Source organism: Pelobates fuscus, chromosome 10 (assembly GCF_036172605.1).
Source record: "Pelobates fuscus isolate aPelFus1 chromosome 10, aPelFus1.pri, whole genome shotgun sequence".
Classification (NCBI taxonomy): domain Eukaryota; kingdom Metazoa; phylum Chordata; class Amphibia; order Anura; family Pelobatidae; genus Pelobates; species Pelobates fuscus.
In genome coordinates this window covers 154103361-154175449 of record NC_086326.1, presented here as the reverse complement: position 1 = coordinate 154175449, position 72089 = coordinate 154103361, and the positions used below count along the sequence as shown (strand labels likewise).

At 43.4% G+C, this 72089-nt stretch overlaps 2 protein-coding genes across 2 annotated transcripts; both read left to right on the top strand.

Annotated features, from left to right (window-relative positions):
* Positions 1-13638: 13638 nt before the first annotated feature.
* On the top strand, positions 13639-15517 carry LOC134575242 (E3 ubiquitin-protein ligase TRIM39-like). The gene has a single exon (XM_063434500.1). It carries the CDS (start codon positions 13666-13668, stop codon positions 15283-15285), a length of 1620 nt encoding a protein of 539 aa, XP_063290570.1. The 5' UTR covers positions 13639-13665; the 3' UTR covers positions 15286-15517.
* A 7755-nt stretch (positions 15518-23272) lies between these two features.
* On the top strand, positions 23273-52018 carry LOC134574880 (oocyte zinc finger protein XlCOF22-like). Its single transcript, XM_063433928.1, has 2 exons — positions 23273-23359; positions 49551-52018. Exon 2 carries the CDS (start codon positions 49606-49608, stop codon positions 51445-51447), a length of 1842 nt encoding a protein of 613 aa, XP_063289998.1. The 5' UTR covers positions 23273-23359; positions 49551-49605; the 3' UTR covers positions 51448-52018.
* Positions 52019-72089: the final 20071 nt, after the last annotated feature.

Genomic DNA, 72089 nt, shown 5'->3' with positions numbered 1-72089 from the left:
TGTAGAGAGACAGAAAAATCCAAATAGTGCAGATAGTACTAATAAAATAATTAAATGAGATAGTAGAGATATAGTACTCACATTTACTAGAGCAGAACTTGCTCTAGTTGTAGTAGCGTAGGTGGTACAGTCCCCACCAAGGAGCAAAATGGTAACCAGGAGGTAAAGAATAAAATCCAGGTATATATAAACAAAGATTATATTTATTATACCAAAATAAATAAAAAAGATAAGAGAGGGCAGGGTGCAACATGTACCCATTTAAGTTAACTGCCCAGCCATGTGTCCCATCCCATATAGTTCCAATTCAAGCGGTCAAACGCCTTTTTGGCGTCCAACGCAAGCAAGATGCCTTGATAATTATTAGTACGAGCCCATTCTATAAGATTAATATAGTGTCTTGTATTATCTCCTACTTGTCTGCCTGGAAAAAAACCGGCTTGTTCGTCTGATATCAGCTCCAAAAGAAGTGGCTTTATTCTAGAGGCCAATACTTTCGCATAAATCTTTATGTCTGAATGTAACAGTGATATAGGCTTAAGGTTTGTAGGTGATTTACCAGGTTTGGGAAGAGTAATAATAAATGCCTCTAGCATTTCCATAGGTATCGAGCTCACTGTTTTGAACATATTAAATAACTTTTTAAGAAATGGTGTCAGGATGGTTTCAAACTTAATACAATAATAATTAGGGAAACCGTCAGGGCCCGGGGCTTTATGTTTACGGAGAGACTGAATAGCTTCACTTATTTCTATCTCTATGAATGGCTCCTCCAGCTTCTGCTGCTGGCTCACAGAAATTTTATGAAGATTACTTTCCTCAATAAATGTTTCTATTTCTAAACAAGAAGGCTGAGATATATCGAAATCTTCAATTAAATTATAAAGCCACTTATAATAGCTAATTCACATACAATATCTTTTGGATTAAATCATTTATGATTATCCATCAAGACCATATAAGGATTTTTTGTAGTTTGATTTTTACGTATTTGCTAACATTTTACCTGCTTTATTACCATGAAAATAACATTTCATTTGTAATGCTCTCATTTGTTTTTCAGTCTCTACTCTCTACCAAAGCTAATTTATCAGTTCCTGCCTCACTTCAGCTATTTGTTCCATGCGATTTATTTGGTTTAAGTTTGTTTTTATCTTCTAATTTAACTAATTCCTGAAGTAATCGTGACTTATCATACTGCTTGCACCTAATTTAATAAAAGTGCCCCTTATTACTGCCCTTTGTGCCAGCCATAATGAAGAGCTAGCAAAATATTATCCTTATCATTTTCATAAAAATATTTAATAAGTTCTTCCTTAACTACTGGGAACAGTTTAGCATTATCCAACACTGTCTCATTCATTCTCCAAGACCCCCTTCCACTTCCCGGGTATTTTACTTGAAATGTAACTATAATCAGTGAGTGGTCTGACCAAGTCTTAAGGCCTATATTCACATCTAATACATTATTCAGGGTGAGTTTATCTACAATACACATATCTATCCTTGAATACGTTATATGTGCAGAAGAATAAAATGTGTAATCTCTACCAGTTGGGTAGAGACAACGCCAAGTATCATATAAATCATAATTATTAAGCAGCTTCCTCAATTTATCACTATTAGTAAATGCCAAAGAATGGGGACTCCTTTCTTGTTTTCTAGATATATCCATTGTTGGGTCCAAAGTTATGCCATAGTCACCACATATTACAATATGGCCCATCCACACCTGCCTTCATACATTTTATCTGAGAATTATTTGGGGCATATAAAGAAACCAAGGTAATTTCAATCCCATTCAAGGAGCCGGCTACTATCAATAACCAACCCTCATCATCTGTATATTGTATATTCACTTGGAAGACCCAATCTGCAGGGATTCAAATTGCTACCCCTTTTGATTTAGTAGACGAGTACGCATGGTACTCCTGTGGGTAGTGTTTAGACTTGAAACTGAGAGAATCATGAGAGCGGAGATGTGTTTCTTGTAAACAAATCACCGCTGCCTTAGATCTCCTCATTTCTTGATTTAGCAGGTGTCGTTTATGTGGGCTATTTAATCCATTAACATTCATAGAGAATATTCTAAATAATATCTCCAATAATGATTTTACTATGTTTTGCAGAAACCAGAATTGTTGCCATATACTGAAAATTGGCCTTACTTATACACGTGCTCATTACTTATACTTTTGCTGTACCTCCAAAAAAGAAAGGAAAAGAAAAAAACAAAAAACAAAAACCAAACCTTCAAAAAAATAAAAACAAAACAAAAAAAAAGAAAACATACCCATAGAAAAAAACACATCAAACACAACACTCCTTTTTTTTTTTTTTATTCTTTATTTTTGAGGTGCGTAAAAGTTTCACGTTGGTTACATGTGACAGGGTTACAATACATGGAGAAAAAAATATATATATTTATGCAGGATAAATTTGTCAGATACAGCGCACCAATTTTTGTAATATATAACATGTTAAAGCATCGGACAGGCTAGAGGTTTTACATGACTTGTAAATCGTTCTTTGTACAATTGTGAGACCAGGTCTGTCCTTGGTGTGTCAGCGTGTATATGCCTCTATGTTGGCAGAGTTTGTGTGTGGTGTGGCGAGGTATCAGTCGGCATGTAATGTGAGTTGAGTGTGGGTCGGTCAAGCTAGTGAGCGAGATGTGCAGGTGCCTTGTGTCATGTAGCTGAATACGTGACGTGAGAGACTGAGTTGTGCCTCGTCTTGGTCAGATGGTGCTTTAAGCGTAGGCCCCTGCCATCTGGGGTGGGTGCCACTAACCAAGGGGGCTATGGGGGGGTGAGGGTATGGCTGGAGGACACCAGCTGGTTCTAGTGGAGGTTTGTTTTGCTGCGCATTATCCTTGTGGTGTTGTTGCCGTTTCCAATACTGAATGCATTGGATTGGGTAATTGTGTTGTCTGGCTGGTAAAGCATTCGCTAAGAGAATAAAAAGAAAAAAACAAAGTATAAAAAGGGAAACAACGTAATCGTAGAACACAAATATCTTTTGCTCGCTTAGCCTAAAAAAGGCAACTTAAAGGAAGAAGAAGCCCCTGGAAAAAGTAGGCTCGTATTGAGTTCACGAGTCCTAATTGTCCCGTTTCTCGAGCCGCTGTGGTTCCCTCTTGAGTCAGGGGTCTGCCTTCTGCTGTCTGGGTTCCCTTGGGATGAAGGGGACCACCGTGGCTGGGTCCCAAAGTCCTGTTGGCACAGTTCCAGGTGTCTCAGGGTTTGGGGTGGATATCCCCAGGTTGCGTAGAAATGTTGGTGCCTCGTTCATTGTTGCTAGGGTATGGGTGGTTCCATCTCTGGTGACCATGACTGTGCAGTTTGCTCCCCATTTGTAGACCAGATTTGCAGCCCGAAGTTGGGCAGTGACGTAGCCAAGAGCTTTGCGTTGAATGAGTGTGGCCTTTGTGAGGTCTTGGTAGAATGTGAGAGAGGTGTTTTCAAACAGTAGTGGCGTCTTGCCTCTTAGGGCCGATATGATTTGAATCTGGTCTTGGATTGTGATGCATCTGAGGATCACGTCACGAGGCTGTGTGGATTTGAGCGGGGTGGTGCTGGTGAGACGGTAGACTCCGTCAATGGTGATTTTTTTTGCCGCTGTGTGGGGCAGAATTGTGGCTAGAAGTCGGCGGATATAATGTGGTAACTCCTCCGCTGTAATTGTAGCCGGGATTCCCCGTATTTTGATATGGGTGCGTCTTTGGCGGTCTTCTACCGCTGCTAGTTTGTGTGTGAGGGTATGCTGAGTAGCCTGGATCTGGGTCATTGATTCATCCAGTTTGTCCAGATGGTTCTTTACTGCCAGCACTTCTTCCTCTGTGACTCTCACCCGTTCTGTGACCGCGTGCACCTCCTTTTTTAGGAGAGCAGAATCTGCGGCCAGTATCTTGTGTATTTCTGCTAGTAAGATTTTTAAGTCCCGTTTTGTTGTTGGGGCAGAGTCATCTGAGGAGTCCTGCACTGAGGGCTGTGGGATCCCCTCATCCTGTTGTTCCCGGGTCGGGTGGTGTTCGGCTGTCGCTGCTTGCGGTACTTCCGCGGACGCGGGTTTATGTGGGGTAGGCCTTAGGAGCATCTCCCCAATGTCCCTGGTCTCAGCTGCGGTTTGGGGCTTTTGTGAGCGGCGGTCCATTACCTGTTCGTGCGCTGTCGGCTGGGCTGGAGTGGAGGTATGTGTCTGTTTAGCCTCTCTTGCCGCTATACTCTCCAGCAGTTCTCCAAGGTCCGGGATCGATGGCGTGTAGTAGGCCCGAGACCTCCGTCTCCTTTGGGGTAAACCCTCCCTTTTTATAAAGGGTAAGATAGTGGTCAGGGATACTAAGATTCCCTGTACCGGCCTGGGGGTGTGAGTAAAGCGATCCACTCAAGGCGAGGCCATCTTATACTTATGGTCAAGAAACTTTCCTGCATTTTTTTTCTTTTCTATTTTTCTTTTAATTTTTTTTTCTTCCCCTCCCTTTATGTACATATATTGCAAACTATTGTACTGTATACTTCATCCTGAATACTAATACTTTACTTAAAGGACCACTACAGTGCCAGGAAAACATACTCGTTTTCCTGGCACTGTAGTGCCCTGAGGGTTCCCTCACCCTCAGGGTCCCCCTCCCGCCGGGCTGGATGGAGAGGAAGGGGTTAAACTTACCTCTTTCTCCAGCACCGGGCCAGGAGCTCTCCGCCTCCTCTCCTCCTCTTCAGCTGAATGCGCATGCAAGCATTGATAGGAAAGTATTATCAATGCTTTCCTATGGACGCTGGCGTGATTTTCACAGTGAGAAGTGCGGAAGCCCTCTAGCGGCTGTCAATGAGACAGCCACTAGAGGCTGGATTAACCCTATTATAAACATAGCAGTTTCTCTGAAACTGCTATGTTTATAGAAAAAAGGGTTAAACCTAGCTGGACCAGGCACCCAGACCACTTCATTAAGCTGAGGTGGTCTGGGTGTCTATAGTGGTCCTTTAACCCCTTAAGGACCAAACTTCTGGAATAAAAGGGAATCATGACATGTCACACACGTCCTGTGTCCTTAAGGGGTTAAGCTTACTACATCCTTGGCCTATAAAATAAGTCAAGGACCCAGCAAAGGAAAGAACAACATGCAAAAAGTATATGGAAATGATGTATCACCATTATCGTTAAATACTCCAGGGCATCTTCAGTATGCCACTGAGTAGTCCTGAACCTCATTTCACAGAACCAACACCACTTTGTTTTTTACGACCAGGTGTACTAGCAACCATCCATTCAGCTTAAAATTTGCCGGCCTCTTTATTTAATTCTTGGCTAGGCGTTGTTGTTAAGCCCCATTCAGATAGCTTAGTTTCCCTAATGACACGCAGTACTCCATTCCACCAAATTAACAATTTAGTAGGATGCCCCCATCGATATGATATCTTCTGATCTCCCAATGCTTTTGTAACATCCGCAAATTCTCTTCTCCTTGCCAAGGTTATAGTAGATAAATCAATACATCATTATAAGGAGCAGGAAGGTTAATCTCTTTTCTCATCGATTGCAACAACATATCTTTCGACTTAGAATAGTGAAATTTAGCAATTACATCAGCGGATTCTGAGAGGTGCATAAAACTTCGGTTTTAACCTATAATTGGCCTGTGCGTTCGCCCAGTTCAGCCACTTCCTTATGTACCTCCAAAATAATTTCTTTAAAGTCTACCTGCAATGTTGTTCTTAATTTCTGCAACATGCTATGTAATTTCCTTTCATAAACCAGCTGCTCCAACATCTCTTCATCCTCTGTAGTTACTTCTATACTCTCTTCCACAAATGAGCTACTAGCTACACCATCTTGGTCTGTTTTATCCGGCTTATGACGGTCTCTTTTAGTGTGTTTGATGGTATCTGTCATCTTCATCTGTTTGGCAGGTGCCATTTAGCCTTACAAAGGCTTAACTCTTATGACTTCACTTATAACTTCGCCCCTAGCGCCACCTTTCTCGCTGTCTCACCGTCTGCCAGAGATTTAAAATATATATATTTTTTTTTTGCCACGCGGCTTCTCACCATAACATCCGACACTGCTCATTAAATCAGCACTTAGATCCTCTATATCCACTGCAACCGGGCCTGCTCCTTCACTTTGCCAAGAATTTTGCCGGCTTTAATTGCTTTGGCCACGCTGAGTTTCAGACCCCGAGTTGGAGCTCCTACTCCATGCGACCACTCCCGACCTCACACAAACGGAAGTCAGACCCACCCCCCAAGGGGGTAAAAGGGGAAACTAATATATGAGATAGACGCATTACATGCAAAGCAAGATAGTTCAAGCCGTGATTTGTCATAAGTGCGATGATTATGGCTTACAGCTCATGAAAACCCCAAATCCACAATCTCAGTAAATTAGAATATTGTGAAAAGGTGCAATATTCTAGGCTCACAGTGTCCCACTCTAGTCATCTAAGTAAGCCATAACACCGGCAAAGGGTTTCTGAGCCTTTAAATGGTCTCTCAGTCTGGGTGAGTAGGAATCAAAATCATGGGGAAGACTGCTGATCTGACAGTTGTGCAGAAAACCATAATTGACACCTTCCATAAGGAGGGAAAGCCTCAAAAGGTAATTGCAAAGGAAGTTGGATGTTCCCAAAGTGCTGTATAAAAGCACATTAATAGAGAGTTATGTGGAAGGGAAAAGTGTGGAAGAAAAAGGTGCACAAGCAGCAGGGATGACCGCAGCCTGGAGAGGATTGTCAGGAAAAGGCCATTTAAAAGTGTTGGGGACTTTCACAAGGAGTGGACTGAGGCTGGAGTCAGTGCATCAAGAGCCACCACACACAGACGGATCCTGGACATGGGCTTCAGATGTCGTATTCCTCTTGTCAAGCTGCTCCTGAACAACAAACAACGTCAGAATCGTCTTACCTGGGCTAAAGAAAAACAGACCTGGTCAGTTGCCCGTTGATCCAAAGTCAACTTTTCTCATGAGAGCAACTTTCGCATCTCATTTGGAAACCAAGGACCCAGAGTCTGGAGGAAGAATGGAGAGGCACACACTGCAAGATGCTTGAAGTCCAGTGTGAAGTTTCCACAGTCTGTGTTGATTTGGGGAGCCATGTGATCTGCTGGTGTTGGTCCACTGTGCTTTATTAAGTCCAGGGTCAACGCAGCCGTCTACCAGGAGATTTTGGAGCACTTCATGCTTCCTTCCGCAGACGAGCTTTATGGGGATGCTGACTTCATTTTCCAGCAGGACTTGGCACCTGCCCACACAGCCAAAAGCACCAAAACCTGGTTCAATGACCGTGGGATTACTGTGCTTGATTGGCCAGCAAACTCGCCTGACCTGAACCCCATTGAGAATCTATGGGGCATTGCCAAGAGAAAGATGAGAGACATGAGACCGAACAATGCAGAAGAGCTGAAGGCCGCTATTGAAGCATCCTGGTCTTCCATAACACCTGAGCAGTGCCACTGGCTGATGGCTTCCATGCCACGCTGCATTGAGGCAGTAATTACTGCAAAAGGGGCCCAAACCAAGTACTGAGTCCATATGCATGCTTATACTTTTCAGAGGTCCGATATTGTTTTATGTACACTCCTTGTTTTATTAATGCATGTAATATTCTAATTTTCTGAGATTGTGGATTTGTAGTTTTCATGAGCTGTAAGCCATAATCATCGCACTTATGACAAATCACGGCTTGAACTATCTTGCTTTGCATGTAATGCGTCCATCTCATATATGTTTCCCTTTTACGTTGCATTACTGAAATAAATGAACTTTTGCACGATATTCTAATTTTTTGAGTATCACCTGTATGTCCGTTACACCCAGACGTTCCAGCTGGGTAAAAGACTGTACTCTGTACTATCTCTAACAGGAGCAAAACACTTTATATCACCTAATGACATTACCTACCTGCAGCTCTTGCTTCGGGACATCGTACCAACATTCACTCAAATTCTTGCAGTGGCTATTACCACCAGGTTTCTCGCTATCTTTGTTCCATCTGGAAACTGACCTGTGAATTAATGTAATTTGAATGGCCTTGCGATTCAGAGTCTATACCCACTCGGTGCATGTCAAGATGAGTATCATCAATTGATATACACTTCTTCACTCATGTACTGCTAGTTGTAAGCGAGATTTACCGCCATGTTCCGTGACACAGAATGACAAAAAATGATTCAAACACAAATGAATCTCTTTCGGCTAGAATTCAGAAACAAAACGCAAAACCTTCAGAATATAGTGACATACATTGCAGACACTTCACGACTGCACTCTGGGGATATTGGTCACATGCTGGAGGTTAGACTTGTGCACTCGGTTTTGTGTGAAGCATGAGTCATCCAAATGTTCTGCGATCGGCTTCCAAACCCGTAACTCTAAATCGCCATATGACAGAATTATGATACAAATGAACAAGCCATTTCATTTTATTTCATAACTTGGAGTACTGGCCATGGCGCCAAAAAAGGGGATGGAATGTAAAAGCTGATTTATTTATTTAATTGTGGCTGGGGCCAATAAGCAACTCATTTTTCCATGACAAGGGGTGTGACCAATCATGCGGCCCGTATCACCTGTCCAAACAAGATATGGAAAACATGATCTCTACACCCTGTTCCAAATTATTATGCAAATTCTATTTGTGTCACAAAGATTAAATATTTTGATTTTCAGTTTAACTCATGGATGGCATTGTGTCTCAGGGCTCTTTTGATCACTGAAAACAATCTCGGACACCTGTGATAATTAGATTGCCAGGTGAGCCCAATTTCCGGAAAAACTACTAAAGGAGGGCGTTCCACATTATTAAGCAGAGCACCATTTTCATGCAATATGGGGAAGAAAAAGGATCTCTCTGCTGCCGAAAAGAGTGAAATAGTTCAATGCCTTGGACGAGGTATGAAAACGTAAAAAACTTAAGCGTGATCATCACACTATTAAGAGATTTGTGGCTGATTCAGAGCACAGACGGGTTTGTGCAGATAAAGGCACATTGAGGAAGATTTCTGCCAGATCCATGCATCGGATCAAGAGAGCAGCTGCTAAAATACCATTACATAGCAGCAAACAGATATTTGAAGCTGCTGGTGCCTCTGGAGTCCCACGGACATCAAGGTGTAGAGTCCTCCAGAGTCTTGCAACTGTGCATAAACCTTCTATTCGGCCACCACTAACCAATGCTCAGAAGTAGAAACGGCTGCATTGGGCAGAAAAATACATGAAGACTCATTTTCAAACAATCCTGTTCACTGATGAGTGCCATGCAACCCTGGATGGTCCAGATGGATGGAGTAGTGGATGGTTGCTGGACGGCCACCCTGTTAAAACAAGGCTGCGATGTCAGCAAGGCGGTGGTGGAGTCATGTTTTGGGCCGGAATCATGGGAAGGGAGCTTAGGGTCCCCGAAGGTGTAAAGATGACCTCTGCAAAGTATGTGGAGTTTCTGACTGACCACTTTCTTCCCTGGTACAGAAGGAAGAACTATGCTTCCCATAATAAAATCATCTTCATGCATGACAATGCACCATCTCATGTTGCAAAGAACCACTCTCATCAATGGCTGCTATGGGGATAAAATGAGTGAAAGTCATAGAGTGGCAAAACTAGACACTAAAAGACTGGAAAAAGACTTCCATTACGTTGGGCTACGTTCGGGACTTTTAAAATGGGCGTATCGTTTATTGGGGTATGTGAACCAGGCAATTGATTCCCGAACAATATCCACCATCCTGTTCGGGAAACAAGTTAAAATACCGAATGAGAGACCACACCGATGCGGTCGTGTGTCTCTCATTAACAAACTGCAACAAAGTACTGTTAATAGGTTTTCGTGGCGGCCATCTTTGTTCGGTAAAAGTTCAACGGTGTTTGGTCGTCGAGTGCGTGGAACTAAAATCGGCCACTTGATTTCCAAACACCGCTGGACTTCCGGAGCGTTCGGGAGTTCCGCTCTTTCGGTAGATTGGAACCCTTCATGAGTTCTCCTTTCTCAGTATCGTATATTGAAAGGAGTAATTCATGTGGCATTCGGTTATTTCTGCAGGGATCTCAGCGGTAATTCGTGAGATTGTACCCTCTGATCCCTGCAGTCTAATAAGGGGTCAATCATGGAAATTTAGAAGAAATTGTATAAGTTATATATTTTAATATGAAATACTGTATTTTCCTGTAACCACCGTTAATCCAATTATATGTACTTGCTGATGTCATCATTTTCCCTGGGCAGCAGAGAATGCTGGGAAATGACCCTGCATGGTCAGTTTCCCAAACAGTCCCCATGATTAAAACCCCTGCTGTCCCAGTCTAGAAACCCTGTACAGTAAGAACCGTATAAATTGGGTGATGTTTCAATAAAGCCCTCAGTTAACTCCCAGACTATGTGTCGTCTAGTCATTGGGAAAAGGGATTATGCTGTGTTTCCTGCCTTCTGTATGCTGAATCTTGGTTACCAGCGGAGAGTTCTTGGATTAACCCCTGCTACTCCGCTACACATGGGGTGGCCTCCATCCTCCCCTGACCTCAATCCTATTGAGAACCTTTGGAGCATCCTCAAGCAAAACATCTATGAGGGTGGGAGGCAGTTTACATACAAACAGCAGCTCTGGAGGCTATTCTGACAGCTTGCAAACAAATTCAATCAGAAACTGTCCAAAAACTCACAAGTTCAATGGATGCAAGACTTGTGAAGCTGCTATCAAATAAGGGGTCCTATGTTAAAATGTAACGTGACCTGTTAAAATGTTTAAAAAGTTAAAATGTTGTTATAAGTTTGATTGAAATAGCTTTGAATTTCAGTAAATATGCTGCAAACACAACAAATGACAATTTTCAGTTCTTTACAACTTATAAAGTGTTTTGAAACTTACTGTGTGTAATAATTTGGAACAGTGCATTGATAGTTTTTTTATGTTTAACCCCTTAACGCCGTTACGGCGTGCTATGCCGTCACGGGTTAAGTGGGCTTTAACGCCGTTATGACGGCATAGCACGCCGTAACGGCTTGCAGCCCCAGGAGGTAAGTTATACTTACCTCCGCCGCGATCCGCTTCGGGAGGACTGCCTCACAGCCCAGGCAGCCCTCCCACGGCAAATGAGGCCCCCGGGGGCCATGTGATCGCTCTCAAAGAGCGATCACATGGCCCCCTATAGCTGGCTGTGGATATGCCAGCAGGGGGACTGTTTGAAATATCAGACAGTCCCCCTGCTGGTGGGAAGAATTAAAAAAAATAATTAGACATGTGTAAAAATAAAATAAATGCATTTTTATATATATATAATATGTATATATATTATATATATAATATATATACATATTATATATATGTAACGTCATACAAAGTGTATTTTAATATTAATATAAGTATATATATTAATATTAAAATACACTTAGAATGACATTACATATATATAATATGTATATATATTATATATATAATAGATGTACATATATATATTATATATAAATACGTATAATTAAAATAATAAATAAATTAAATAATAAAATAAATAAATAAAATATTGAAACAAAATTTAATATAAATTATATATGCATATGTAATTTCATTCTAACTGTATTTTGTTATTAATATATATATATCGGTAACAAAATACACTTAGAATGACATTCTATATATATCTATCTATATATAAAATGCAAATAACCGCAAATATATATATATAGATAAATACATATAATTACATAAAAGATTACATCAGTATACACGTAGAATTTAAATACCTATAAATGCATATATATTAAAATTCTACATGTATATTTAAATAATCTTTTAACGTAATTATGTGATTTGATTAATTAAAATTTGATTGACATGCATGACAACACAGGGAGAAAGTGCAGAGAATTTAATTTGCAAGCACTATATTTGACCCTGTAACTCTCCAAGACACCATAAAACCTGTACATAGGGGGTACTGTTTTACCCGGGAGACTTCGCTGAACTCAAATATTCGTGTTTCAAACTGGTAAATTGTATTACAACGATGATATTTTAAGTAAAAGTGACGTTTTTTGCATTTTTTACAAGCGAACTGCACTTTTATGGTCTATATTATTGTTGTAATATGTTTTACTGTTTTAAAACACTAATATTTGTGTTTAGTGAAGTCTCCCGAGAATAACAGTACCCCCCATGTACAGGTTTTATGGTGTTTTGGAACGTTAGAGAGTCACATATAAGGCTTGCATTTCATTTTTTTCACATTGAAATTTGCCAGATTGGTTATGTTGCCTTTGAGAGCGTATGGTAGCCCAGGAATGAGAATTACCCCCATGATGGCATACCATTTGCAAAAGTAGACAACCCGAGGTATTGCAAGTGGGGTATGTCCAGTCTTTCTTAGTAGCCACTTAGTCACAAACACTGGCCAAATATTCGTTTTTTGCTTTTTTCACACAAAAACAAATATGAACGCTAACTTTGGCCAGTGTTTGTGACCAAGTGGCTACTAAAAAAGACTAAACATACCCCACTTTCAATACCTTGGCTTGTCTACTTTTTCAAATGGTATGCCATTATGGGGGTAATTCTCATTCCTGGGCTACCACACCGTCTCAAAGGTAACATTACCAATCTGGCAAATTTAAATTTGAAAATGTAATGTTCTATATTTGACCCTGTAACTTTCCAAAACAACATAAAACCTGTTAATGGGGGGGTACTGTTGTACTCGTGAGACATCGCTGATTACAAATATGAGCATTTTTTTTGCAGTAAAACCTAACAGTATTATGACATTCACAGTTAAAATGTCAGACGGAAATGCAAATTTAAAAAAAAATCTTATTTTCTCACATTTTTTTTACTTTTATTCATAATAAATGATGTTCCATATATGAATAGTTAATGATAGATTAAAGCCCTGTTTCTCCTGAACAAAATGATATATAATAAGTGTGGGTGCATATAATTTGAAAGAGGGGAACTACGGGTGAACAGACACATAGCGCAAATTCCAGTTTTTGTTTACGTTTTGTTTTGATCAGAACGTGCACTATTGACTCCGTCCTGAAGGGGTTAAAAAAAATACTGTTATCATTAGGAGGTTTGTTCAATGAAATTTGAATTGTACTCTTAATAGTTGATAACATGAGAATTATGCTGACTGTTATTTACATCAATTATATAGGTAAATGAGAAAAATATCATTTGCATAATAATTTGGATCAGGGTGTATGTGTACAAGGATACAGACTGGGTTTGTGGGTATTGAGATGAATGTGTGAGGATACTTATATGGTCTTTATATTTATTGTTACATTACGTTGGTTCCAATGTGTCAGGTGGTGAATTTATTGTCTATAAAACATTCTATAAAGAAATCCTCTTTGAGATTGAAATCTGATTATATGTTAAGATAACCTGCCCTACTTCCTGTTATTACTGATCTTTATATATAATAACATTTACCTCAGGGAAAAAAAGAGATTTTTAGAAAAAAAATATTATTGACCTGAGCTGCAAACAGAAATTCCAGCTCTAGCTACATTGGAGTTTGTACAATGGGTGGAAGGTTTGAGGAGTTATTTACTCATTATTTCCATGGATTCCACTTCAACAATTGATAATCTGGAATCCAAAGTCCATGAAATACGCCCAGTTTTTTTCAGTGGTAATAGGACTTTGGTTTTCACTCTTGTTGCTGCTTTCAGTGATGGCGTCTGTTGATCTGAGAGATGAACTGACTTGCTCAATCTGCCTGAACATTTATACCGATCCTGTACCTGTAACCTTGATATGTGGCCATAGATTCTGCCAAGACTGCATCACAAAAACATTGGACAACCAGAGTGGCAGAGAATATTCCTGCCCTGAAGGTAAACATGGGTTTAGAGTAGTGGAGAATTTTCTATCTACTCGCCCAGGGCAGAAGGAGGTTGGGATCCCCTGTACTTATTGTGTTCACTCTCCCGTACCTGCTGCTAAAACATGTCTTCATTGTGAAGCTTCTCTGTGTGAAACCCACCTGAGGGTCCACAGTAAGTCACCAGAACATGTCTTAATTGAACCCACCACTTCACTAAGGAATAGAAAATGCTCCGTCCATAAGAAAGTCTTGGAGTATTACTGCTCTAAGGATGCAGTCTGTATCTGTGTGTCCTGCAGGCTGGATGGACAGCACAGGGATCACAAAGTAGAGACTCTGAATGAGGCCTCTGAGAAGAAGAAGAAAAAACTAAGAAATATTATGGAAAAACTGACCTCAAAGAAAAAGGAGGCTGAGAAAAGAGTTCAAAGCCTGCAGGAGCTCAGGAGACAAGTTCAGGAAAAAGCTGCGGGAGTAACAGAGCAAGTTGGTGCCCTGCTTAAGGACATTATGAAACAACTAAAAACACTAGAGAAGAGAGTCCTGAGTGAGATCTCAAGGCAAAAAGAGCAGGTCACACTCCGGGTCTCAGATCAAATCCAGCAGCTGGAAATAAAGAAAGAGGATCTGTCCAGGAAGATGGGCCACATTGAGGAGCTGTGTAACATGATGGACCCATTAACTGTCTTACAAGGATGGGAATCAGACAGCGCTGACTATTGTGATACTGAGGAGGGAGATAATGAGGACAGAGAGAGAGATGATAAAAAGTTTTGTGCTGTGGGAGATCTGGATGTGGGTCTGATCTCAGTGACCTTACACTCAGGATTAGCTGGGATTGTGACTGGAGTAAAGAGACAACTCCATGTACCGGATTCTTCAGACATGTTACTAGATGTAAACACGGCTTCAGACATTTTACTAGATGTAAATACGGCTAGTAATGATGTTACTGTATCAGATGATTTCAAAACTTTATGTAGATCAGAAATAAGCCAGAGTCGCCCAGAAACTCCAGATAGATTTGAGAAGAATCAGGTTTTAGGCAGCAGGAGCTTCTCCTCGGGGCGACATTACTGGGAAGTTGAGAGCAGTGAATCAGGGAGATGGATTGTAGGGATGGCCTATCCTAGAATTGCCAGAAAAGGGCGTCAGTCAGTGATTGGATATAATAACAAGTCCTGGGGTTTGTGGAGGTGGGATCATGATGAATATTCTGTGATACATGAAAGTAAGGAAATGCTGTTAACTCACCGCCCTTCCAGCCAGAGATTAGGGATATACCTGGACTATGAGGCTGGGCGGCTGTCCTTTTATGAGCTGTGTGAGCCCATCACACACTTACACACCTTCACTGCCACCTTCACTGAGCCGCTTCATGCTATATTTGGAGTAGATTTTCAGTTTCTCAAGGTACATCATAGATCATTTCAGTCTGTAAATTCTTGGCTTAGAATCATTCATTAGTGATCGGTGTCTGAGCAAAACCTGTTACTAAGCAACTGCTGTTATGTTCATTTTATGTGTCACTGTATGTGCATTACGGGGTCTGTCACTATATGTGTGATTGTGTGTGTGTCCCTGTGTGTATGTTTGTCACGGTGTGTGTCAGTCTATGTAATTGTGTGTATTGCTGTGTATATGTTTGTTACGGTGTCGGTCACCATATGTGTGATTGTGTGTGTGTCCCTGTGTGTATGTTTGTCACGGTGTGTGCCAGTCTATGTAATTGTGTGTATTGCTGTGTATATGTTTGTTACGGTGTCTGTCACTATATGTGTGATTGTGTGTGTGTCAGTGTGTGTATGTTTGTCGTGTGTGTCAGTATATGTGTGACTGTCTGTGTGTCACTGTGTATGTGGATCAGTGTGTCATCATATGAGTAATTGTGTGTGTGTCACTTCGTGTTATCACGTTGTGTGTAATTATGTGTATGTTACTGTGATTTTCTCTCTTTGTAAAGAATTATCAGATAAGACACAAGTTTGCTCAGGACTCAGTCAGATTGGGAGATGGAAAGGGACATATTTAAATTTGTGGTATAAGTTGTTAAAAAATCTGTGCAGAACTGGTTGCTGGTGGTAGTGAGTGTTTTTAGTATTCTACTCTGTGAGTGAGTGGACCATGTACACTATACAATAATAATAATATTTTCATGGGGTTAATAACCCTGTTACCTCCCTCTTCCTCTCTCAACCCAGCCTGTTTGTTTTCAAGTAATGATAAGGAGTGGAGGGGTGAGGCGGCGTTATTCCCTTTTTATATTTAACCATGTTTGTTTAAAGGGACAGTAATGATAAGAAGTGGAGGGGGTGTTATTCCCTTTTTATATTTAACCCTGTTTGTTTTAAAGGGACAGTAATGATAAGAAGTGGAGGGGGTGTTATTCCCTTTTTATATTTAACCATGTTTGTTTTAAAGGGACAGTAATGATAAGGAATGGGGGACGTTATTCAATTTTTATATTTTACTATGTTTGTGTTGGGAATAATACAAGCTATAGATGACAGGATGTTCAGTCTGTTTAAAATTGGCTAACTTGGAGCATGTCAGCTATTTGAAATGATATATTTTTTTTTTGAATTCTTTATTTTTGGTGTGCAGGTGAGTACATGCGATATTCATGCGCCACAACAGCGTGCATTTATACTTGAACATAGACAGGTACAACAGTGGCATAAATAACTTGCACATATTTTGTTTTTAAAAAGCATAATGACAGGTTAGGCAGTTAAGTCTGAACTATAATAAACAGTTTGCTAAATAACTCGCTTGTTCAGTGTACAGTAGAGGGTCCGACAGTTGATTCTATCACATGACTGAAAGGTACCTTCGCTGGTGTATCAAGACCACTAAAGTTGGGTATCGTAAAGTAATATTCAGGCTATGTCGCCCATGTGTAGTCTAGCTTATTGTATACTAAACGGTTAATTTTCAGAATAGGCTTGAATAAAAATAGAGTAAAGTTAACTAAAACGAAGATGCTAAACGTTGAACCTTGCTAGGTCGCTTATTTTAACGTTGATATAAAGTATGCACGCTTTAGAGAAATGTCTCGATACTATATTTCGCCTATAGACGTTATGCTGTAATCATTTAGGCTAGGAATCCTTGCTTTAACGATAATAGCGTTAAACCTCACTTACCCCAGAAAGTATCGTTGCTAATATAACAGTAATACAAACATAAACAGTATATCATCAGGCATTAAGCCACTGGAGACGAGTCCAGTCTCCCATATCACCTCGAGCACCGGTAATTGCCTGCCTGGAGGTGGATATTACACACGATATGCCTGAGGCTTCTGTGACTATTGGGGGGTGTGCGGGATGCCCGCTTGTCATCGGGTGGGGAGGTCCTCAGAGAGTCCCTCGTGGGCATGTATGTGGAGGGCGGTGGGGAGTGTTCACACTGGGGGAGCTAGATGGGGACTAGATATCTGCTCCAGGTTGCTGAGAAAAAAGGCTAGTGTGGGGTGCCCGCGTAGCGGTGGAAATGTGAGGGGTTAATCCAGCACCTATAGAGGGGCCCCACGCTAGTGTGTGATGTGTGGTTGTCGTTGGGTAAGGGAGTGCGGCCATCCGCAGAGTGGGGCTATAGCTCTCCGGTATGTTATCTGGATCGGGATCAATTCGGGAGGGCAATGTCCCGGCAATATATTTTAGAGTCCCAGTCTTTTCAAGTGGTGGCTGTGACTTTAGGTACTCCGGCGTGTCTTCTGGGGATGAATTCCTCCGCGCTGGCTGTGCTCCAATTCGGTGGGTTCATGCGTCCGTCCGTAGGTTTCGGTAATGGCAGGGAGTCCGCTGGGAGGTTCAGCTGTCGCAGTGTCGCCGGCGCCTCCTGCATGCCGCGTACCGTAAGTGTGGTGTCGCCCTTGGTGACCAGTAGGGTATGTGCTGGGCCCCAGCGGTACCTGATGTGGCGTGTTCGCAGGAGGGATGTCAATTGTTGCAGGGATCGCCTCCACGCCAATGTCGCTCCAGAGAGATCAGGATAAAAGGTGAGAGACATGTCCTCGAAGAGGTAAGACGGTTGATCCCTGGTAGCTGCCAGTACTGCTGTTCTGTCCCTGTATGCCTGGAACTGTAGTATAACATCCCTTGTGGCTGTGGCTGGGGCCCTAGCGGGCTTTGGAATGCGGAATACTCCATCTATTGTCACTGCTTTGGCTGCCCTTGGAGTCAGCAGAGCTGTAAGAAGCCGCCTAGTGACATGCGGAAGTTCGGCATCAGGTATGTCGTCGCAGATGCCCCTGATCTTAAGGTGCCTCATGCGGTGTTTATCCTCAAGCGCAGCAAACCTTAGATCAGTCTGCCCGGCTAGTGTTTTCAGCTCTTGAACCTCTTGCTGCAGCGTCTGGATTTGGGTGATTTGGGCGGTCATGGAGACTTCCACGGTCCCAATACGGCCTGTCAAGCCCTGCATTGCGTCTTTGATCGAGGCGACATCCGCCGAAATCTTTGTATGGTGTTCCGCCATTAGAGCTCTGATGGCCTCCATGCTCACCGGCGTGGGGACCTTTGCCGGTGGTGGGGGCTGTGTTTGAGCCGGCGATGGCTGAGGGTGGCCCGAAGAGAGTTCCCCCTCGCCTTCATCTGATGTCTCCTCATAGAAGTCGGAGCACCCGCCATGTAGAGACGCCATATTGGAGCCTGAGGCGCCGCGGGCCTGCCGCCAAAGCTCGCCGATATCCATGCCCTTCGTGGGCCTTTCAGGTTTAAGCTTTTTAGTTTTTCGCCCCATTAGGCTCTCTTATCTTTTGGGGTCCCCCTGGGACAGATTCGGCCCGTTTAAGGGTGTGGATGGAGGGTTTTTCCCTTATCGCGGCCTGGAGCTCAGCGAGCTTGCGACCGTTCTCTTCAGTCGTTAGGCACCGCCCCCCTGAAATGATATATTTTAATCTATATCCAATGCTTAGTGAATATACTCCTAGACAAGAGCTATAGAATACTGTGTAATAAGTAATAGGTGTTATATGCTGTATGTTTCTGTCTGTCGGCCTTATTTCCTGTTTTTCTCCCTTTGATCATACCTGCATAGTAATGTGTAATTTAGAACTGTGTAGTAAATATCTTTAATTCGTAGTGCGCATGCACATTAATTTGAAGTGCGTAGTTATAGTGAAACTTAGCTTTGAGCAAGGCCTGAACATGAAGATACACCTGCAAGCTTGCTATAGGTTAAGATGTTAAGATAAGATAGATGATTTTATTAGGATTGGATAATGCTTGTAATGACTACCCCTGTTTTCTGCTGTATAAAATCGGCCCATTAAATGTCAGAAGTCACTTTGAACCCTGCATTGTCTTGTCTCGTTCATTGGGGCTCCTCTCCAGCTAGTGTGGGGACAAGGAGAAATACAGAGAGTTCCAGATTGATAAGAAGCCCATGGCATGACATAATGGAAAATTCCTGACGCAGGAAATCTTCACTTACAGTTTGTTTTAAAGGGACAGTAATGATTAGGAGTGTCCCCGGCCCTATTAGTGTTAAATGTCCGATAACAATGAAAAAAGGAGATTTTTAGCCTTCTTACACCTACCCAGTTTTTGTTAAAGGATCGGTATTTGTACAAAGGAGATTGACGGAGAGAGATAAAAAGGATATGAGTGAGAGCAGGAGAGAGAGAAAAAGAAACATTGGATTCTGTCAGCATTTATTATTAGTGATAAAAGGAATTAGTTAATAAATAGAAGGTGGGGCGTCTCGGGAAATAAAATCTGGGTATAAAATGATTGTGGGGGATGGGAATTTGGGAATAAAATGATGTGCCTCCCAGATTTCTCTCTTTAATCATGTTTAGAAGGACTGGAGCTGACGCGTTCATTGATTTTTCCAGTTTCCTGGTCGGAGAGAACATAAAAAGGGAGAAATGGAAACCAATCAAATCTGCGGGATTTGGGACTTGTCAATAAATGGAAATTGAGATTTGGTGTCAGTGAAATGTTTATTCGGCATCTCGCACTCCCTGTCTAATAATCACATTAAACAGACACTCAGAAAGAGAATTATCAAAGGCAACTGTTTGAGACAATTTATTAAATCTGCTTTTTTATTATTTTTATTTATCTGTTGTTTCTTTTGAGCCCTAACTGTCATTTTTTAATAAGCCTGTTTGTTTTCAAGTAATGATAAGGAGGTGAGGGAGCGTTATTCTCTTTTTTATATTTTACCATGTTTGTTAGACATGTGCAATTCGGTTCGGTCCGAAGCATCCGAATGTCCAAAGTGCCGAATTGGACTGCCGAACCGAACCACCGAAGGGCCGAATTTTGGAAGTGCAGAAGTGCTTCGGACTTCTGAAAAGTGGCAAAACGGATAGGGTTAGGAGTAGTGTTAGGGGTAGAGTTAGGAGTAGGGTACCTCTATTCCTAAGCTTAACCTACTCTTAACCCTAACCCTACTCCTAACCCAACCCTAACCATACTCCTAAACCTACTCTTAACCCTACCCCGAACCCTACACTGTCCCGAAGTGCCGAATTTCAGAAGGGGTGTGGCTGTTATTCCCTTTTATATTTTACCATGTTTGTTTTAGGGGGACAGTAATGAGAAGAAGGGGGTGGGGGGCTTATTCCCTTTTTATATTACACCATGTTTGTTTTAAAGGGACAGTAATCATAAGGAATGGGGCGGGGGGGGGGCATTATTCCCTTTTTATATTTTGCTATGTTTGTTTTAAAGGGACAGTAATGATTAGGAGTGTCCCCGGCTCTATTTGTGTTAAATGTCCGGTAACAATAAAAAAGGAGGAGATTTTTAGCCTTCTTACACCTACCCAGTTTTTGTTAAAGGATCGGTATTTGTACAAAGGAGATTGAAGGAGAGAGATAAAAAGGATATGAGTGAGAGCAGGAGAGAGAGAAAAAGAAACATTGGATTCTGTCAGCATTTATTATTAGTGATAAAAGGAATTAGTTAATAAATAGAAGGTGGGGCGTCTCGGGAAATAAAATCTGGGTATAAAATGATTGTGGGGGATGGGAATTTGGGAATAAAATGATGTGCCTCCCAGATTTCTCTCTTTAATCATGTTTAGAAGGACTGGAGCTGACGCGTTCATTGATTTTTCCAGTTTCCTGGTCGGAGAGAACATAGAAAGGGAGAAATGGAAACCAATCAAATCTGCGGGATTTGGGACTTGTCAATAAATGGAAATTAATTATTGAGATTTGGTGTCAGTGAAATGTTTATTCGGCATCTCGCACTCCCTGTCTAATAATCACATTAAACAGACACTCAGAAAGAGAATTATCAAAGGCAACTGTTTGAGACAATTTATTAAATCTGCTTTTTTATTATTTTTATTTATCTGTTGTTTCTTTTGAGCCCTAACTGTCATTTTTGCATATGCTCCTAATTTTTAGAAAACAAACTGAATTTATCAAACTCTTTGTTACGGTTACCCTTAGGCTTGCTGAGAGCTGGACCGTTTGGACGTCTGGATTCCTAGTTGCTGAAGAGGGGGAGAGCCGATTTCCATAGTATTCCATATGAGTCCTGTAAGTGTAGAATCATCCCACTAGCTATAGCATAGCTAGGATACCTTTCTGCCCACAAAACGAGTCAAAGCAGCGATTTGAGGGTCAAGTAAGAACTGAGGTCTGGAACACCCAGCCTGCTTTTTATTACAGTCAGGTACACACAGACCCCTCCCAGGGGGAGGTATAAAATAACCAATAACAGCATAGTACAGCCCCCTGATGCCCTCCCCTCTGCTTGGGAGATAATTGAGTTTCCTACTGTATCTACTCAATTATTTCCAAGCTAAAACTTATACATTTTTATAACTTTCTTATTTTACCTAGCACATTAATAAAACTTGTATTTTTGTGAACAACATACAGTGGGGAACAACATACTCAAATTTCGTGTGAATCCGTCCAGTAGTTCAAAAGATATTAAAAAGTCCTTTTTGGACCGACAGCACGCCTGTTTGCAAGTCCAGAACCAGTTCCACAGAGTCAGGCTGTGTGGTCGGTTGATGTTCGGCCGGAAAATCGGTAAAGTTCCATCCGAAGCCGGGGTTTGAATATTCGAACGTACTTCGGCTCGTGTCGAAGTGTCGGAGAAGACACTGGTTACCGATGACCGCATTCGACTGCATTAAAATGGCCGCCGCCACGTGTTCGACTGTAATGGCGGCCGCTTCGACTACCTCAGGGATTTCGACGGTTCCGGCACTTCGGCGTTATTTGAAGTGCCGGATCAACTATTGCAATGCTGTTCCCAAGTAATTGAAAGGCACATAATTCGAACTAGTGTTCCTGTAACACTCTTTGATACTTTTTCTATTTCCATTCTCTTTTAGCCGCCAATCTAAATTTGGTGAAGTGGAAACGAATATTTATGAAGGTGTAACATAGTGAGGAAATTCTATCAGAGGTCTAAACGTATTTAGTAATCTAAACAGTGAGGCTTATTTTTTCATAATAAATTAACCAGTTTTACCAGAAATATCCATTTCAAAAGATCACCAATTTTTAGAGTTAGAAAGAAAAAAAGAACACTTTAGTCTGGTGGAAAAATGTATACATTTGTGATATTGTTGCGAAAATGGTCTATAATCAAAAGTGACAATTAGATTTTTTATGGAAAAAACAGCAGATTTAGTACATTGCAGAAAATATTTACTGATCATTAAAAGAACATTCCAAGCACCATAACTACTGCTACAGCATGCTTGTCCCTCTCCCCTCCCGCAATGCTGACTCTGCTGTTCCTGGTCTCTCCACTCCTGCAGTGGACCTGTGTTTCTTACCTCCCAGGACCCGGCTGTGTTAGTTACCTTCCAGGACCCGGCCGTGTTAGTTACCTTCCAGGACCTGGCTGTGTGTTACTTACCTTCCAGGACCCGGCTGTGTGTTACTTACCTTCCAGGACCCGACTGTGTGTTACTTACCTTCCAGGACCTGGCTGTGTGTTACTTACCTTCCAGGACCCGGCTGTGTGTTACTTACCTTCCAGGACCTGGCTGTGTGTTACTTACCTCCCAGGACCTGGCTGTGTGTTACTTACCTCCCAGGACCTGGCTGTGTGTTACTTACCTTCCAGGATCTGGCTGTGTGTTACTTACCTCCCAGGACCTGGCTGTGTGTTACTTACCTTCCAGGACCTGGCTGTGTGTTACTTACCTTCCAGGACCTGGCTGTGTGTTACTTACCTTCCAGGACCTAGCTGTGGAGGAGTAGCTGATTCCCTCACCGGAAGTGACGAGTTGGGGCTTTTCACTATGTCTATGGGTAGAACAGGGCATTCAGGGGGCGGAGCTTGTGCACTGAGTTAAGGAAGGAAGATTTTAATTGGACATTTAAAATGACGTTTTCGATTCTCCGGCGCCATGTTGGATGAGGGCAGACTCCCTATTAATGTCATTGAACAGTGTGGGCAATAGGCCGCCATTAGCGAGACTGAGAGAGAGTCACACCGGAAATAGATGCTTGACCTGGAGGAGGAAGGAGTAGCTGCTTCCGGTGTTTGTTCCATGTGGACAGAAACTGTTATTGGACAAAACAGCTTTAATTAATAGAATCTGAATGGTAAGAGCGAGTAATGAGTGGATTTACTGTATATAGCATTCATGTGATCTATATAGTATACAGCATTCATGTAATATATATATAGTATACAGCATTCATGTACTATGGAGAGTATACAGCATTCATGTACTATGGAGAGTATACAGCATTCATGTAATATATATATATAGCATTCATGTACCATGTAGAGTATACAGCATTCATGTAATATATATATATATATAGCATTCATGTAATATATATATAGTATACAGCATTCATGTACTATGTAGAGTATACAGCATTCATGTACTATGTAGAGTATACAGCATTCATGTACTATGGAGAGTATACAGCATTCATGTAATATATATATATATATATATATAGCATTCATGTACCATGTAGAGTATACAGCATTCATGTAATATATATATAGCATTCATGTACCATGTAGAGTATACAGCATTCATGTAATATATATATATAGTATACAGCATTCATGTACTATGTAGAGTATACAGCATTCATGTAATATATATATATAGTATACAGCATTCATGTACCATGTAGAGTATACAGCATTCATGTACCATGTAGAGTATACAGCATTCATGTAATATATATAGTATACAGCATTCATGTACTATGTAGAGTATACAGCATTCATGTACTATATATAGTATACAGCATTCATGTACTATATATAGAGTATACATCATTCACGAAATAGTATACAGCATTCATGTACTATATATAGTATACAGCATTCATGTAATATATATATATATATATATATATATATATAGTATACAGCATTCATGCAATATACATATATATAGTATACAGCATTCATGTACTATATATAGTATACAGCATTCATGTAATATATATAGTATACAACATTCATGTACTATATAGTATACAGCATTCATGTAATATATATATATTATACAGCATTCATGTAATATATATATATATATATATATATATATTATACAGCATTCATGTAATATATATATATATATATATATATAGAGAGAGTATACAACATTCAAGTACTATGTAGAGTATACAGCATTCATGTACCATAGAGTATACAGCATTCATGTAATATATAGAGTATATAGCATTCATGTACTATGTAGAGTATACAGCATTCACGTACCATAGAGTATACAGCATTCACGTACCATAGAGTATACAGCATTCATGTAATATATAGAGTATACAGCATTAATGTATCGTATATAGCATTCACGTAATATCTTATACAGCATTCATGTAATATATATAGTATATAGCTGTAAGGAAACCAAGTATATTTAACCCCTTAAGGACACATGACGTGCCTGACATGTCATGATTCCCTTTTATTCCAGAAGTTTGGTCCTTAAGGGGTTAAACCTCTTTCGGTAGTTTCCTCCCGAAGTGCCAGGGTCTAGTGTAGATAGATCTCCGTTCGGTAGTACCAAGGAACGAAATCCATACGAAATACCAATAGCTTCACAAGATAATTCCCTTAGTAAAGCATACGAATTCCAAATAACAGCCAGAGTCAAGGATCAGGATATAAGTAGAACTGAGCTTTATTCACACACACACACAGCCTTTTATGCAGGTCCCCATGCAAGGGGACATCCCACAGGGAGGAGTAACATTTATCCAATCATGTACAGTAAAAATATAAAACACACCCAACACAAACATGTAATTCCCTCCCCTAGCCCTGGAGATAATCAGGTCTGATACAGTGGCAACCTAATTATCTCCAAGCAGAAAAATCACTAGTTTCCCCAATTTCTGGAACACCCCTTTATACATGGGGTATCCCCACAAATCCTATGTCCCCTGATAGCCCTGATCTGGGTGATCATATTCAAATTTCACCCAGATCGGTTCAGGGGTTCTCAAAAACTATGGAAGTCCTTTGTGACCGGTTCACCGTGGGTGGGCTGCCCAAAATAGTTCCACAAGTTTGGGTGTTTTTGCCGGTCACTTTAGAAAAGGGCGAAAAACGAATAAAAGTACCGAATGGATTCCCCTGGCTCCTAGCAGCGATTGTTCCCCTCATTCGTATGCACAACCGTACCGAATAGCGCTCTTCTAGCTAATCGGTATCTATAGTTCCAGCGTTCGTATGATTGAGACCGGTGTTTGGGAAGTCGAGTATCCGATTTTAGTTCCAGACACTCGACGACCAAGTCCCGCTGCCTTTGTTTGAATGAAAAAAAGATGGCCGCGGTTTTCTCTGCCACGTGGCGTTCGGCAGAACGAACGCTGGCCGCACACGTAGAGGGTTTAAGTGATGCCGGCTTTTTAAGTTAAGTGAGCCAGGGGTGGTCTTTGTTCGGCAGTTCCATCTGCCGACTGAAAACATGAAGAAATAGCAGGAAACAGGCAGAAATAGTACTGTACTGAAATAATACTACAGTACTACAGCCGATAAAAGGGTAAGGCATCTTTGCCGCTTGTGGATCACATGGGTCTCTGCATTTTCGGGTGCCCCCTGTGGGTGTATTGCAGCCCAGTTGTAGGTAGGACGTTAGTTGTCTGTGCATTCCCACCAGGGGTGGCTGTGAGTGATGAGCCTTCCTGTGCTTGGTAGCTGTAGTGGAGGCTTGTTGCTTGCCACAGCAGATTGCAGACCAGCTGGTTCCCGGAGGTCGCATGGCCCCCTTCTGGCTCGGGGAGAAGGTATGCCTGGCCTCTGTGCTTCTGTCAGTCGCCATTTTAGGTGAGGCGTTTGGGCCACGAGGCTGGGTGGTAATGTAGCGGTGGTTTGCCATGGGGATCGGGATGACCCCCACCGGTCCAAGGGGGGGGGGACGGGGCAGCGGAGCGCCGACCGGAGAACTGGGAGAGCGGCCGTCTCACACCAGCTCAAGCCTTCGTAGGCCGCAGACCTCAATCAGGTTACTTTTAATCCGGATCGGAACTTGAGGGGTATCCCCGTGTTCAGCGTCAGCTAGGGAGTACTGTGGGTCCAAAGTTAGGGCTGTAGCTGTGATCGGCTCGCCGTTAGCACCGATATTCCGGTTCTGGTGCAGGAGCTCAGACGACATGCGTCTGATCCGGTCGGCGGTCAGGCCCCGCCCCCCCTAAACCCTAATATTTGTGTTCAGCAAAGTCTCCCATGTATAACAGTACCCCCCATGTACAGGTTTTATGGTGTTTTCAAAAGTTACAGAGTCAAATATAAGGCTTGCGTTTCATTTTTTTTACATTGAAATTCGCCAGATTGGTTACGTTGCCTTTGAGACCGTATGGTAGCCCAGGAATGAAAATTACCCCCATGGTGGCATACCATTTGCAATAGTAGACAAACATTGGCCAAAGTTAGTGTTAATATTTGTTTGTGTATGAAAAATGCAAAAAACTAATTTGAACGCCAATCTTGGCCAGTGTTTCTCTGAAACTGCTATGTTTATAGAAAAAAGGGTTAAACCTAGCTGGACCAGGCACCCAGACCACTTCATTAAGCTGAAGTGGTCTGGGTGCCTATAGTGGTCCTTTAATGGGGGTCGTGAGACTTTGCAGAATCCAAATATGTGCTTTTTTTTTTTTTTGCAGTTAAAGCTAACAGTATTATGACATTTACAGCTAAAATGTCAGGCAGAACTACAATTTATTTTTTTAATCTTAATTTCTCACAGTTTTTTTAAATTTTATTCATTAAAATTGTTATTTATATAGCGCCATCAAATTCCGCAGTGCTTTACAATGGGTGGACGAACAGACATGTAGTTGTAACCAGACAAGTTGGACACACAGGAACAGAAGGGTTGAGGGCCTGCTCAATGAGCTTACATGCTAGAGGGAGTGGGGTAAAATGACACAAAAAGGTAAGGATAGTATTAGACTAGTGACAGTTGCAGAAGAGGAATCAGTTGGGAGCTATTAACCGTTTAATTGATACGCTTTTATGAAGAAGTGGGTTTTTAACGATTTTTTGAAGGAGTGGAGACTGGGTGAGCATCTAACGGAGGAGGGAAGCAAGTTCCACAGGAACGGTGCAGCCCTCGATAAATCTTGAAGGCGAGCATCAGAGGTGGGAGAAGAAGATAAGACGTAAGTCTTCAGCAGATCGTAAGGGCCTAGACGGGACATACTTGTGTATAAGGGAGAATAGATAGGTGGGAGCAGCATTATGTAACGATTTGAAAGTAAGAACCAGAATTTTAAATTGAGCTCTATATTTTATAGGAAGCCAATGTAGGGACTGACAGAAGGTTGAGGCGTGGGTGGTGCGGGCGGACTGGAAGATGGGCCTCGCTGCCGCATTCATTATGGACTGTAACGGCGCAAGTTAGGAGCACGCAAAAACACTGAGAAACTGATTACAGTAGTCAAGGTGGAATGGACCAACACCTTAGTCGCATCTGGTGTTAAGTATGGGCGGATACGCGCAATGTTTTTGAGATGGAAATGACAGGATTTGGCGATAGATTGAACATGAGGCTTGAAGGAGAGGTCGGAGTCAAAGAGAACACCTAGGCAGTGAGCCTGCGTGGTGGAGCTGATGGTAGCACTGTTGAAGTGGAGGGAGAAAGACACAGGAGTAACAACACTTGAGGGAGGAAAGACCAGAATTTCAGTTTTGGTCAAGTTTAGTTTAAGGAAGTGGGCAGCCATCCAGTGAGAAATAGCAGAGAGGCAGTCAGAGACACTAGTCAAGAGGGACGGGGAGAGATCAGGAGAGGACAGGTAGATTTGCGTGTCATCTGCATAGAAATGATATTGGAAGCCACATTAGCTAATGAATTTACCAAGGGAGGCAGTATAGATGGAGAACAGTAGGGGACCAAGGACTGAACCTTGGGGGACACCAACAGAGAGGAGTTGGGGAGAAGAAGCAGAGCCAGAGAAAGAAACACTGAAAGAGCGCTGGGAGAGGTAGAAGGAGCACCAGGAGAGAGCAATATCTTGTAGACCGGTATTGCGGAGGATAAGAAGAAACTGTTGATGATCAACAGTATCAAAAGCCTCAGACAGGTCAAGGAGAATTAGGATAGAGTAGTGACCACGAGATTTTGCAGCGAGTAGATCAGTGGATACTTTGGTCAGTGCCGTTTCCACAGAGTGCTTACCGCGGAAACCAGACTGAAGCGGGTCTAGCAGAGAGTTGGACTTGAGGAAGTCTGTCAGTCTCGCATACACAATTCTTTCAAGGATCTTGGATGCAAAAGGCAGTAGCGAGATAGGACGATAGTTGGATGGGGAGTTAGGGTCAAGATTGGGCTTCTTTAGAATTGGGGTTACAGTTGCATGTTTGAAGGGCGATGGAAATATACCAGAGGAGAGAGAGAGATTGAGAATTTTAGTGAGAGGTGGAGAAAGAGAAGAAGACAGAATACGGATGAGATGCGAGGGAATTGGATCTAGGGAGCAGGTGGTGGGGCGGGAGGACTGGAGCAGAGCAGAAACCTCTTCCAATGTAGCGGGTGCGAATCAACATAGAACAGCAGAGGGAGTGAAGTTAGGGGAAGTATTGCAAGGGGGAGGAGAAAGATGAGAGATCTCTTCTCTGATTGTAGAGATCTTGTCAGTGAAGTGAGTTGCAAAGTCTGCGGCAGTCAAGTTAGTAGGTGGAGGAGGTACAGCAGGGCGAAGAACAGAGTTAAATGTGTGAAATAGTCGTTTGGGTTCGCGGGAAAGTGTGGTTATGAGGGTATTGAAGTAATTCACTTTTGCAGAGGAAAGAGCCAAGCTGTAGCCCACCAAAACATAAAGAGGCAGGAGTAGCGCTATCAGAGGGGGACAGCCAGGTCTCTGTAAGTGCAAGTAGTGTGAGTGAGTTTGAGATGAAAAAGTCGTGTATGGTTGTTGATTTTAAATTACTGCAGATGGAGCGGGCATTCCAGAACGCACACTGAATGTTGGTAAGTGAGGGTAAAGGGCAGGGTATTATGATGAGGTTGGTGGAGTTTCTGGTTTTCTTAGTGTGAGCAGACGAGGTGAAGGGCCCTGTATTGGGAGAGACATCACCAGCTGCTAGAAGCAGGAGGAGAGAAAGTGACAGGAGGTGTGAATGGGTTTTGTATGCATGGGGTCTAGGAGGAGATCGATTGTGGGTCGGAGTGAGAGAGTAGAAAAATAAGTGCAAGGCATGAGATGAGAGAAGGGGGAGTGTAGCAGAGAGGGGCATATGTAAATGTGGATGGGGGGACAAGTGAAGTGGTTGCAAGGAGAGATTTTTATACTGAGGGAGGAGGAAAAGACAGATCATTGCTAAACTGGGAAAAATAAAAATTGGAAATAATTGGAATATCAAGAGCAGGTGAAGGTAGGACAAATATTATGTTTTATGAGTTAAGAAAGTGCAGGAGTGTACTATTAAGAGGCAGGTTTTTTTAGTTTTTTTTTTTTTTTAGTTTTTTTTAACCTAACTAAAATGTGGGTGTGACAGACAATCTATAAATGTAATAATGAGTGTGGGGTGGGCATCAGGCTTGCTCACTGAAGGAATGGGCTTGCAAAGTTGGGGAATCAGGCTTTGCAGACGATCAGGCTTGCTCACTGAAGGAATGGGCTTGCAAAGTTGGGGAATCAGGCTTAGCAGACGATCAGGCTTGCTCACTGAAGAAATGGGCTTGCAAAGTTAGGGAATCAGGCTTAGCAGACGATCAGGCTTGCTCACTGAAGAAATGGGCTTGCAAAGTTGGGGAATCAGGCTTAGCAGACGATCAGGCTTGCTCACTGAAGGAATGGGCTTGCAAAGTTGGGGAATCAGGCTTTGCAGACGATCAGGCTTGCTCACTGAAGAAATGGGCTTGCAAAGTTGGGGAATCAGGCTTAGCAGACGATCAGGCTTGCTCACTGAAGGAATGGGCTTGCAAAGTTGGGGAATCAGGCTTTGCAGACGATCAGGCTTGCTCACTGAAGGAATGGGCTTGCAAAGTTGGGGAATCAGGCTTAGCAGACGATCAGGCTTGTTCACTGAAGGAATGGGCTTGCAAAGTTGGGGAATCAGGCTTTGCAGACGATCAGGCTTGCTCACTGAAGAAATGGGCTTGCAAAGTTGTGGAATCAGGCTTAGCAGACGATCAGGCTTGCTCACTGAAGGAATGGGCTTGCAAAGTTGGGGAATCAGGCTTAGCAGACGATCAGGCTTGCTCACTGAAGGAATGGGCTTGCAAAGTTGGGGAATCAGGCTTGCTCACTGAAGGAATGGGCTTGCAAAGTTGGGGAATCAGGCTTTGCAGACGATCAGGCTTGCTCACTGAAGGAATGGGCTTGCAAAGTTGGGGAATCAGGCTTTGCAGACGATCAGGCTTGCTCACTGAAGGAATGGGCTTGCAAAGTTGGGGAATCGGGCTTTGCAGACGATCAGGCTTGCTCACTGAAGGAATGGGCTTGCAAAGAGATGTCAGAGAGCTTGCAATAAAGGTAAGGGAGGGGGAAATGTATCTAGGTACAGAGATGAAGAGATGGATATTCAAATAAAAAATAATAAATTATGTTTCAAATATGAATAGTTCATGAGAAATTAAAGTCCAGTTTCTCCTGAACAAAATGATATATAACTAGAAAAGCTACAATTTCTGGGGAAATTGTGTGAAGTGTTCTTGCCTCCATCAGTAGTCTACAACTAGAGTGGGCGGAGTAACTGTTATTATTTATTTATATAGCACATTTAATTGCAACGTTGTTGCCCAAAGTGCTTCACAGTTACATTAAAACATACAGTTATAAAAACATTAGCAGGTGCAAAAGGCCCTGTCTATGACATCACTTGCTGCTGCAGCCTGGCACAGGTCAGAGTATTTTTGCGGTTGCCATCTTCAAACGGTCGTATTTTAAAAACTATAAATCCTACAGCGAAGAGCTTTATATTGTGAGAATCACAAGACCCAGACCTACATTTTGATGCATAGTATGTCTCTGCAATATTAAAAATGAAGGCACAGTCGCAGTTTAGAAATTGACCTTCAAGTTTGAGCTGGCTAGAGTGGAGTTTCAATGAATGTCAATGGAGTTGCAAACAAATGGTCATATTGTGAAAACAATCAGGACTATGGATTAGCCGTGGACATTTTTAGTGGCAGCAGGGATAGCTGAACGTTTTGATATACGATTTGTGTAGGTGGGCTTGAAAATGAGGGAGTGGTGGCAGTTTAGAAATCATGTCCTGATTTTTCAGCTTTTGCCAGCTCCCACTCTAGCTTTGCCATTCATTCCTATGGGACAAATTTCACCACAAGAACGATGATATTCCGAGAACCATTCGGCGAAACGTTCCACAAAGTAATAGCAATCCGATCGGGAACAATCTGTACGTTTTGGTAAATTTTTGTCTACATAGTGTAAAAAACTGTGGGAGGAGTTAGGGTGGCAAATTTGGCTATAATAATAATATATATGTGAGATAACAGTAAGTGGTCTTGCTATGCAAGAACACTTAATAATAATAATAATAATAACTAGAAAAGCTACAATTTCTGGGGAAATTGTGTGAAGTGTTCTTGCCTCCACCAGTAGTCTACAACTGGAGTGGGCGGAGTAACTGTTATCATTTATATAGCACATTTAATTGCAACGTTGTTGCACAGTTACATTAAAATATACATTTATAAAAACATTAGCAGGTGTGAAAAAGGCTTTGTCTATGACATCACTTGCTGCTGCAGCCTGGCACAGGTCAGAGTATTTTTGCGGTTGCCATCTTCAAATGGTCGTATTTTAAAAACTATAAATCCTACAGTGAAGAGCTTTATATTGTGAGAATCACAAGACCAAGACCTACATTGTGATGCATAGTATGTCTCTGAAATATTAACAATGAAGGCACAGTCGCAGTTTAGAAATTGCCCTTCAAATGTGAGCTTTGCAGAGTGGAGTTTCAATGAATGTCAATGGACGGCGTGAGTTGCAAACAAATGGTCATATTGCGAAAACTATCAGGACTATGGCTTAGCTGTGGACATTTTTAGTGGCAGCAGGGATAGCTGAACGTTTTGATATAAGATTTGTGTAGGTGGGCCTGAAAATGAGGGAGTGGTGGCAGTTTAGAAATCATGTCCTGATTTTTCAGCTTTTGCCAGCTCCCACTCTAGCTTTGCCATTCATTCCTATGGGACAAATTTCGCCACAAGAACGACGATAGTCTGTGAACCATTCGGCGAAACGTTCCACAAAGTAATAGCAATCCGATCGGGAACAATCTGCACGTTTTGGTATATTTTTGTCTATGTAGTGTAAAAACTGTGGGAGGAGTTAGGGTGGCAAATTTGGCTATAATAATAATAATAATATATATGTGAGATAACAGTAAGTGGTCTTGCTATGCAAGAACACTTAATAATAATAATAATAATAATAATAATAATAACTAGAAAAGCTACAATTTCTGGGGAAATTGTGTGAAGTTTTCTTGCCTCCACCAGTAGTCTACAACTGGAATGGGCGGGGTAACTGTTATTATTTATTTATATAGCACATTTAATTGCAATGTTGTTGCACAGTTACATTAAACCATACATTTATAAAAACATTAGCAGGTGTACAAATGGCCCTGTCTATGACATCACTTGCTGCTGCAGCCTTGCACAGGTCAGAGTATTTTGGCTGTTGCCATCTTCAAACGGTCATATTTTAAAAACTATAAATCCTACAGCGAAGAGCTTTATATTGTGAGAATTACAAGACCCACACCTACATTTTGATGTATAGTATGTCTCTGCAATATTAAAAATGAAGGCACAGTCGCAGTTTAGAAATTACCCTTCAAATGTGAGCTTTGCAGAGTGGAGTTTCAATGAATGTCAATGGGTGGCGTTAGTTGCAAACAAATGGTCATATTGCGAAAACAATCAGGACTATGGCTTAGCCGTGGACATTTTTAGTGGCAGCAGGGATAGCTGAACGTTTTGATATAAGATTTGTGTAGGTGGGCTTGAAAATGAGGGAGTAGTGGCAGTTTAGAAATCATGTCCTGATTTTTCAGCTTTTGCCAGCTCCCACTCTAGCTTTGCCATTCATTCCTATGGGACAAATTTCGCCACAAGAATGACGATATTCCGAGAACCATTCAGCGAAACGTTCCACAAAGTAATAGCAACGCGATCGGGAACAATCTGCACGTTTTGGTAAATTTTTGTCTATGTAGTGTAAAAACTGTGGGAGGAGTTAGGGTGGCAAATTTGGCTATAATAAGAATAATAAGAACTAGAAAAGCTACAATTTCTGGGGAAATTGTGAAGTGTTCTTGCCTCCACCAGTAGTCTACAACTGGAGTGGGCGGAGTAACTGTTATTATTTATTTATATAGCACATTTAATTGCAACGTTGTTGCCCAAAGTGCTTCACAGTTACATTAAAACATACAGTTATAGAAACCATTAGCAGGTGCAAAAGGCCCTGTCTATGACATCACTTGCTGCTGCAGCCTTGCACAGGTCAGAGTATTTTTGCGGTTGCCATCTTCAAACGGTCGTATTTTAAAAACTATAAATCCTACAGTGAAGAGCTTTATATTGTGAGAATCACAAGACCCAGACCTACATTTTGATGTATAGTATGTCTCTGAGATATTAACAATGAAGGCACAGTCGCAGTTTAGAAATTGCCCTTCAAATGTGAGCTTTGCAGAGTGGAGTTTCAATGAATGTCAATGGACTGCGTGAGTTGCAAACAAATGGTCATATTGTGAAAACTATAAGGAATACGACTTAGCTGTGGACATTTTTAGTGGCAGCAGGGATAGCTGAACGTTTTGATATAATATTTGTGTAGGTGGGCCTGAAAATGAGGGAGTGGTGGCAGTTTAGAAATCATGTCCTGATTTTTCAGCTTTTGCCAGCTCCCACTCTAGCTTTGCCATTCATTCCTATGGGACAAATTTTGCCACAAGAACGACGATATTCCGAGAACCATTCAGCGAAACGTTCCACAAAGTAATAGCAACGCGATCGGGAACAATCTGCACGTTTTGGTAAATTTTTGTCTATGTAGTGTAAAAACTGTGGGAGGAGTTAGGGTGGCAAATTTGGCTATAATAAGAATAATAATAATAATATATATGTGAGATAACATTAAGTGGTCTTGCTATGCAAGAACACTTAACTAGAAAAGCTACAATTTCTGGGGAAATTGTGAAGTGTTCTTGCCTCCACCAGTAGTATACAACTGGAGTGGGCGGAGTAACTGTTATTTATTTATATAGCACATTTAATTGCAACGTTGTTGCACAGTTACATTAAAACATACAGTTATAAAAACATTAGCAGGTGCAAAAGGCCCTGTCTATGACATCACTTGCTGCTGCAGCCTTGCACAGGTCAGAGTATTTTTGCGGTTGCCATCTTCAAACGGTCGTATTTTAAAAACTATAAATCCTACAGTGAAGAGCTTTATATTGTGAGAATTACAAGACCCACACCTACATTTTGATGTATAGTATGTCTCTGCAATATTAAAAATGAAGGCACAGTCGCAGTTTAGAAATTACCCTTCAAATGTGAGCTTTGCAGAGTGGAGTTTCAATGAATGTCAATGGACGGCGTGAGTTGCAAACAAATGGTCATATTGTGAAAACTATAAGGACTATGGCTTAGCTGTGGACATTTTTAGTGGCAGCAGGGATAGCTGAACGTTTTGATATAAGATTTGTGTAGGTGGGCCTGAAAATGAGGGAGTGGTGGCAGTTTAGAAATCATGTCCTGATTTTTCAGCTTTTGCCAGCTCCCACTCTAGCTTTGCCATTCATTCCTATGGGACAAATTTTGCCACAAGAACGACGATATTCCGTGAACCATTCGGCGAAATGTTCTACAAAGTAATAGCAATCCGATCGGGAACAATCTGCACGTTTTGGTAAATTTTCGGCTATGTAGTGTAAAAACTGTGGGAGGAGTTAGGGTGGCAAATTTGGCTATAATAAGAATAAGAATAATAATAATAATAACTAGAAAAGCTACAATTTCTGGGGAAATTGTGAAGTGTTCTTGCCTCCACCAGTAGTCTACAACTGGAGTGGGCGGAGTAATTGTTATTATTTATTTATATAGCACATTTAATTGCAATGTTGTTGCCCAAAGTGCTTCACAGTTACATTAAAACATACAGTTATAAAAAATTAGCAGGTGTAAAAGGCTTTGTCTATGACATCACTTGCTGCTGCAGCCTTGCACAGGTCAGAGTATTTTTGCGGTTGCCATCTTCAAACGGTCGTATTTTAAAAACTATAAATCCTACAGTGAAGAGCTTTATATTGTGAGAATCACAAGACCCAGACCTACATTTTGATGTATAGTATGTCTCTGAGATATTAACAAGGAAGGCACAGTCGCAGTTTAGAAATTGCCCTTCAAATGTGAGCTTTGCAGAGTGGAGTTTCAATGAATGTCAATGGAAGGCGTGAGTTGCAAACAAATGGTCATATTGTGAAAACTATCAGGACTATGGCTTAGCCGTGGACATTTTTAGTGGCAGCAGGGATAGCTGAACGTTTTGATATAAGATTTGTGTAGGTGGGCCTGAAAATGAGGGAGTGGTGGCAGTTTAGAAATCATGTCCTGATTTTTCAGCTTTTGCCAGCTCCCACTCTAGCTTTGCTATTCATTCCTATGGGACAAATTTCGCCACAAGAACGACGATATTCCGAGAACCATTCGCCGAAACGTTCCACAAAGTAATAGCAATCCGATCGGGAACAATCTGCACGTTTTGGTATATTTTTGTCTATGTAGTGTAAAAACTGTGGGAGGAGTTAGGGTGGCAAATTTGGCTATAATAAGAATAAGAATAATAATAATATATATGTGAGATAACATTAAGTGGTCTTGCTATGCAAGAACACTTAATAATATATATGTGAGATAACATTAAGTGGTCTTGCTATGCAAGAACACTTAATAATATATATGTGAGATAACATTAAGTGGTCTTGCTATGCAAGAACACTTAATAATAATATATATGTGAGATAACATTAAGTGGTCTTGCTATGCAAGAACACTTAATAATAATATATATGTGAGATAACATTAAGTGGTCTTGCTATGCAAGAACACTTAATAATATATATGTGAGATAACATTAAGTGGTCTTGCTATGCAAGAACACTTAATAATATATATGTGAGATAACATTAAGTGGTCTTGCTATGCAAGAACACTTAATAATAATATATATGTGAGATAACATTAAGTGGTCTTGCTATGCAAGAACACTTAATAATAATATATATGTGAGATAACATTAAGTGGTCTTGCTATGCAAGAACACTTAATAACTAGAAAAGCTACAATTTCTGGGGAAATTGTGTGAAGTGTTCTTGCCTCCATCAGTAGTCTACAACTAGAGTGGACGGAGTAACTGTTAGTATTTATTTATATAGCACATTTAATTGCAATGTTGTTGCCCAAAGTGCTTCACAGTTACATTAAAACATACAGTTATCAAAAAATTAGCAGGTGTAAAAGGCTTTGTCTATGACATCACTTGCTGCTGCAGCCTTGCACAGGTCAGAGTATTTTGGCGGTTGCCATCTTCAAACGGTCGTATTTTAAAAACTATAATTCCTACAGTGAAGAGCTTTATATTGTGAGAATCACAAGACCCAGACCTACATTTTGATGTATAGTATGTCTCTGAGATATTAACAATGAAGGCACAGTCGCAGTTTAGAAATTGCCCTTCAAATGTGAGCTTTGCAGAGTGGAGTTTCAATGAATGTCAATGGAAGGCGTGAGTTGCAAACAAATGGTCATATTGTGAAAACTATCAGGACTATGGCTTAGCCGTGGACATTTCTAGTGGCAGCAGGGATAGCTGAACGTTTTGATATAAGATTTGTGTAGGTGGGCCTGAAAATGAGGGAGTGGTGGCAGTTTAGAAATAATGTCCTGATTTTTCAGATTTTGCCAGCTCCCACTCTAGCTTTGCCATTCATTCCTATGGGACAAATTTCGCCACAAGAACGACGATATTCCGTGAACCATTCGGCGAAACGTTCCACAAAGTAATAGCAATCCGATCGGGAACAATCTGCACGTTTTGGTATATTTTTGTCTATGTAGTGTAAAAACTGTGGGAGGAGTTAGGGTGGCAAATTTGGCTATAATAATAATAATAATAATAATAATAATAATATATATGTGAGATAACATTAAGTGGTCTTGCTATGCAAGAACACTTAATAATATATATGTGAGATAACATTAAGTGGTCTTGCTCTGCAAGAACACTTAATAAAAATAATAACTAGAAAAGCTACAATTTCTGGGGAAATTGTGTGAAGTGTTCTTGCCTCCACCAGTAGTCTATAACTGGAATGGGCGGAGTAACTGTTATTATTTATTTATATAGCACATTTAATTGCAACGTTGTTGCCCAAAGTGCTTCACAGTTACATTAAAACATACAGTTATAAAAACATTAGCAGGTGCAAAAGTCCCTGTCTATGACATCACGTGCTGCTGCAGCCTTGCACAGGTCAGAGTATTTTTGCGGTTGCCATCTTCAAATGGTCGTATTTTAAAAACTATAAATCCTACAGTGAAGAGCTTTATATTGTGAGAATCACAAGACCCAGACCTACATTTTGGTGTATAGTATGTCTCTGAGATATTAACAATGAAGGCACAGTCGCAGTTTAGAAATTGCCCTTCAAATGTGAGCTTTGCAGAGTGGAGTTTCAATGAATGTCAATGGGTGGGGTGAGTTGCAAACAAATGGTCATATTGTGAAAACTATAAGGACTATGGCTTAGCTGTGGACATTTTTAGTGGCAGCAGGGATAGCTGAACGTTTTGATATAAGATTGGTGTAGGTGGGCCTGAAAATGAGGGAGTGGGGGCAGTTTAGAAATCATGTCCTGATTTTTCAGCTTTTGCCATCTCCCACTCTAGCTTTGCCATTCATTCCTATGGGACAAATTTCGCCACAAGAACGATGATATTCCGAGAACCATTTGGCGAAACGTTCCACAAAGTAATAGCAATCCGATCGGGAACAATCTGTACGTTTTGGTATATTTTTGTCTATGTAGTGTAAAAACTGTGGGAGGAGTTAGGGTGGCAAATTTGGCTATAATAAGAATAATAATAATAATATATATGTGAGATAACATTAAGTGGTCTTGCTATGCAAGAACACTTAATAATAATAATATATATGTGAGATAACATTAAGTGGTCTTGCTATGCAAGAACACTTAATAATAATAATAATATATATGTGAGATAACATTAAGTGGTCTTGCTATGCAAGAACACTTAATAATAATATATATGTGAGATAACATTAAGTGGTCTTGCTATGCAAGAACACTTAATAATAACTAGAAAAGCTAAAATTCCTGGGGAAATTGTGTGAAGTGTTCTTGCCTCCACCAGTAGTCTACAACTGGAGTGGGCGGAGTAATTGTTATTATTTATTTATATAGCACATTTAATTGCAACGTTGTTGCCCAAAGTGCTTCACAGTTACATTAAAACATACAGTTATAAAAACATTAGCAGGTGCAAAAGTCCCTGTCTATGACATCACGTGCTGCTGCAGCCTTGCACAGGTCAGAGTATTTTGGCGGTTGCCATCTTCAAATGGTCGTATTTAAAAAACTATAAATCCTACAGCAAAGAGCTTTATATTGTGAGAATCACAAGACCCAGACCTACATTTTGATGTATAGTATGTCTCTGAGATATTAACAATGAAGGCACAGTCGCAGTTTAGAAATTGCCCTTCAAATGTGAGCTTTGCAGAGTGGCGTTTCAATGAATGTCAATGGACTGCGTGAGTTGCAAACAAATGGTCATATTGCGAAAACAATCAGGACTATGGCTTAGCCGTGGACATTTTTAGTGGCAGCAGGGATAGCTGAACGTTTTGATATAAGATTTGTGTAGGTGGGCCTGAAAATGAGGGAGTGGTGGCAGTTTAGAAATCATGTCCTGATTTTTCAGCTTTTGCCAGCTCCCACTCTAGCTTTGCCATTCATTCCTATGGGAAAAATTTTGCCACAAGAACGACGATATTCCGAGAACCATTCGGCGAAACGTTCCACAAAGTAATAGCAATCCGATCGGGAACAATCTGCACGTTTTGGTATATTTTTGTCTATGTAGTGTAAAAACTGTGGGAGGAGTTAGGGTGGCAAATTTGGCTATAATAAGAATAATAATAATAACTAGAAAAGCTACAATTTCTGGGGAAATTGTGTGAAGTGTTCTTGCCTCCACCAGTAGTCTACAACTGGAGTGGGCGGAGTAACTGTTATCATTTATATAGCACATTTAATTGCAACGTTGTTGCACAGTTACATTAAACCATACATTTATAAAAACATTTGCAGATGTGCAAAAGGCCCTGTCTATGACATCACTTGCTGCTGCAGCCTTGCACAGGTCAGAGTATTTTGGCGGTTGCCATCTTCAAACGGTCGTATTTTTAAAACTATAAATCCTTCAGTGAAGAGCTTTATATTGTGAGAATCACAAGACCCAGACCTACATTTTGATGTATAGTATGTCCCTGAGATCTTAACAATGAAGGCACAGTCGCAGTTTAGAAATTGCCCTTCAAATGTGAGCTTTGCAGAGTGGAGTTTCAATGAATGTCAATGGACTGCATGAGTTGCAAACAAATGGTCATATTGTGAAAACTATAAGGACTATGGCTTAGCTGTGGACATTTTTAGTGGCAGCAGGGATAGCTGAACGTTTTGATATAAGATTTGTGTAGGTGGGCCTGAAAATGAGGGAGTGGTGGCAGTTTAGAAATCATGTCCTGATTTTTCAGCTTTTGCCAGCTCCCACTCTTGCTTTGCCATTCATTCCTATGGGACAAGTTTCGCCACAAGAACGACGATATTCCGTGAACCATTCGGCGAAACGTTCCACAAAGTAATAGCAATCCGATCGGGAACAATATGCACGTTTTGGTAAATTTTCGTCTATGTAGTGTAAAAACTGTGGGAGGAGTTAGGGTGGCAAATTTGGCTATAATAAGAATAATAAGAATAATAATAATTTCCTGGCTAATCATGGCAGCATTTAACATATGGGTTTAGCTCCTCCCTCTAACCCTCAGGACAGGAAACACAATCAATCAAACAATTAAGCCTACCTTCCCCTACTATATTAGGTACCCCAGTATCCTCCACACCTCAGTCTTTTCCTGTCCTCCTAGCCCTAGGACAGTTTGTGTATATTTTTTTTTTTTTTTTTCTCTCAGTTTATCTGAAATATTTTTTTTTTTGCTCACCTGACCATGTTTGATATGGTCTTGTCCCTGTGGAGGTCAGCCTCCCTCCTCAGGAAGCCCAGGCACATGTAGCCCAATCTCCATGGAGTTGGGAACCCCTGGGAGCCTGGGTGGTTAGTTCCACAGGCTGTGGGAATCCTCTGGCGTCCTGTGTGTGCTTCAGACCTCGATCAGACGATCAGCATAACGGTAAGACGCTCGCGCATGCGCAATGCGTCCGCCCGGACTCAGAGTGAAATTTGCCCATGTCCAAAATGGCGGTTCCGCGATCTCGCGACCAAGTGCGCATGTGCGATCCTTTAAAGGTGCAGAGCGGGAAATTTGAAATGGCGGTTTTCAGACTTAAAAACGCTCGTTTTCAGTTCCCTTTACAGATACAGTGCTCTAGTAGACTGTTCTTAAGACTCTGCAGGTAAGTGAATTACTTTTCTTTTAAAATCTTCATAATATTGGGCTGGGAATACATTACCTTTTTTTTTTTAATGTTCTTAGCCCTACAGTCAGTATGGATCCATCATCCCCTTCTGCAAAATCAACGAGATCTGCTATAGGTCATAGGTGAGCAATGTTTTTTTATGTTTTCTTCAAGTTACAAAAAGAGTGCATAGAGGGTACAGTCTTATGACTTCTGTTTCTTACAGCCCTCGTGACCGGTCCTGTCCCAGATCCCCATCGAGGAGAAGGGAAAAACCGGCAGCCTGCCCGGGATGTGGAGCAAGGCCTATGGATAACTGCAGGCTCTGCAGAAGATGCTTAGCCATGGTCGCAGGTGAATCTGATCGCCAGAAGTCACCGCAAGCCTCTACCTCCTCAGCAAAGGATATTGCGTATTGGATCAAGCAAGCAGTGGTAGAGGGAATTGCTGAATCTCACAAGAATAAGAGATCAAGAGGTGAGACCTTCGGCATGGATTCAGATCAGTCTGAAGACGAATACAGACAACCTTCAGCGTACCAGGATTTAGAGCCAATCTCTTCCAGCGAAGAGGAGTATATGGAACAACCATGCTCCTTGGACTCCAAAGCTATGGAGCATTTGATTATGGCTGTTAGACGTACATTAGATTTGCCGGAAGAGGCCAAAGAATGTTCGGCTTCTGACAGACATTTTGGAGATTTGCATAAGAAAAAACCTTCCTTCCCAGTTCACAGCTCGATTAAAGACCTGATGAGGAACGAGTGGCAAATTCCTAGTAAAAGGATTACTAGTCAGGGAAGGCTTTCAAAGTTATACCCGATCAAAGAGGAGGATTCCAGATTGTGGACTACGGTACCTAAAGTGGATGCTCCTATCATTAAGGTTGCTAAAAGATCTACGCTTCCGATTGATAGCAATGCTTCCCTTAAGGAGCCCATGGATAAAAGGATAGATGCTGATTTATCTAAAGCCTTCATGACAGCAGGTTTGGGTTGCCACCCGGCCGTATCCATCTCTGCTTTGTCTAGAGCCATGCGTTCCTGGTTGCTTGACTTGGAGGATGACATCGATAAAGGTGTTAGTAGACGTCAGATGGCAGAATCCTTAAGGGATATCAAACTCGCCAGTGACTGGCTTTTGGAATCCTCCACTGACCTTATTAGAATTCTTTCGAAGGTTATGGCCCATGCAGTCACCGCTAGACGGGCGCTTTGGCTAAGGTCCTGGGGGGCAGACCTTTCCTCTAAGAATAATCTATGCTCACTTCCCTTTATGGGAGAAGTGCTTTTTGGGAAACCGCTGGATGAAGCTATTAAGAAAGCAGCGGAGGTTAAGCAGGTCATGCTGCCTCAAGATAGACGTCCTAAGAGACCTCATCTGGACCGCAGACCTTTTAGGGATCAAGGTTACTTTAGAGAAAGTAAGACCTACAGACCAGGCAGAGAATTCTCTAGGCATTCCAATTGGAAGAGCGGCCAGAATGTAAAATCCTCTAGGGGCAAGACGCAGACTTCTTCCTTTCGCCCCAACAAGCAGTTCTGAAGGTGGCTTACTCCAGGTTCCTCGAGTGGGAGCACGTCTTTCATTCTTTCAGAGGGCCTGGGAAATCATTCCAGATGCTTGGGTCAGATCCATTATCAGCAGAGGTTATCATCTGGAATTCGAAGATTATCCGCCTCCACCAAGGTTTGTTCGCACAAGGCTTCCTGCCAACATCCAAAAAAGAGAGATTCTGAGTCTCTATGTCTACAATCTTCTTATGGAAAAGGCCATCGTACCTGTACCCATAGGAGAAAGATTCCAGGGTTATTATTCTCCCCTGTTTTTGGTCAAGAAACCGGAAGGAAAATGGAGACCTATTCTAGACCTCCACCAGCTCAACCTTTTCCTCAGAGTCAGAAGATTTCGCATGGAATCCATTCGCTCCATCATCCCTGTTGTTCATCACCAAGATTGGATGATATCAGTAGATCTCAGGGATGCCTATTTTCATGTCCCTATCACGATCGCCCATCAAAAGTTTCTCAGGTTTTGTGTCCGGAACGAACATTTTCAATTTCAGGCCCTTCCTTTTGGTATAAGCACGGCCCCAAGGACCTTCTCGAAGGTTCTGGTCACCATCATTGCCTTGCTCAGAAAAGAAGGTGTAGCGGTGTTTCACTACCTGGACGACATCCTGGTAGTGGCCCCGGACCTGGGAATAATATTTCAACACAGACAACTAGTCCTCGACACTCTATCTCATTTCGGTTGGCTCATCAACTACGAGAAGAGTCACTTGCATCCTTCAAGAGAACTAATATTCCTGGGAGCGAGTTTCAATACAGACACGGCGATTGTATCTCTCGCACACGTCAGAAAGATCGTACTTCAAGATCGGATAAGAGACTTCAGACTGAAGACTTCGGCCTCGGCAAGAGAGTTTATGAGACTCCTGGGGACTCTCTCCTCCACGATAGAGCTTGTCAGGTGGGCACAGTGGAACCTTCGCCCTCTTCAACAATTTTTTCTGAGAAATTTCAGGACCAGCTCGAGGGACTGGGAGTCGCTGATTCACATTCCTTCGGCTCTGAAACAGAAGCTCCTTTGGTGGATGTCGTGGGAACACATCTCCCGAGGATTCCCCTTACGAGAAATAGACTGGGTGGTCATTACGACGGATGCCAGTCTGACAGGTTGGGGCGCACATTTAGGCAATCGATTTTTTTCAAGAAAGATGGCCACCGAAAACTCAATGCTTGCCTTCCAACATCAGAGAACTAAGAGCTACTTTCCTGGCTCTTCTTCATTTTCAACAGCTCATCAGGCATCGCTGGGTCAAGTTGAGAGTGGACAACAAAGCAGCTGCTGCCTACATAAACCATCAAGGCGGTACAAGGAGTGTAGCCCTGATGAGAGAGATCGTTCCCATTATGACCTGGGCTCAGAATCATGTGGAAGGCCTGTGTGCCACCTATCTTCCCGGGAAGGAGAATGTATTAGCGTATTTCCTCAGCAGACACCTGATAGAAGCTTCAGAATGGCAACTTTCCAAGAGGATCTTCACCCAGTTGGTCCAGAAGTGGGGTCTTCCCCAAGTAGACCTCATGGCAACCTATCGGAATGCGCAGGTTCCATGCTTTGTGTCAAGAAGATACCATCCAATGGCAGTTGCTCAGGATGCTCTATCCATCAGTTGGGTGTTCAATCTAGCTTATGTCTTCCCTCCGATTCCGCTCATACACGCTGTTCTGAGAAAGATCTCCAAAGAACATTGCAAGGTGATAGCTGTTCTTCCCTTCTGGCCTCGTCGTCCTTGGTTTCCCCTGTTGCAGAGACTATCGATGGACCTGCCTTGGGAACTTCCAATATCAGAAGACCTGCTGATTCAGGGTCCAGTGTTTCATCCGGAGCCTCACAAATTCAGGCTCCATGCATGGCTATTGAGAGGAAGTCTCTAGTTGAACATGGCCTTTCGGACCAGGTTATCTCAACACTATTACGTTCCAGGAATCCTTCTACTTCTTCTACTTACCATAAGGTATGGGAAGCCTTTGCACGATGGTGTAATTCCACGGTTCAAGATTTAAGTTCCCCTTCCGTGTCTCAGGTTCTGGGTTTCCTTCAAGCAGGCCTGGAGAGAGGCCTTCAACTTAACACGCTTAAAGTGCACTGCTCGGCTCTTTCAGCTCTTTCTGGTGTTCGTTGGGCTTTAAATCCTATGGTGATTCGTTTCTTCAAAGCTGTCATTAGGATTAGACCTCCTATCAAGGGATTCTCGGCTCCTTGGAATCTGCCTCTGGTTCTGCAGGCCTTGACGGAACATCCCTTCGAACCTATCGATGAGGTCCCTATGCAGGTTCTTTCTCTAAAGACCCTGTTGTTACTGGCCTTGGTATCTGCTAGGAGAATGTCAGATATCAGAGCACTGTCTTCTGAACAACCGTTCACTACCTTCTTCGATGATAGAGTTGTGCTACGCCCTAGACCTGAGTTCCTTCCTAAGGTTGTTACTTCCTTCCACCTGAATCAAGAGATTGTCCTGCCGGGGTATTTTCAGGATCCATCATCTCCTGAAGAAGTAAGATGCCATACACTAGACCTGAGGAGGTGTCTTTCCACGTATATTGGACGTACAGCTAATTGGAGAAAGTCTCCCCAATTGTTTGTGATTCCTTGGGGTTCTCGTAAAGGTGAAGCAGCCTCTGTCGCTACCCTTCGTTCCTGGACCGTTCAGGCTATTTCTAGAGCTTACAGGTCGAAACAGGTTCCGGTTCCCAAGGACATCAAAGCTCATTCCACAAGGTCCATTGCTACTTCATGGGCTGCAGAGTCAGGGGTTTCTGCAGAGAGCATTTGTAAAGCTGCCAATTGGTCGTCTTTGAAGACCTTTGTGCGTCACTACAGAGTGGATGTCTCTTCTCATTCTGATTCGGAGTTTGGCCTTTCGGTCTTGAACTCTTATAAGCCTTAAGTGGATATTAAACAATTTTTGTAGCATGACTTACCCTCCCTGAGTGGTTATTGCTTTGGGAATCCCATATGTTAAATGCTGCCATGATTAGCCAGGAATAGAGAAAATTTATTTATACTTACCGTAATTTTCTTTTCCTGGCTATTATTCATGGCAGCATTTGGTCTCCCGCCCTCTCTTGGTTTATTTGTCTTGTTACTGGACTGAGGTGTGGAGGATACTGGGGTACCTAATATAGTAGGGGAAGGTAGGCTTAATTGTTTGATTGATTGTGTTTCCTGTCCTGAGGGTTAGAGGGAGGAGCTAAACCCATATGTTAAATGCTGCCATGAATAATAGCCAGGAAAAGAAAATTACGGTAAGTATAAATAAATTTTCTCTAATATATGTGAGATAACATTAAGTGGTCTTGCTATGCAAGAACACTTAATAATATATGTGAGATAACATTAAGTGGTCTTGCTATGCAAGAACACTTAATAATAATATATATGTGAGATAACATTAAGTGGTCTTGCTATGCAACAACACTTAATAATATATATGTGAGATAACATTAAGTGGTCTTGCTATGCAAGAACACTTAATAATATATATGTGAGATAACATTAAGTGGTCTTGCTATGCAAGAACACTTAATAATAATATATATGTGAGATAACATTAAGTGGTCTTGCTATGCAAGAACACTTAATAATAATATATATGTGAGATAACATTAAGTGGTCTTGCTATGCAAGAACACTTAATAACTAGAAAAGCTACAATTTCTGGGGAAATTGTGTGAAGTGTTCTTGCCTCCATCAGTAGTCTACAACTAGAGTGGACGGAGTAACTGTTAGTATTTATTTATATAGCACATTTAAGTGCAATGTTGTTGCCCAAAGTGCTTCGCAGTTACATTAAAACATACAGTTATAAAAAATTAGCAGGTGTAAAAGGCTTTGTCTATGACATCACTTGCTGCTGCAGCCTTGCACAGGTCAGAGTATTTTGGCGGTTGCCATCTTCAAACGGTCGTATTTTAAAAACTATAATTCCTACAGTGAAGAGCTTTATATTGTGAGAATCACAAGACCCAGACCTACATTTTGATGTATAGTATGTCTCTGAGATATTAACAATGAAGGCACAGTCGCAGTTTAGAAATTGCCCTTCAAATGTGAGCTTTGCAGAGTGGAGTTTCAATGAATGTCAATGGAAGGCGTGAGTTGCAAACAAATGGTCATATTGTGAAAACTATCAGGACTATGGCTTAGCCGTGGACATTTCTAGTGGCAGCAGGGATAGCTGAACGTTTTGATATAAGATTTGTGTAGGTGGGCCTGAAAATGAGGGAGTGGTGGCAGTTTAGAAATCATGTCCTGATTTTTCAGCTTTTGCCAGCTCCCACTCTAGCTTTGCCATTCATTCCTATGGGACAAATTTCGCCACAAGAACGACGATATTCCGTGAACCATTCAGCGAAACGTTCTACAAAGTAATAGCAATCCGATCGGGAACAATCTGCACGTTTTGGTATATTTTTGTCAATGTAGTGTAAAAACTGTGGGAGGAGTTAGGGTGGCAAATTTGGCTATAATAAGAATAATAAGAATAATAATAATAATATATATGTGAGATAACATTAAGTGGTCTTGCTATGCAAGAACACTTAATAATATATATGTGAGATAACATTAAGTGGTCTTGCTATGCAAGAACACTTAATAATATATATGTGAGATAACATTAAGTGGTCTTGCTATGCAAGAACACTTAATAAAAATAATAACTAGAAAAGCTACAATTTCTGGGGAAATTGTGTGAAGTGTTCTTGCCTCCACCAGTAGTCTATAACTGGAGTGGGCGGAGTAACTGTTATTATTTATTTATATAGCACATTTAATTGCAACGTTGTTGCCCAAAGTGCTTCACAGTTACATTAAAACATACAGTTATAAAAACATTAGCAGGTGCAAAAGTCCCTGTCTATGACATCACGTGCTGCTGCAGCCTTGCACAGGTCAGAGTATTTTGGCGGTTGCCATCTTCAAATGGTCGTATTTAAAAAACTATAAATCCTACAGCAAAGAGCTTTATATTGTGAGAATCACAAGACCCAGACCTACATTTTGATGTATAGTATGTCTCTGAGATATTAACAATGAAGGCACAGTCGCAGTTTAGAAATTGCCCTTCAAATGTGAGCTTTGCAGAGTGGAGTTTCAATGAATGTCAATGGACGGCGCGAGTTGCAAACAAATGGTCATATTGTGAAAACTATAAGGACTATGGCTTAGCTGTGGACATTTTTAGTGGCAGCAGGGATAGCTGAACGTTTTGATATAAGATTTGTGTAGGTGGGCCTGAAAATGAGGGAGTGGTGGCAGTTTAGAAATCATGTCCTGATTTTTCAGCTTTTGCCAGCTCCCACTCTAGCTTTGCCATTCATTCCTATGGGACAAATTTCGCCACAAGAACCGATATTTCGCCAAAGAAGACGATATTCCGAGAACCATTCGGCGAAACGTTCCACAAAGTAATAGCAATCCGATCGGGAACAATCTGCATGTTTTGGTATATTTTGTCTATGTAGTGTAAAAATTGTGGGAGGAGTTAGGGTGGCAAATTTGACTATAATAATAATAATAATATATATGTGAGATAACAGTAAGTGGTCTTGCTATGCAAGAACACTTAATAATATATATGTGAGATAACATTAAGTGGTCTTGCTATGCAAGAACACTTAATAATAATATATATGTGAGATAACAGTAAGTGGTCTTGCTATGCAAGAACACTTAATAATAATAATAATAATAATAATAATATATATGTGAGATAACAGTAAGTGGTCTTGCTCTGCAAGAACACTTAATAAGTGTGGGTGCACATAATATGAAAGAGGTGAACTACGGGTGAACAGACATATAGCGCAAATTTCAGTTTTTGTTTACATTTTGTCTTGATCAGAACGTGTACTATTGACCCAGTCACTATTACTATTGTTACACCAACACTAGAAAGGGCAATGTTACATCTGGACCTAGACATGTTTTCTTTTAATAAGACACTGATTATACAATGTCTTTTAGCCATGAAAATTGTTATCGCTAGGAAATGTCAACAACAAGATGTAATCAGGACGCAAATAAATCAAATAAGACATCAATATCAAATGGAACAGGCATATTTTTATGCCACAGAGACAAGATAACTATTACTCAATTTGGAATAGTTGGCTGCAAAAATATACCCTCAATAGGATACAGTGGCGTACATACCGCAGTCGCAGCTGCGACCAGGCCAGTCACTCCAGGGCGCCCTGCGACCGGGTACAAGCTGCCATATTTTGCGGCCCCCTGCCCACACGGCAAACCACCGGGGCCGCCGTACAAGGGGTCCATCGGGTGGCTCTTGCTGTTCGGGCCACTCGATGGAGATGGATTTCCAGGAGGCCTGGTCAGTGCTGGACGCTTTAACAGCGCGACTGGGCCCCCTGTGATGACATCAGACAGAGCTGGGGGGAAGTGACTGCCTGTCACTCCTCCAAGCTATCGGAGAGCCGCGCGGGAGGAATTAGGGAGTCAGAGTGGGAACTCTGACTCCCATCAGGCTGAGCCCCTACTGGACCCCAGGGAAAGTAATCACACTCATGCAAAAGGTAGGAAACATATTGTATGTGTGTGTGTGTGTGTTTTTGTCGGGGGATGTGTATGTGTGTGTCTGTATGTGTGTAAATATGTATGTGTCTGTCGGGGGTATGTGTGTGTCTGTATGTATGTGTTGGGGTAGAGGAGGGGGTTCACGGATCAGTTTCGCACCAGGGCCCCATGGATTGTGTGTGCGCCACTGATAGGATATATTCCATACACAATCTTGTTAAAACGTAAAGGTCACGGACTTGTCTGTAATCCACGTGGCTTATAACTTATCTACCTATCTAATGTTTACATGTTTTAATGTAAAAGTTCTGCTTCATATATGAACTATATTTTGTTTATAAAGAAGAAAAATTCAATAAAACGTGAAAAAAAAGGAAAAAATTAATCATTTTGCATAGAGGATGCAAAATGTATCCATAGTTATAGCTAGGTCAATAGCAATGTCTTCCATTACTTTAAATAACATTATTGTGTTTCTTTCCAGGTTTATTCAAGATTACACAGAAATCTATCAGTCTGCATATCATAAAAGACAAGAAATGTATGAGTTTGGGGATTACCAAGGAGAAAAATTGACAAACGGTGAACTAAACAATCACTTTCCAAATGGAGCGAACGTAGTGGCTTCATGTAAAGAAGGAGATTTAACAAACCCTAATATACAGACTGAAAACACATCTGCTCATATTACACAGGTATTCACATCTCAAAAGGAAAAACTCACAGCTGTTAACACTTGCACACCCTCAGAACATCCACAGATCGAATATCCATCTACTCACATTAAGGAGGAACCGGCTTTGTGTGAAGAAGGAAATCTCACCAACTTTCCTACAACCACAGAACATCCACAGTCAGAATACCCATCTACATGTATTAAGGAGGAAGCAAACTCTTGTGAAGAAGAAAATCTCTCAGATCATTCTACACCCATAGAACTTAGACAGACCGAATATCCATCTACTCCTATTAAGGAGGAACCAGCCTCTTGCGAAGAAGGAGATCTCTCAGACATATATATACCCATAGAACATCCACAGACAGAATACCCATCCACTCATATTAAGGCGGAACCAGCCTCATGCAAAAAAGGAGATCTCTCAGACATTTATATACCCATAAAACATCCACGGACAGAATATCCATCTACTCGTATTAAAGAGGAACCAGCATCGTTTGAAGAAGAAAATATCACTGTCATGTATACACCATCAGAATATACACAGGCAGAATATTTACCTAAACATATTAATGGGGAGAAGTATGAAGCCTGTGACAATATAGAAATTTTAGAGATTGACATCTGTTCACCTTCAGAACCTCTACAGACAGATTACCCCTCTACTGAAAGTATGAGTGAATCTGCCTCTTGTGAAGAGAAACCTTTCTTCTGTTCTGAGCATGGTACATTTTTTACCAGCAAAAAAGATCTTTTAAAGCATCAGCGAACCCACAGTAGAGAGAAACCTTTTTTGTGTTCTGAATGTGGAAAACGATTTAACAGAAAATCACATCTAGTTGAGCATCAGAGAACTCACACAGGAGAAAAACCATTCTCGTGTTCAGAATGTGGGAAACGTTTCAGTCAGCGATCAAATCTTATGACACATCAGATAACTCACACTGGAGAAAAACCTTTTTCATGTTCTAAGTGTGGGGAATGTTTTAGCTGGTATAAGTGTCTTGTTAGGCACCAGAGAACTCATGCAGGAGAGAAACCTTTCTCATGTTCTGAATGCGAGAAATGTTTTCGCAATTATGAAAGTCTTGATAGGCACATGAAAGCTCACACTGGAAAAAAGCCTCTCTTGTGTTCTGAATGTGGGAAATATTTTAATAGAAAATCACATCTAGTTGAGCATCAGAGAACTCACACAGGAGAGAAACCATTCTCGTGTTCAGAATGTGGAAAATGTTTCAGCCAGCGCTCAAACCTTCTTACACATCAGAAAACACACACAGGTGGGAAACCTTACACATGTTCTGAATGTGAGAAATATTGTATTAGTAAAGCAGAACTTCTCAGACATCTGAGAATTCACAGAGTCACTTTTTCCTGTTCTGAATGCGGGAAAGAGTTTACATGCCATTCAAACCTTCTTCAACATCAAAAAAGTCACGCAGTATATTGTTCAGAATGTGGTAAATATTTTGCATGCCATGCAAACTTAGTTAAACATAGGAGAACTCATACAGGAGAGAAACCATTCTTGTGTTCTGAATGTGGGAAATGTTTTAGCTTTTATACCAGTCTTATTAGGCACCAAAGTACTCACACTGGAGAGAAAGTTTTGTCTTGTCCTGAATGTGGGAAATCTTTTACCAGTAAATTGAAACTAGGTCGTCATAAGAGAACTCACAATGAAGAGAAGCGTCTCTGAATGTGGGAAATTGTTCACTTCACTATTTACTGCATATATGAGTAATACATGTAGTGTCCAATTAGTCAAGGGACTAATTAGACTACTGAGGTTATTCACTAAAGTGATTAGTCAAAGTGAATTTGACTAATATCCTGTCCTCTCTCCACTCTCAGTGCAGGCAGGATTGAATACCCTCTGTCTCTGTATCATGTGACTGTGCTATACCGATAAATGATAATAGTTGGAGAAGTTGAGGAAGGCATACATCATGCAGCGGTAAACAGCCAGAATCACAATTGGTATACTAATAATAAGATAAATGTGTACGGGGAGGGTGGGGAAAGCCAGGGGGATATGGGCAGGTACATCAGACAGTAGGTCCCTCTCCCATGGCCTAGCTGTAAACTTTCAGAATCTTAATAAAGCGTTAACCGTTACCATGATGTCTGCATTATATGTTTAAACTGCGTTTTTCTATAGGAAGAAATTAGTTTAACTGGTAGGCCACACAGATTTGTGGCATATGTGGCTCTCCTATTGGCTAGTCCTTGCCACTGTGTCCCATTAAAAAAAAAAAAAAAAAAGAGTGAGGAACACTGCTATAAACTATAAGAGCAGTAAACATTTGTTTCTTAAGTTTTTTGTTGTTGAAATAGTAAGCTACATAGGTACTAACTAGGTGTATAGGGGTAAAATGCCATGTTCTGAATCATGGGGAAATAAAACTGTGCCTGCTGATTCTGTTGATTTCTGTGGTATATGCAGCATTTATTTGAAATGCATAGAAAAAAGAGAATTGTGGGCACACACGAAAAATGTAGTTCTCAGCAGTGGTACTGCCGCAAAGACCAAAATTTAAACAAAACTCAGATTAAGAAACCGTGCACACAAAAATCCAATTTTAAATTTTACAAGGCTACTTAAAATCCCCTATCTCAGCAAACAAATATGGGCATTCAGTTCCACCAGATGGCAATATCATATTAAGGCTACCACTATGCCACAGTACCGCAATATCGCTGGGTCCTACATTAATTTTAACTTGGGATACAATTTTTTGTTTTTGTTTTGCTCTCTGCCCGACTGGGTACCTCCATTGAAGGATGCTCCAATGCTTCCTGAGAGCTCCAAGCACTCCAGCCGACACCATAATCACCGTAGACTCCTTCAGAGAGCAAGACAGGAACAAGCTCTTACAAGAGCTTAGCAGTGAATATAGCAAGGGAGTAGGCAGAGCATAGCAATCCCTTGTAGCAGATTCCCCCAATAAGAGACGGCACTCCAAATTGAGGGTGAAGTAGAACTGCCAGAGCTGTGGGTTTACAGAATCAGCATACTCCAAATACCAACATACGTCAAAATCATACAAATTGGTCCAGTGGGTCAAAAGTTAGATCGAATGCCTTTGTGACCAAATGAAGCATGGCTTTTCTGTCCAAAACCAGTTCCACAGAGTCTTCTATCCTGGAGATTATTGGGAAGCAATCCAATTATCTCGAAGGACAGAGGCAAAACTCCATTAGCCACATGGTAGCAAAATACAATAAAATACATAAAAATATATAACTGTGCAGCTATTGCATAAAACAGGTACATTCAACATATCCCCAGATAGCTTAGATCTGAGCGCACATTATTACTGAATGGCGCTCAGATCACATACATACAGTTCAATTGCCATGGAGCCAAAGTCTTTCACATAGCCTTACGTTATACGAATGGGCTCCATGGCATAGCTATCTAGGGTAACACTGCTCACATAGGGAAAGTACCGAATGACCTGGCTTTCGGGTCTTTGCAGGGGAAAATCAAGCATTTCAACATGGGGCCATATTCACAGGGCAGGAGGCTGGCAATCAGTCTTCTCCAATGCCCAGGGGTGAGGATGGTTCCGCCACATTTCTCCCCTTTCCCAAAAAGACTAACAAGGTATCTGGCCTCCTGTCGGTCAGTGCCTTGGTTAGTCCAGCAACCCACCCACAATGGAAAGTTACTGCACCTGGGGAAACGTGCAGCTAGTCTTTGTCCAGGGGCTCCATCACGGCTGTGTGGGGTACAGGTACTCCAGATCTGTGGGTTGCTGAGTGGGCAGAGACCAGCGGTACTCTGCCCTGGTGCCAGCACTTCAGCTGGAGTAGTCTGGTTGGAGCCCAGCTGTGAAGAGTGGGTAGTAGGCTCCTCTCCCTGGACCCGGTACTGCTGCTGGAGGGGGAGAACGACTGTCTCCCCTTTTGATAAACAGTCCTGCTGCTGGGGATCTAGGCAGGTTGTCCCGCACCCCTGTATACCGGGTGCAGAGACCGCGGTTCCATCTGCCCCATCTGGGAGAATAAGGTCTCCCCTTTGGGGAATAATCTGCTGCTTGGGAGAGGTAGTAACAGGCTCCTCTCCCTGACACTCTCTCCGATGCTGGAGAGGGGGACCGACTGTCTCCCCTTCCTGTAATACACTCTGCCGCTGGGGAGAGAGACCGACTGTCTCTTCTCCCAATAACTCGTGCTGCAATAACTCGTGCTGCTGTTGGGAAGTGAGACAGACCGTCTCCCCTTCCGATAACATACCCAGCTGTTGGGGAGAGAGACTATCTTCTCCCAATAACTCTCTTGGCCACTGGGGAGAGAGACCGACTGTCTCTTCTCCCAGTAACCCATACTGCTGCTGGGAAGTGAAACCGACTGTCTCCCCTTCCAATAATGCACTCTGCCGCTGGGGAGTGAAACCGGTGGTCTCTCCTCCCTGTAATGTATTCTGCAGCTGGGGAACTGGGCCGACTGCCCAGCATCCCTGTAGGGCCGGTAGAGAGATCTCGGTCCCATCTCTACCTGACATCTGTGGGTCTCTCCAGGACCAGTCTATGAGGTCCCCTACTTCTGCAGCTGGTAGTGAAGCAGGGGGTACCTTGTCTGCGTTTTCACAGCTGTAGGCTGGCCGGTCTGTGTCCGCCACCCAGTTTTCCCATTCTGCGTCCATGCTCTGCGGCTGACACGAGTTTAGTAGTTCCACATAGTCCATCTCCAGTCTCTTCGGGGGCGTGGGTTCGTATCCCACCGCTGCCACCAATGTAACAAAACACCTGGCACCCCGACTAGGTACCTCTGTTGAAGGTTGCTCCTAGTGCTTCCTGAGGGCTCCAAGCACTCGAGCCGACACCATAACCACCGTAGACTCCTTCAGAGAGCAAGACCGGAACAAGCTCTTACAAGAGCTTAGCAGTGAATATAGCAAGGGAGTAGGCAGAGCATAGCAATCCCTTGTAGCAGATTCCCCCAATAAGAGACGGCACTCCAAATTAAGGGTGAAGTAGAACTGCCAGAGCTGTGGGTTTATTGTTCTTATATACGCATTCTTACACGTTAGTACCACCCACAGGGTTTTGTAAAACAACCAATAAACATATGCAATACACTCAGACACTCCCACACAAAATCCTCCCCTTTGCCTGTGATACAATTACCTTACACAATGGGTTAATATAATTATCACAGGCAGGAAAATACACAGTTTTACACAATATTCATAACTTTAAAAGTATGCATCACATTCACATACATTTTCAGAATCAGCATACTCCAAATACCAACATACGTCAAAATCATACAAATTGGTCCAGTGGGTCAAAAGTTAGATCGAATGCCTTTGTGACCAAATGAAGCAAACTATAAACTTAATGAAAGTAAAACCACCATTTTGGATATTAACTTGGATAATAGAAGTAACAATTATATAAAGGATAACTATAACTTCAATTGGGTGAAAACAAGTACCCCATATCTGGGTATCCTGTTAACAAGGGAAGCTTTGGAATTAATGGAATTAATTAATTTTCTTAAAATTTTTAGAGATATGTCAAAAGCACTGAATAAATGGAAAAAAGTTGAAATTTCGTGGTGGGGGACAATGAACCTCATTAATTCGTATCTCTTGTCTAAATGGGCATACGTATTTAGAATGCTTCCTTTAATAACACCTAGGCCATGGTTAGATATGATTCAAAATTCACTCAATAAATTTATATGGAAGAACAGAAGGCCTAGAATTAATAAAACACTGCTGTCTCAAAAGATTAAAGAGGGAGGCCTGGGCTTTCCAAATATTATGGACATCTATTTAGCGCACGAGTTTTTCCATATATATAGAACCCAATTAGATAGTGCAAAGGATGAAGGCTGGTATATCTTAGAAAGCGAGATCTGCCAAGTAAAAAACCTCAGTTCTATATTATGGCATAGACCAACAGAAATAAAAAATCGGAACCTTAGACAATCCAATATATGTATTTCCTCAATATTAGACACATGGAAAGCAATAAGGAAAAAAGGTATTATTGAGACCAAAATCCCACAAAATCTTAAAGTGGAATTACTCCCATATTATATCCAGGATTTAAATATCAGTAGCTGGATCCAAAAAGGCATAACGCAAATAGATCAAATGCTTGTCAACGGTAAAATAAAACCTTTCCAACAACTGATAACAGAATATCAGTTGGCAACTAAGGAATTTTTCACATATTTGAGAATAAAAAACTACTTAAAACAAAATATTATGAGTAATCCCTCAAGAGGGACAAAACTGATATGCTCACTCTTAAATAGTAAAAAAGTGGGGACGGTATCTTCCATTGCAAAGCATGCAATACTGCAAATGGAGGCTCCTCTCAGGATTAAAGCATGTCAAAAATGGGAGAATGAACTAAATATTACAATAGATATGGGAAAATGGTGTGCAGTACTGCCAAAAGCCTGTAAAATCATCCATTGTTTGAATTTATTAGAAACATTATTCAAAGTTATCAATAGATGGTATCTTGTCCAACAAGAGTAGTTAAAATGTATAGCTTAAGTTCATCAGTATGTTGGAGATGTAAAAAAACCACAGGCTCCTTTTTGCATATCTGGTGGGAGTGCGAGATAGTCGTCAATATATGGCAGGAAGCATTCGCAAAGCTTGAAAATCTAATAAGTAAACCTATCCCTAAATCTCCTGAGAATGCCTTATTACACTTAAATATTGAACCATTACAGCAGAAGGAACTGGTTATATACATCCACTTTATGATTGCGGTTAAGATTACTATAGCACGAAATTGGAAGAATCCACTACCTTTTTCTTTTGACAAGCTGATGTTACTAGTAATCTTACAGTTGAGAATGGAATCTCAATTAGAAAAGTCACAAGGGGGTTTTTCAAAGAAAAAAACATACAATGCTTATTGGTTAGACAAACTAAACTGAGAGGGAAAGTGGACCCTGAGTGAAGACCCCGCAGGAAACGGTTGGGTAGTAACCGTTATCTTTGCGGTAGGTTTCAAACTGCTCATAGAACCGTGTGGAAAATACAGAGAGCTCCCCCAGATATTCCCGTCGGTATGGATATGTTGAAAATGTCTGCAGATCCCATGATGTTCGCTGAGAGTAGAGAAGCTAGTACGAACATTCTGGGATGTCATTATATGTATGTAATGTTTATATGGTCGTTTATGTAATATTTGTCTTGTCTTTGTTATATGATAAAACAATAAAAAAAAAAGAAGAAATTCCTTCCTGATTATTTGGATACCTTCCTATTTGCATCTTCACCTATCCAGTGGGAGTGGAAGATATCAGGAGGAGATAAAGAAAGGGTAGTGGATCCCCTCTTTAAGATCCCGAGGCGTATACCACTAGAGCCAGGTGACCCTTTGGCTCTATCTTTGTGAGTTCAAAATTTATAGTGTGTTTTACTCTACCACACATTTTTATTACATGTCTGCACTATGATTTGGTTATTTATCATTTACAGGCTATTTTAATTACGGTTCCATCTATATATATCGATTTTACAACTGTACAGGTATTTCAGTGCTCCACTTATATTGTATTTCTTTGTATGGGGTTGCGTACTTGTCCACTGCTGCTTCCTGTGTTGTGTTCCCCCGCTATGTCTGTCTGTGTGAGTGTTAGGTAGATATACCATGGTCTCCATAGTTCGGCAGGTTTGTCGCTTTGACCCAGCAAGTCCGCGTACTATGCCTCTGCTGTGTGGATCTCCTCCACTCTCTGTAGCCATTGTGTCTTGGTTGGGGGCTGAGTTTGTTTCCAAATGGCGGGGATCAGTGATTTAGCCGCGTTGAGTAGGTGTCTCAAGATCATTTTTTATATTGAGCTACCGATCTGTCCGTGAAGTGTAGTAGTGCGGTTTCAATGGTGAGATCGGAGGGTTCGTCCAGAACCTTGGAGAGTTCTCACTTGATCTCCTCCCAATATGGTTTGATCTTGTCGCAGTCCCACCAGATGTGTTGAATGGTGCCCGTCTGTGTTTCGCATCTCCAGCAGGTGTCTGGCGTCTCTGGGAATATTCGGTGTAGTAGTGAGGTTGTGCGGTACCAGTGGGAGATTAGTTTGAAGTTGATTTCTTGGTATATGGTGCTGATCAAACTTTTGTGTTGCATGAGGAGAATCTGCTCCCATTGAGCGTCGGTGAAGTGCCCTTCTGTCAGGTCTTCCCATTGCCTCAGAAAGGCGTTATTCCTGATCCGGTCTCCCAGTATGAGCCGTTGGTATAGCACTGAGACTCTGCCGTCCGTTTCAGTATCAGTCGTACACAGGTGTTCGAACCAAGTGGCTTCCCGATGTACTGCTGCCCTGTTTGGCAGGCTATGGTAGAAATGCCGAAGCTGCGCATAGTGGAGCCTGTGCATCATTGTAGGATCATTGGTGTTGAACCAGTCTTGTAGGCTTTTCAGTCCTGTGTCACTTAGCACTGTGTTCAGGGAGATAAATTTGCCACCGTTAGTGATGGGCCAGGCTGTTGGTGGAACTCTGCCCCCTATGGTTGTGTTGTATGTCAGTGGAATCAGCGGGCTCGGTCGTGGGGATATGTATGCGTCCTTCCTTAGCCAGGTCCATGTCTTCAGCGTTTGTGCTATGGGTAAGGTTTTGTATAGGTGCTGCGTAGTTTGTTTGTTGGTGCCATACTTGTGTGTATAGGGTTTTGTTCATACCTTTCCTGTCTAGCGACACCCATAATTTGTGGTCAGGTGCTGCGTGCCAGTCTCGTATTCGTTGGAGTACAGCCGCGTGGAAGTATTTACGCAGGTCTGGTAGTGCAAGGCCACCCCATGCTTTAGGTAGGCATAGTTTATCGTAGCTGAGTCGTGCTCGGTCTCCCTTTCAGACATATTTACTGATCGCTGTTTTCAGCTTGGTGACGAAGTCCGGTGGTAGGTGCCAGGGAATGGTGTTAAAGTAATACAGGAGTCTTGGTAGGATGTTCATCTTAACCACCGCTATGCATCCTTGCCAGGAGATGTATTCATGGTTCCACCGCCGTAGGACCGTCAGTATCTGGCTGAGGAGTGGGATGAAATTTTGGGTGTTCAGGTCTTTGGGGTCGTGTGAGATCCAGATTCCTAGGTATTTCATTTGTTCTCTACAGCATCGGAAGGGGTAGTTTCGCTCGATTTGGTCTTGTTCGCTCCTTGGTGTCGTTACGTGTAGGATTTCAGATTTTAACTGGTTTAATTTGAGCCCAGAAAGTTGGCCGTATTCTTCGAACTCCTCCAGTAGCAGAGGCAGAGATTGCAAGGGGTTGTCTACGAAGAAAAGCATATCGTCCGCGTATGCTGCTACTTTATGTTCCCTTCTTTATGTCGAAATCCTCTGACCTCGGGGGTGTTTGTCGGATCTTTGTTAAGAACGGTTCCAGTGTCAGGGCAAAGAGGAGTGGACAGCCCTGTCTGGTGCCGTTGGTGATGGCGAAGCTGGCGCTTTGATCCATGTGAACATCCCTCTCCCCAGTCCCACCTTGGTGAGCGTTGCCATCATAAAGTTTCATTTTACTCGGTCGAACGCCTTTTCGACATCTGTGGATAGCATTAGTAAGTTCTTGCTCTCCCTCTTCGCGAGGTGTTGGATGGAGAATGCTCTGAGGGTGCAGTCCCTGGCTTCGCGTCCCAGGATAAAGCCTGGGTGGATCAGTCTGGTTATGTATGCTTGAATTCTGGTTGCGAGGATTTTAGCGAGTAGTTTTACATCGGAGTCTGGAGTTCATCGGTGATCGGGGCGTCTAGTGCGTCGGCCTCTCCTTCTGTGAGGGTGTCAGGGCGAAATCCCTGCAGGTATTGTTCTATGGGGCTGGCCGTCTCATCTCAGTAGCCAACCTCTCTTTTTGCGTGTATGTTGTAGAGTTCTTCATAGAATTTCCGGAATTCCTCCACGATTTCTTCAGGGTGTTGTGTCAGGCATCCCTTTGCTGTGCGCAAAGCATGTACTTGCGCTCTGGCTTGCTGACCTCTGATCATCCGGGCCATAAGCCTCCCCCCTTATTGGCGTGGATGTAATAGAAGGCTTTTGAGCGCAATAGCTCCCTGTGGTGTCTGTGATCTATAAGTTCACTGAGATGGCGGCATGTTGTCAGGAGATCTCTGTATTGGTTTTCTAGCTGGGTTCGTTTGTGAAGATTTTCCAGGTACGCCATCTTGGCTGTGAGGTCTTCGATTTGTTGTCGGTTTTCCCTTTGTTTGCGTGATGCAATCCTGATGATTTGTCCCCTAAGGACGTTCTTGTGCGCTTCCCACAGTGTGACTGCTGATATTCCCTCCGTGTCGTTTTCAGAGAAATATTGGGTCAGGAGTTCCGTTAGCTGTGTCTGGACTGTCACATCGGAGAGCAAGGATTCATTTAGCCTCCAGGACGTCCGGGTGGGTTTGCGGAAGGGAGAGTCTAGTATGATGGAGGTCTCGCTATGGTTGGACCACAGCTTCGAGGGTATCTTTGCTGCGTTCAGATGGGTGAGGCCTTCTTGTTGTATACAGAGGTAGTCGATGCGCGAATAGCGTCTGAGTAGAGTGGAGTAGTAGGTGTAGTCTCATCCATCAGGGTGGAGAGCTCTCCAGGTGTCGACCAACCTTATGTCTCAGAGAGTTTTATGGACTCTTCTGATCGCATCGTGTGAAATAGTGCTATGTCAGGTTGACGTGTCTGCGATCGGGTGCATAGGTAGGTTGAAGTCTCCACCCAGTACTAGGATGCCTTCTGTGAAGGTGGCTAGCTTTAGGATGGTTTTGCAGAGGAATTGTCAGGGTCTTACCTGAGTTGGGAGTCTGTATCGCAGATATGTTGCTCACCCTTGCAGATAGCCACAGGCCGAGGTGGTCAGGTAAGAATTCACCTGGCCTGTGGGTCTGTGCACGGGGGCTGGGCAGGATGCAGTACCAAATAAGCAGGACAGGCAAGGACTGAACCAGCAGGATAGTCGAGGGATAGCCGAGGTCAAAGGATGCCAGAGGTCAGGATAAACGTAGTCAGAAGCCGGGGTCAATAATACGAAGCAGATGAAACAGGAACACTGGTACGAAACAGGATCAAAGACTTGACACTGAGCACAGGGCGAGGCTGGGTTTAAATACCCTGCTGACGACTGAAACACAGCCAAGTCAAGGTGCAGCCCCCAGTGTAGTATCCATGCCAGGATGAACAGGACCAGAAACAGTAGTCACTGTAAAAAGCTGCTGTGGCTCAGAGGTAGCAAGCAGGACCAGGCCTGAGAAGTTCCCCGGTTTAAGTCCCCTGTTGGGAACTCCAGGAGCGACCACATCTGGCCAACTGGTGAGAACCGTGACAGGAATTCAGCTTGGTCCGCATTCGGTGCATAGATCGAGGCGAACCTATATTGTTTTTGGAGGTATCTACCCTCTGGGTCTGCAAGCGACTCAGAGTAAGTGAATTGGAGGGTGGTGCTCAGGAGGATCGACACCCCTGCCCTGCGTGTTGTTGGGTGGTTACTGTGGTATTTGATCAGGTATTGTTTACTCCTTACTCTGGGGGTGTCAGCTGCTCTGAGGTGTGTTTCTTGCAGGAAAGCTATTGATACTCGGCGGAGTTTGAGGCCCTGTAGGAGGTGTGAGCGTTTTTCTGGTGTCTTTAGGCCTCTGCAGTTTTTTGTGATGATGAGGAAGGGGTCTGCGTGTATGCTATTGCGTGGTTGCGGGAGGTGCGGTTCTATCCAATTTAGTGTGGGATGGGGTTCGGTTGGTGTCAGGGAGTCTACGCGAGTCTGTTGTGGCGTTGCTAGGGTAGAGTGGGGGGGTATTGTAGGCTGGGTCTCCCAACCGCAGCCCACCGATTTGCGAAGGGGGGCGGCCGGGGCAGCCACTGTCTGGTTGGGCACGTAGGTGGTGTAGGTAGTGACGGCCTGAGGGCGTTATGGAGTTTCCCGGGAGCCATGCGTCCCAGGAGGCCCCCATATGGGTCAGGAGCTAGGGTCCTTGGTCTGCCTTACCAGGTTATCTAATATGGCTTAGGTGATTGGGTCCAAGAGGGGTGTCCCCGGGTGAGGGGAAAAAAAATGTGGGGGAAAGGGGGAGAGAAGGGGGATAAGGAAAGGAGAGAGTGTGGGGCGTAACTTTGAAGGGGTTCAAAGCCAAACCGCCTCCTAGGGAAGTCTAGGGCAGCACTGGCAGTGGTCCTCCCAGTTGACTGTGTGTACACAGGATCTGTTCAGAGCCGTGGCCTGTCGGCAAGGGCTGCGCACCACTAGGTGATGGCAGGAAGTGTGTTAGGGTAATGTAGGGTTTTGTATGTCAGCCGCCGTGGGGTGTCAGTCCCACTTGTGTCTGGGTTGAGAGTGTACACTAGGTCGCTGCCATCGTCGGGTCTCGTGTAGTCCGTGCAGGCTTGTTTCGGTTAGGGTGTGGCTATTGATCTCGCCCGAGTGGTTGGAGCGTCGTAGTCGGTGACGGGATTGCGCCGTTACTGATGGTGTAACCTGTCGTGTTCGGGTAACGGGGCTGTGTGGCGCGGGGCAGTCACCCAGCACTGGTAGTGCTCCCTTTCACTCAGGCAGCAGGGAGGGGGGGGCATATCGCCCCGGGCACTGCCGGTCATCTTGATTGTCTGTGTCGTTCTCCCTGGCTTCCCACTAGTCGTCCCCGCCCCTCTTCCTAATCCCTTCCGCGTCACTCATTGTGTCCCCCAGCGTCACCCGTCTCTTCTGCGGTTGCGGTCTGCTCAGCTTTTTAACTCTTCGTCTCTGTCAGGTTGTGCTAGCAATGTCCGCTAAAGTTAGAGTCCGCCTAGTCTGTAACATTTTCAGATTACATTCCAAGTCCCGCCCCCCTCCCACGCTCCCACCCTCCCCATTCAGTTATCCACAAGGGTTGGGGGCCAGGCCCAGTCCTCCTGACCCGTTGGGGCCTTTATGTGTAGTTGTCCAGGTGATTGGTGGGCCGGGCACTTAGCTCAGGGGCGTCCGTATGCGTTCCCATTGTGAGATCAGTGGGTTAATATCAAGTGTCAACCGTTAACCAAACTTGCTCCAGTGTGAGCAGTGTCCTTGTCCCGCATTACCTCCCCTCCCACCTGGCCGCCCCCCACCCCAGCATGCTCCGCCACCCCTTGATCCCAGTCCACCTCTTGTGATTAGTCTTTGGTGCTTGTGGATACAATTGTGTGTCCGGTGCCCTTGGGTGTTATGAGGTCAGGGTTCTACTTACCTGATCTGCAGCTTTGGTAGGGTGGATCAGGTGCAGGGTCAGGGTTTGGGAAGCGGCCAGGCGATAGTCCAGCGTTACTCCTCTGGGGCAGCCGGGTCAAGGTGTCTGCGAGCTGTGGGTCTTCTTGGCGAGTCTCCTCTGCGACGTCGCTGTTGTCTGGGTGTTTGGAGCCGTTGTCTTCGAGGGGTCCTAGTATCCAGTCCACGGTGTCTGTGGGTGGCAGGCCAAGGCGCTGCAGGAAGCCCGGGACCTATTCCGGCCATCGCAGGGGGACCCACTCGTTCTGGTATCTCGCTAGCAGGGCGAAAGGGAATCCCCATTTGTACAGGATGCCCCGATCTCTCAGTAGTGCTGTGATGGGCCGCAGGGCCCTGCGGGCCTCCAACGTGAGCGCCCCGCGCCGCAGGGCCCTGCTGGCCTCCAACGTGAGCGTCACCTCCGCCCCGCGGAATCTCCATAGTTGTCGTGATCTGGCTTTTGCCATTATCGGTTCTTTGTGCCTGAATTGATGTAGGCCGCATATAATGTGTTGTCCGTCATGCGTGGCCTGTTCGCCCTGTGCGCTCTGTTGAATGATCGGGTGTCTGGCATGTCCGGCCCCAGTATGTCACGAAAGAGATCCGTCAGGGTAGCCGCAACGTCTTCCTTGGCAGGCAGTTCAGGGAGCCCGTGTATGTGGATGTTGGACCTGCGGCCCCATACTGTCTAGGTCCTCCATCTGGCGTCTTAGGGCTAGTAACATGTTACCTTGTCTGGTGACTACCAGGCTGGAGGTCTCCGCCTGCTCCGACATGGTTTGCGTTGTTGCCTCTAGGTTCTGGAGTCTGCTGCCATGCGCTGTTATATCGGTGCGCAGTGCCGTCACCTCCAGGCGGATTGTGGCGTGCAGGTCATCGGAGAGGGCATGGAGGTCCTTCTTAGTCACCATCTGGGTAGTGACCGCCCTGATGTCTGCGCTGATGTCTGCCAGGGTAGGTTCCCCGTTTCCCGCAGTCCACGGGCGGGTAGGCGAGGCCGCTATTTCCAGGCCTTCCGGCTCTACGGCCTAGCTTCCCGCCGTCTGCAGGAATCTGTCCATGGGACCGGTCTGGGAGTTGCTGGGGTTGCTCCGTGGCATTTGTGAGCCCTCTGGGCGTTTAGTACGACCCATATTCGTTGTTTGCTTTCAGGGTTAGTATGCTTGTGGTAGCTGTGTGGGACGGAGCTCCTCGGCTATGCTGCCATTTTCATCGGCGTTCAGGCCACACCCCCCATATATTTTATCTTAATTAATTCTAAAAATGTAACTTTACATTCTATATATAATAAAAACTGCTATTTTTTCAACTTACCATCTGGAGTCCTGTATCTCAGTGGTCAACATCAACTGAGGAAGTAAGTGGATTACAGACCCCCAGCTGCCATCTGGGGAGGCTCCCCTTAATTGCTAGGTTTTTTTTCTTCATTCTTGTGAGTGCATCTAATTACAGCACACATAATTTTTGTTACACGGATTCACACTTTGTTTTGTGTATTCTTTTATTTTTAGATCATCCGCTGTTTCCCATTCTGTTGTATATAGAAACATAGAATGTGACGGCAGATAAGAACCATTTGGCCCATCTAGTCTGCCCAATTTTCTAAATACTTTCATTAGTCCCTGGCCTTATCTTATAGTTGGAATAGGCTTATGCCTATCCCACGCCTGCTTAAGCTCTTTTACTGTGTTAACCTCTACCACTTCAGCTGGAAGGCTATTCCATGCATCCACTACCCTCTCAGTAAAGTAATACTTCCTGGTATTATTTTTAAACCTTTGTCCCTCTAATTTAAGACTGTCCTCTTGTTGTGGGAGTTTTTCTTCTTTTAAATATAGTCTCCTCCTTTACTGTGTTGATTCCCTTTATGTATTAAAATGTTTCTACCATATCCCTCTGTAACGGCCCGCCTGGCCCACCCGACTGGGTTCCTCTGCAAATCGCTGCTTCCTAACAACACCAGACACCATAACCACCGTAAACCCCACAGCCAGCGTTACAGCTTGGTTGGGGTCTTGCTGTCCTCCACCTACCTGGACCCAAGGACAGGATCCAACTTCCAGTGGGTAGACCTCTACTAGTCCAGAGAGTCAAGCGGGTTGCTCTTACAAGAGCAAGTGTAGTAATCCAAGGGAGTATAGTGATTATAGCAACCCTAGAGTGAATATAGCTGTCCCCTCCACACATGAAATGAGACTCTATGTTGAGGATGAAGAAGAGCTGTTTAATGGCAGCCACAACTGACCTTGTATGCAGGTCCCCATGCAAGGTGTTTCCAATTACATATTCCAGGGGCATTTCCCACTGGCCTTGATAGTAGACTACAGCAAAAACATACACATGATTAAATTGGCTCTCAGACCCAGGACACTGCCACAAAAACAACATAATCCCTCCCCTGTGCCTGGGAGATAATTGAGTCAGGAACTGTACTAAACTCAATTATCTCCAGGCATAGAAAACCTACATTTTAACAACCCCCGAAAGTACCCCCAAAATACATGGAAACCCCACAAAACTCATCTGTGGGACCAACATATCCAAAAATCACGCAGATCAGTTCAGGGTTTCCATGGAAGTCAGAATTTTGACCTATTCCCAAAACAGTTCCAGGGAATCAGGGCTAACAGTTGGTCTCTCTTTCTGGAGCACAAAAGTACATAATTCATATGAATGGAGCCTTTTAAAGTGCATTGGGAAAAGTATAATGCAGGGCCCAAAGTCCTGAGGCAGGTGACTGGCAAGCAGGCTCCTCCAGGAGCCTGTAGTGAGGTTACTTTCGCCACATCCCCCCTGTCTCGTCTTTCCTCCAAGCTATACATGTTAAGATCCTTTAACCTTTCCTGGTAAGTTTTATCCTGCAATCCATGAACCAGTTTAATAGCCCTTCTCTGAACTCTCTCTAAGGTATCAATATCCTTCTGAAGATACGGTCTCCAGTACTGTGTACAGTACTCCAAGTGAGGTCTCACCAGTGTTCTGTACAATGGCATGAGCACTTCCCTCTTTCTACTGCTAATACCTCTCCCTATACAACCAAGCATTCTGCTAGCATTTCCTGCTGCTCTATTACATTGTCTGCCTACCTTTAAGTCATCAGAAATAATCACCCCCTAAATCCCTTTCCTCAGATTTTTAGGTTAGGACTGTATCAAATATTTTGTACTCTGCCCTTGGGTTTTTACCATGTCAGTATATTTATAGCAGCAGACATTTTGTGTTAAGACAGAAATTAAAAGTGTATACTGCCAGTCACTCTCAGAACAGAGGTGACACCATTTTGTATTACAAGGCTAAGACAGACACAAGATTTATTTCTATCACTCTACTCATGCAAGTCTGAGCTAAGGAATGTAACTAACTGTAACGGATCGCCTGGCACCCCGACTTGGTACCTCCGTTAATGGATGCTCCTAGCGCTTCCCGAGGCCTCCAAGCACTCTAGCCGACACCACAATCACCGAATCCGAGAAGCATATGAATCCTCTCAAGCCTCTGAATGTTGTAGACAGTTGAATAGGAACCATACGAATAGGCTTGCACTCCTAGCAGTCAAACTGGAACAGCATGCAATAAATCCTTCCCCCCAATAATGAGACGACACATCACTTTGAGGGTAAAACAGGAACTCTGGACTGGCTCATCCAGCCTGGCTTTTATTTCCATCTCACACATACAGGCCACACCCAGGGGGAGGCATAAAATAACCAATCCGAGATATGGTACAACCCACACATCCCCTCCCCTTAGCCTGAGAGATAATCCACTTATTATACAGTTTAAAACATAACTTTTACACAATATCTGTAACTTCAAAACCATACATCACATTCACATACAAATCACATATTCAGACTCAGCATACTTTAAACATAAACACTTCCAAAATTCAGGCAAATCCCTCCAGTGGATCAAAAGTTACACGGAAGTCCTTTTATGACCGACCGCAAGCACATTTTCTTGCCCAAAACAGTTCCATAGATTTGGGCTGTGCGGTCGGTCAATTCCTGGCATAAAAACGGTTAAGTCCCATTCGAAGTGTGCCTGTACTTCGACTTTAGTCGAAGTGTCGAAGTGGAGTTGATGTTAAGGGTCGGCAGTGTTCGAAGTTAAAATGGCCGCCGCCACGTGGTCCTTTGTCCGATACCGGCCACTTCGACGACTTCGACAGCTTCGAATGTGTCCAAAGTGCCATATACAAAAGTACCAATCTGTCCCCAAAGTATTTAAAGAGCTAGGGACAGTATAATACAATCCACCTGCCCAAAAGTAGTTCTTAAAGGGTCAGTACATTATGGTAGCAGTCCATAAGCCCCAATTCAGTCCCTTAAAGGGCAATATCTCCCAGGGACCATAATCACTGGGCAGGAGGCTAGCAACCAGGCTTCTCCAGTTCTCAGTGGCGAGGTTGGTTCCGCCACATTTCTCCCCTTTACCAAATAGACTAACAGGGTATCTGACCTCCTGCCGGTCAGTGCCCTGGTTAGTCCAGCAACCCACCCACAAAACAGAAACAGCAGTACAGCCCACCCACAATAACTGGTTACTACACCTGGGTAGAGGAGAAATTGGTCCATGTCCAGGTGCCTCACCATGGCTGTGTGGGGGACTGGTAGGCTGCCTTGGTGGGTTGCTAAGTGGGCAGAGACCAGCGGTACTCTGCCCGGATGCCAGCACTACCACGGGAGTAGTCGGGTTGAAGCCTGTAACGGATCCTTACAAGTCCCTGGTAACTGTGAAGCAAGCAAGGGAATTACAGTTTAAACCTCTATTCATTTCATTGTCTCCTGTTCGCATGATTTAAGTGAATCCACAGTGTAAAATATAAGAGGATTCGAAAGAATAAACCGTTCGCATGATTCAGTACGAATTCCGTGTGTAAAGTATAGGTGGCCGCCATTTCGGGACTTTTACACGTGTTCGCGGCCATCTTGTGCACGAACAGCGGTATTTGCCTGTAAACGCATGGAACTGAAAACGGATACCCAAACAGGCGAATACCGCTGAGTCCTCCAGACCTCCGTAAATTCGTACTAAAACTACCGAACGTCCCACCATTCGGTAGTTATGCTTAACCATCTATGGGGATTTCAGCGACCACCGAGATTCGTATGGATGACCAGGTTTTCGGATCTTTTTACCGTGCGAACGGAGACCGACCGCAAGGCCAAAACTCATGGAACTAATTTCGGCTAGTTGGTCTGTGCGGTCGGTCAAAACTTTGGAACTCTGTATCTCCCAAACTATACATCCGAATGGGCTGATTTTTGGACATATTGTTCCCCTGAAGGAGAGCTATCCAGCGCTACCGGATTTAAAGCTGTACCCCCTGTTTTTGGGGTACATCCAGAACTTGTGTAAAAATGTGGACATTTTAATTATGTTATGTGGTTATCTGAGGGGAGGAGACGTGGGGGTGTTACCATACGTATTATTGGTTGTTTTCATCCTCCCCCTGGGAGTGTCCTGTATGTATCTGTTCCTAATAAAAAGCAGGCTGGGTGTTCCAGTCCTCAGTTCATCTTGACCCTTCAAAACGTAGCCTCGTCTCGTTCTTGGAAGGGGATTATTTGGGAAGATTACTCTGCTCCTGTTTACAGCTGAACCTGACTCTCTCTGGATATCGTGGATGGGATTGTACCAGCTTTACTTCTCCACAGCAGCTTGCAGGGAAAAGGACGTCTCCAGCGGCAGATACCCTCTCAATACCTGGGTAGCCGTTACATTGGTTGGCAGCGGTGGGATGGTCCTTTCATCCAAGGAGCAAGCCCTGAATGGAGACACAGTATGCCAAGCTAAAAAGGCCCACATTGAAAGATCTATTGGAGAGTCGTGGTAGGAGCGCCAGTAACAGACCACGGAGAGAGCTGATAGCAGACCTACTGGAGCTAGATGAGATGGATAGGTCCATGGAAGTCACTGAGCCCATGGCACCCGTCAGCGAGGACGATGAGATTACTGCAATTGTACGGCGGAGATTATCTTTATACCCAGCCACGTCCGTGGAGCTAATAAACCAACTGATCCGAGAAACAAGGGAAGAAATACAAACTAAGAAGGAGCAAGACACGGCACTGGTAAGGGCTAACCAGCCTATTACACATACAGTTCCTACTCCTACACACAATGCTGCAGTAAAGAAAATTCCATTTACTGCTTTTAAAACCTTTGTGGAAAGTGAAGAAGAAATTGACGGTTATTTGGCAGACTTTGAAAGGCAGTGCTCCCTACACCAAGTACCACCAGAGCAATGGGTCACTATTTTGGCTGGGAAGCTATCAGGAAAAGCAAATGAGGCTTTTCGAGCACTGACTACAGAGGAGATTGCACAGTACCAAAAAGTAAAAGAGGCACTACTCCGCCGGTACGCGGTAACCCCAGAGACATACCGTCGCCGCTTCCGGGAGTCCAAAAAGAAAGCTGTGGACTCCCACATGGAATGGGCTAATAGGTTACAGCGAGTGGCATCACACTGGATGCAAGGCTGCAACGCTAGCACGGGAGAAGAAGTATTACAACTGTTTTTATTGGAACACTTCTTCCAAGGTGTATCTGCTGACTTGCAGGATTGGGTAAGGGACAGACGCCCTAGCAATTTAAAGGAGGCAGCTCAGCTGGCAGACGAGTACGCCGAAAGTAGGAGAGTAAGCCAAAATACCCCAAGGCCAGCTATCAAAGTGGAGCAACGGCCCCCGGCTGCCTCGTCTCGACCAGAGTTCCGGGCTCCCATACCACCAGGGCCAGCTCGGCCTCAAAGACACAACAACTACCCCCGAGACTCGCATAGGATCACCTGTCACCGGTGCAACAACCCTGGACATATCGCAAGGTATTGCCCGCTAGGACCAGCCGCTAATAATAATTGGAGGCGCAACTCCACAGAGAACAACACCACACGTACCTCTGCTGCCCACTGTGTAGAGGCCGAAATGGGCCCCGAGGAATGCTTGGGCATTTTGTATGAGGCAGATCCGATACAAGCCGCCTCCCCAGATAATCGCCAGCACCATAGGCAAGAGGTACGCGTGAATGGACAAATAGCCCAAGGATTGAGAGATACGGGGGCTACCATTACTTTGGTGCAGCGACACTTGGTAAAGCCAGAGCATTTGGCCAAACACACCGTTGCTGTCCGTGTTGCAGGGGGGGCTGTATTTCGTTTACCCACAGCCCGGGTACACTTGGACTGGGGGGTTGGGTCAGGAAAGACCACGGTGGGCATCATGGATAATCTACCTGCTGAGGTCGTCTTGGGCAACGATATTGGCCCTCTGACTTCAGCCTACTTGCCCACCACAGATGCAGCCTGCCCCGTAACCACCCGAGCTCAGAGCAGGCTTACCGATGACGCCACCACAGGCCAGGAGACCCAGGTAAGCAACACACAGACACGTAGGTCACACATAAGGGAGAAGCCATTAACTTGGGACACCCCAGAAGAGTTTGGGAGGGAGACTAGAGAGGACCCCACCCTGCAGACGTACCGGGAGATAGCCGCTAGTGGGGGGGATGAGCATGAACGTTTTGTATGGGAACATGACAGGTTATACCGACTGACTGTGAGTAGGAAGAAGGGCTGTGCCCCTTCACAGAAACGCCAACTAGTGGTACCCAGAAAGTACCGGTTGGAGCTTCTCCGAATTGGCCATGATATTCCCCTAGCAGGACATTTGGGGGGTAACCGCACAACCTATCGGATCGCCCAGACCTTCTTCTGGCCGGGGATTTCCAAGGATGTGCGGCGCTACTGCAGTACCTGCGACATATGCCAGAGGGTAGGGAAGAGAGGGGATCACCCTAAAGCTCGACTGTCACCTATGCCCATAATCGAGGAACCGTTTAGCCGGGTGGCAGTCGACCTGGTGGGGCCCTTACCTAACCCTAGCCCATCCGGTAAGAAATATATACTCACTGTGGTGGACTACGCTACCCGCTACCCGGAAGCCGTCGCCCTGTCAAATATCCAGGCCGACACTGTCGCCAGTGCCTTAGTGGGGATATTCACTAGAGTAGGTTTTCCCCGAGAAATACTATCTGACAGGGGGACTCAATTTACCGCAGATCTGACCCAACAGTTATGGAAGGTCTGCGGTATTCAAAACCTCCTCAGCTCACCCTACCACCCCCAGACGAACGGTCTCTGCGAGCGCTTTAATGGTACCTTGAAACAGTTGCGGAGGACCTTTACCGCGGAATACAGAGACTGGGAGCGATTCTTGCCACACCTCTTGTTTGCATATCGAGAGGTGCCGCAGGAATCCACTGGGTTCTCCCCGTTCGAACTGCTCTACGGAAGAAGGGTACGAGGTCCCCTCGACCTCATCCGGGAGCATTGGGAAGGGGAGATGGAATCTGAAGGGATCCCTATTGTACCGTATGTTCTGGAGATGCGGGACCGCATGGAGCAGTTGGCCCGGATGGCACGGGACCATCTCCATGCGGCCCAGGGTCGACAGAAGCGTTGGTATGATAGGGGCGCCCGACAGAGAACCTTCCAGGTGGGTCAGAAAGTGCTGGTACTTAGACCGGTAAAGGGAAATAAACTCCAGACATCCTGGCAGGGCCCTTACAAAGTAGTAGCGCAGCTCTGCGACACTACTTATGTGATTGCCAGCAATAAAGATGAGAGAATCCAGAAAACCTTTCATGTAAATTTACTAAAAGAATACCAAGAGCGGCCAGAGGATATTGCCGCTATATGCATTTCTGCTACCGAGGACCCCGACAGCCTACCTATCCCAGACCTGTTAGCACCCAGAAAATCCCCTAGCTTACTGGACACCATCCAACTAGGGGAGCGGCTAACCGCAGCCGAAAAGGGCCAACTTAGACAGTTGATAATGGAAAAGAAATTAACGTTCGCTCAGGAACCAGGGTACACCACGCTAGCGACCCCCTATGTCGAGACCCCAGGACAAGTACCCCTTAGGCAGACCCCATATCGAATCCCTGAGGCAGTCAGGGGAGAAATGAAGAAGGAAGTACAAGAGATGCTAAGGTTAGGAGTCATAGAGCCATCTGACAGCCCCTGGGCTTCACCCGTAGTCCTAGTACCCAAAAAGGACGGAGCTACTAGATTTTGTGTAGACTATAGGCGACTCAATGACCGTACCGTGACAGATGCGTACCCCATGCCCCGAGTGGACGAACTATTAGACCGCATTGCCAGG

Excerpts from the sequence above, each read along its gene's own strand:
- LOC134575242 (XM_063434500.1), top strand. The coding sequence starts at position 13,666 with ATGGCGTCTGTTGATCTGAGAGATGAACTGACTTGCTCAATCTGCCTG.
- LOC134574880 (XM_063433928.1), top strand. The coding sequence starts at position 49,606 with ATGTATGAGTTTGGGGATTACCAAGGAGAAAAATTGACAAACGGTGAA.